The sequence below is a fragment of the Coregonus lavaretus genome, assembly GCF_964263955.1.
Source record: "Coregonus lavaretus genome assembly, chromosome: 26".
Lineage (NCBI taxonomy): Eukaryota > Metazoa > Chordata > Actinopteri > Salmoniformes > Salmonidae > Coregonus > Coregonus lavaretus.
The window spans coordinates 3,805,696-3,877,784 of NC_140013.1; the positions used below are offsets into that span (position 1 = coordinate 3,805,696).

General features: G+C 44.4%; 1 protein-coding gene across 4 annotated transcripts; it reads right to left on the minus strand.

Annotated features, from left to right (window-relative positions):
• Window positions 1-29,208: 29,208 nt before the first annotated feature.
• On the minus strand, window positions 29,209-38,471 carry LOC311101707 (eukaryotic translation initiation factor 4H-like). 4 transcript variants are annotated; one of them, XM_084142860.1, is made up of 8 exons: window positions 38,349-38,471; window positions 35,705-35,886; window positions 35,524-35,588; window positions 34,643-34,739; window positions 33,657-33,716; window positions 32,926-33,081; window positions 32,331-32,446; window positions 29,209-31,259 (listed from the first exon to the last, which is right to left on the minus strand). In XM_084142860.1, exons 1-8 carry the CDS (start codon window positions 38,411-38,413, stop codon window positions 31,233-31,235), a joined length of 768 nt encoding a protein of 255 aa, XP_083998986.1. In that variant the 5' UTR covers window positions 38,414-38,471; the 3' UTR covers window positions 29,209-31,232. The 4 variants fall into 4 exon arrangements, with proteins under 4 accessions (XP_083998986.1, XP_083998985.1, XP_083998988.1 ...); XM_084142859.1 differs by having other exon boundaries at window positions 35,705-35,892; window positions 38,349-38,432; XM_084142862.1 differs by lacking the exon at window positions 33,657-33,716 and having other exon boundaries at window positions 38,349-38,432.
• Between the last annotated feature and the right edge of the window lie 33,618 nt (window positions 38,472-72,089).

The following is a 72,089-nucleotide window of genomic DNA, read 5'->3' on the forward strand; positions in this document are numbered from 1 at the left end:
CTGTGTGTTTTGGGTCATTGTCATGCTGGAATACCCATCCACGACCCATTTTCAATGCCCTGGCTGAGGGAAGGAAGTTCTCACCCAAGATTTGACGGTACATGGCCCCGTCCATCGTCCCTTTGATGCAGTGAAGTTGTCCTGTCCCCTTAGCAGAAAAACACCCCCAAAGCATAATGTTTCCACCTCCATGTTTGACGGTGGGGATGGTGTTCTTGGGGTCATAGGCAGCATTCCTCCTCCTCCAAACACGGCGAGTTGAGTTGATGCCAAAGTGCTCGATTTTGGTCTCATCTGACCACAACACTTTCACCCAGTTCTCCTCTGACTCATTCAGATGTTCATTGGCAAACTTCAGACGGGCCTGTATATGTGCTTTCTTGAGCAGGGGGACCTTGCGGGTGCTGCAGGATTTCAGTCCTTCACGGCGTAGTCTGTTACCAATTGTTTTCTTGGTGACTATGGTCCCAGCTGCCTTGAGATCATTGACAAGATCCTCCTGTGTAGTTCTGGGCTGATTCCTCACCGTTCTCATGATCATTGCAACTCCACAAGGTGAGATCTTGCATGGAGCCCCAGGCCGAGGGAGATTGACAGTTATTTTGTGTTTCTTCCATTTGCGAATAATCGCACCAACTGTTGTCACCTTCTCACCAAGCTGCTTGGCGATGGTCTTGTAGCCCATTCCAGCCTTGTGTAGGTCTACAATCTTGTCTCTGACATCCTTGGAGAGCTCTTTGGTCTTGGCCATGGTGGAGAGTTTGGAATCTGATTGATTGATTGCTTCTGTGGACAGGTGCCTTTTATACAGGTAACAAACTGAGATTAGGAGCACTCCCTTTAAGAGTGTGCTCCTAATCTCAGCTCGTTACCTGTATAAAAGACACCTGGGAGCCAGAAATCTTTCTGATTGAGAGGGGGTCAAATACTTATTTCCCTCATTAAAATGGAAATCAATTTATAACATTTTTGACATGCGTTTTTCTGGATTATTTTGTTGTTATTCTGTCTCTCACTGTTCAAATAAACCTACCATTAAAATTATAGACTGATCATGTCTTTGTCAGTGGGCAAACGTACAAAATCAGCAGGGGATCAAATACTTTTTTCCCTCACTGTACATGTGGGTAGAGTTAAAGTGACTCTGCATAGATAATAAACAGAGAGTAGCAGCAGCGTAAAAGAGGGGGTGGGGTGGGGTAGGGGGACAATGCAAAGAGTCCAGGTAGCCATGATTAGCTGTTCATGAGTCTTATGGCTTTGGGGTAGAAGCTGTTAAGAAGCCTTTTGGACCTAGACTTGGCACTCCGGTACCGCTTGCCATGCGGTAGCAAAGAGAACAGTCTATGACTAGGGTGGCTGGAGTATTTGACAATGTTTAGGGCCTTCCTCTGACACCGCCTGGTATAGAGGTCCTGGATGGCAGGAAGCTTGGCCCCAGTGATGTACTGGCCCGTACGCATTATCCTCTGTAGTGCCTTGTGGTTGGAGGCCGAGCAGTTGCCATACCAGGCAGTGATGCAACCAGTCAGGATGCTCTCGAGGGTACAGCCATATGCGTTTTTGAGGATCTGAGGACCCATGCCAAATCTTTTCAGTCTCCTGAGGGGGAATAGGCTTTGTCGTGCCCTCTTCACGACTCTTGGTGTGTTTGGACCATGATAGTTTGTTGGTGATGTGGACACCAAGGAACTTGAAGCTCTCAACCTGTTCCACTACAGCCCCGTCGATGAGAATGGGGGCGTGCTCAGTCCTCTTTTTTCCCCTGTAGTCCACAATCATCTCCTTTGTCTTGATCACGTTGAGGGAGAGGTTGTTGTCCTGGCACCACATGGCCAGGTCTCTGACCTCCTTCCTATAAGCTGTCTCATCGTTGTCGGTGATCAGGCCTACCACTGTTGTGTCGTTGGCAAACGTAATGATGGTGTTAGAGTCGTGCCTGGCCATGCGGTCATGGGTGAACAGGGAGTACAGTAGGGGACTGAGCACGCACCCCAGGAAGTCTAGGATCCAGTTGCAGAGGGAGGTGTTTAGTCCCAGGGTCCTTAGCTTAGTGATGAGCTTTGAGGGCACTATGGTGTTGAACGCAGCGCTGTAGTCAATGAATAGCATTCTCACGTAGGTGTTCCTCTTGTCCAGGTGGGAAAGGGCAGTGTGGAGTGCAATAGAGATTGCATCATCTGTGGATCTGTTTGGGTGGTATGCAAATTGGAGTGGGTCTAGGGTTTCTGGGATAATGGTGTTGATGGGAGCCATGACCAGCCTACGGGTCGGTAGTCATTTAGGCAGGTTATCTTAGTGTTCTTGGGCACAGGGACTATGGTGGTCTGCTTGAAACATGTTGGTATTACAGACTCAGTCAGGGACATGTTGAAAATGTCAGTGAAGACACTTGCCAGTTGGTCAGCGCATGCTCGGAGTACGCGTCCTGGTAATTCGTCTGGCCCTGCGGCCTTGTGAATGTTGACCTGCTTAAAAGTCTTACACACATCGGCAATGGAGAGCGTGATCACATAGTCATCCGGAACTGCTGATGCTCTCATGCATGATTCAGTGTTGCTTTCCTCGAAGCGAGCGTAGAAGTGATTTAGCTCGTCTGGTAGGCTCCTGTCACTGGGCAGCTCACGGTTGTGCTTCCCTTTGTAGTCTGTAATAGTTTGCAAGCCCTGCCACATCCTACGAGTGTCGGAGCCGGTGTTCAACGATTAAATCTTGGTCCTGTATTGACTCTTTGCCTGTTTGATGGTTCGTCGGCGGGCATAGCGGGATTTCTTATAAGCGTCCGGGTTAGAGTCCCGTTCCTTGAAAGCGGCAGCTCTACCCTTTAGCTCAGTGCGGATGTTGCCTGTAATCCATGGCTTCTGGTTGGGGTATGTACGTACGGTCACTGTGGGGACGACATCATCGATGCACTTATTGATGAAGCCAGTGACTTATGTGGTGTACTCCTCAATGCCATCGGAAGAATCCCGGAACATATTCCAGTCTGTGCTAGCAAAACAGTCCTGTAGCTTAGCATCTGCATCATCTGACCACTTCTTTATGAACTGAGTCACTGGTGCTTCCTGATTTAGTTTTTGCAGGAATCAGGAGGATAGAATTGTGGTCAGATTTGCCAAATGGAGGCGAGGTTTGTACTCTGTGTGTGGAGTAAAGGTGGTCTGGAGTTTTTTTCTTCTTCTGGTTGCACATTTAACATGCTGGTAGAACAGATTAAAGTTTCCCTGCATTAAAGTCCCCGGCCACTAGGAGTGCTGCCTCTGGATGAGCGTTTTCCTGTTTAGTCTTATACAGCTCATTGAGTGCAGTGTTTGTGCCAGCATCGGTTTGTGGTGGTAAATAGACAGCTATGATGATAAATAGTGTGGTCTACAGCTTATCATGAGATCAAATCAAATCAAATCAAATTTTATTGGTCACATGCGCCGAATACAACAGGTGCAGACATTACAGTGAAATGCTTACTTACAGCCCTTAACCAACAGTGCATTTATTTTAAACAAAAAGTAAGAATAAAACAACAACAACAAAAAGTGTTGAGAAAAAAAAGAGCAGAAGTAAAATAAAGTGACAGTAGGGAGGCTATATATACAGGGGGGTACCGTTGCAGAGTCAATGTGCGGGGGCACCGCACAGTTGAGGTAGTTGAGGTAATATGTACATGTGGGTAGAGTTAAAGTGACTATGCATAAATACTTAACAGAGTAGCAGCAGCGTAAAAAGGATGGGGTGGGGGGGCAGTGCAAATAGTCCGGGTAGCCATGATTAGCTGTTCAGGAGTCTTATGGCTTGGGGGTAGAAGCTGTTGAGAAGTCTTTTGGACCTAGACTTGGCACTCCGGTACCGCTTGCCGTGCGGTAGCAGAGAGAACAGTCTATGACTAGGGTGGCTGGAGTCTTTGACAATTTTGAGGGCCTTCCTCTGACACCGCCTGGTATAGAGGTCCTGGATGGCAGGAAGCTTTGCCCCAGTGATGTACTGGGCCGTACGCACTACCCTCTGTAGTGCCTTGCGGTCAGAGGCCAAGCAGTTGCCATACCAGGCGGTGATGCAACCAGTCAGGATGCTCTCGATGGTGCAGCTGTAGAATTTTTTGAGGATCTGAGGACCCATGCCAAATCTTTTTAGTCTCCTGAGGGGGAATAGGCTTTGTCGAGATACTCTACCTCAGGCGAGAAAAACCTTGAGACTTCCTTAATATTAGATTTCGTGCACCAGCTGTTGTTTACAAATATACAGATATATATATAGACCACCACCCCTTGTCTTACCGGAGTCAGCCGTATATCCCACCAGCTGGATGTTTCCATGTCGTGGTTCAGCCACGACTCTGTGAAACATAAGATATTACAGTTTTTAATGTCCCGTTGGTAGGATATCCGTGATCGTAGGTCATCTATTTTGTTTTCCAATGATTGTACGTTGGCTAATAGGACTGTTGGTAGAGGCAGATTACTCACTCGGCGTCGGATCCTTACAAGGCACCCCAACCTACATCCACGATATCTCTGTCTCTTTCTCATGCAAATGACGGGGATTTGGGCCTTGTCGGGTGTCTGTAGAATATCCTTCGTGTCCGACTCGTTGAAGAAAAAATCTTCGTCCAATACGAGGTGAGTATTCGCTATCCTGATATCCAGAAGCTCTTTTTGGTCATAAGAGACGGTGGCAGAAACATTATGTACAGAATAAATTACAAATAACGCGAAAAAATACACATAATAGCACAATTGGTTAGGGGGCCGTAAAACGGCAGCCATCTCATCCGGCGCCATTCTTGAAGAGTCAATGGTGGTGGATAGACCTTCACTGCAGGCTGCAGGGGTTGCCTTTCACCAGCAGGATCCTTACATTTGGGGGCTCCTGAGTGGCGCAGTGGTCTAAGGCACTGCATCGCAGTGCTAACTGTGCCACTAGAGATCCTGGTTCGAATCCAGGCTCTGTCGCAGCCGGCCGCGACCGGGAGACTCATGGGTGACGCACAATTGGCCCAGCGTTGTCCAGGGTAGGGGAGGGAATGGCCGGCAGGGATGTAGCTCAGTTGATAGAGCATGGCGTTTGCAACGCCAGGGTTGTGGGTTCGATTCCCACGGGGGGCCAGTATAAAAAAAAATATATATGTATTCACTAACTGTAAGTCGCTCTGGATAAGAGCGTCTGCTAAATGACTAAAATGTAAATGTAAATGTAATTTGAAAGGTTAAGAAGGTGGACTTTCTGGCCTTTATAGCTATGGTGATAAATGGCACTGCCAAGGTGGAGAGAAGGTCCAGGAAGATAGAAATTATTGTGGAAGTGGCGGAGCGGTTCCTGGGGCTGAAAGATTTCTCGGCGAAGGAGTTACATGGAATATTGTCACAAGCTGTACCACCCTCTCAGGCCCTAGAGCTTTATTTGGGTGGATTAAGTGAGTTTCCCTATCACGTATGGATTTATTTTTTACCTTGTTTTGGTGTCAACCTATCCAGTTGGTGGCGGCAATACACCTTTTTGGGTTGTAGTCCACCATAAAACCCACAGAAGAAAAAGAAGCAGCGATTACAACTTTGAGCAATGTTCCCTCTAAAGTTTGCGCATGCGCCCATGCGCAGTAGCCCCGAGACTGCCGCGCAGAAATATCAGCCCACAGAGAGAAGCAAGAGATGAAACTTCACTCAACTTTCCTAGTCGATCGCCAAATAGTTCTGTAAAAAAAACAACGACAAAGCCTTGTGTTCCTATATTTTTTTTTGTTCTTCTCGAGCTGTTGGTGGTAGGTGCGCAGGGTAGACCGTGTGGGGTCCTGTTCCAATGCTTGCTTCAGCTCCTCCAGTGAGACAGCTGGTTGAAGGGGAGCGTAGAGCATTTGTACAAGCTCTGTTTCATTGTCGTCTGGCAAGACGGTCAGAGTAGGAGCATCGATGGAGCGTGAGAGGAGGTCTGCAAACACGCTATCCCTCCCCGGAGTGAACTTCAGCTGATAGTCATACTGTATGAGGCGGTCGTCCCATCTGTGCAGCCGATGTGGCTTGTGGCCAGTTCCTGAGGCTGACAGTAGCGTCGTGAGGGACTGGTGGTCGGTTCGGAGCGTGAACAGCCGGCTATAGAGGTAGAGGTGCCACCATTCGCATGCCTAGACACAGGCCAGCGCTTCTCGTTCGCCAACAGAGTACTGTTGCTCAGTGGGGCTCAGGGCCCTCGAGGCGAAGGCAACGGACCTCTCAATGCCATTCTGTGGCTGTGAGAGGACAGCTCCTAGTGCTCCAGCTGAGGCATCACAGGTGACAATGGTGGGGCAGACGGGTCAAAGTGAGCCAAGACTGGAGCTGTGAGCTGTCTCCTCAGTGAGCAGACCGTGTCTGAGCAGGCCGCAGTCCAGGCCCATGGCTCATCCTTCTTGAAGAGCTGGCGAAGGGACGCTGTGGTCTGAGAGTAGTGGGACAGAAACCGTAGTAGGCTGTCATGCCCAAGAATGAGGCCACCTGAGAGGCTGAGGTAGGTTCCGGGATGCGGTGGACGGTTTCAATGTTCGACATAAGTGGGGCAATGCCTTTGGCTGACAGGCGGAATCCCACAAACTCGACGGCTGGAGCTGCAAGGGTGCGATTTTCGCCGTTCAGGGTCAGGTTGTTCTGCAGTAGAGCATTGAATACTCTGTGGAGTCGATGGTCATGTGGAGGTCAGGGCCGTGGAACACGATGTCGTCCAGATAGACTGCCACCCCGGGTATTCCAGCGAGGATGATGCTCATCACCTTCTGGAAGCAGCTGGGGGCGGCGCTAAGTCCAAAACGCATGTGTGTATCTGAACACACCAGTGTGTGTGACGAAGGCCGCGAGGTCTCTGCTGGCTTGGTGGAGGGGCACCTGAAGATAACCCTGACGCAGGTCGAGCTTCGTGAAGACCCTGAAGCCGTGAAATTGTGCGGTCAGCTCCTCAGCTGTAGGCAAGGGGTACTTATCCGGGACAACGGCCTTGTTCACAGCACGGAGATCCACACAATGACCAAGTTTGAAATTCAGGGGGCAGCGTTGACTGGCTCAATGATGTCTGCCTCCAACTGTGACTGGAGATCTTTTGTGACATCATCACACAGTGCAAAGGGGATGTGCCGCAGGGGCTCCATGACTGGGGTAATGTCCAGATTCACTAGGGGCATGTGAATAAAGGGTGTGAGGCAGCCCAGTCCATCAAACAGAGCTGGCCAGTTCTGTTGCCATGTGCAGGTAACCTGGTGGATAGCTGACCCTCTGTCATCTCTCAGTGTGAACCCCAAGCCTGTGAAGAGGTCGAGGCCCAGGAGGTTTGCACCGCGCTTTGCAACGTGAAATGTGAATGATGGTAGATGCTTGGCGCCGTAGTGCACTGGGACCTGGAGGGTGCCTGCAATGTCTATCGTGGAGCTACAGTACCCACGCAGGGCAGTGGAGGGCTGTTGGAGTGGTAGGTGACTGAAAAACTTGTAGTAAGTGTCAAGGTTGAGCAACGACACCACAGCGCCAGTATCCAGTAGCAAAGGCAAACCCACCTCGCCCAGCTGCACAGTGCATGTCTTGAATGACACATGGTTGGTGGAGACAGTTCGGATTTCAGTGTGTTCATGCTGAGAGCAAGAGAAGAATAATGGCCAGTTCTGAGTGGAGCTAGTAGCTGGGGCAGAACGACACACTTTTGCAAAGTGATTGTATTTTAAACAGTTCTTGCATATTTTCCCACAGGCTGGGCAGTTTGAAGCCCTTGAATCATGAGAGCTAGCCACACAGTTGCCACAGCTACTTCTGTTTGTTTGTCTGTGTGCATGCTGCATGGGCATGCCTGTGTCCATGCAGCTATTGACGTGGGATGGCGTGCACAGCGCGTGATCGCTGTAGTGCGCCTGCGCGGGCTGAAGCTGCTGTGTGAGAAAGGCTGGGGGCCGAGTGTATGCTGCAGAGCTGTCTGTTAGCATAGTAGAGCATTGCAAAGCCTCTTTAACCTGGTGCTATTTTGAATACAGTTGGAGTCTGAAGTTTACATACACCTTAGCCTGACATTTAATCCTGACATTTAATCCTAGTAAAAATTCCCTGTTTTAGGTCAGTTAGGATCACCAATTTATTTTAAGAATGCGAAATGTCAGAATAATATCAGAGAGAATGATTTATTTCAGCTTTTATTTCTTTCATCACATTCCCAGTGGGTCAGAAGTTTACATACACTCAATTAGTATTTGGTAGCATTGCCTTTAAATTGTTTAACTTGGGTCAAATGTTTCGGGTAGCCTTCCACAAGCTTCCCACAATAAGTTGGGTGAATGTTGGCCCATTCCTGCTGACAGAGCTGGTGTAACTGAGTCAGGTTTGTAGGCCTCCTTGCTCACACATACTTTTTCAGTTCTGCCCACAGATGTTCTATAGGATTGAGATCAGGGCTTTGTGATGGCCACTCCAATACCTTGACTTTGTTGTCCTTAAGCCATTTTGCCACAACTTTGGAAGTATGCTTGGGGTCATTGTCCATTTGGAAGACCCATTTGCGACCAAGCTTTAATTTCCTGACTGATGTCTTGAGATGTTGCTTCAATATATCCACATAATGTTCCTTCCTCATGATGCCATCTATTTTGTGAAGTGCACCAGTCCCTCCTGCAGCAAAGCACCCCCACAGCATGATGCTGCCACCCCTGTGCTTCATGGTTGGGATGGTGTTCTTTGGCTTGCAAGCTCCCCCTTTTTCTTTCAAACTTAACGATGGTCATAGTTCTATTTTTGTTTCATCAGACCAGAGGACATTTCTCCAAAAAGTACGAGCTTTGTCCCCATGTGCAGTTGCAAACCGTAGTCTGTCTTTTTTATGGCAGTTTTGGAGCAGTGGCTTCTTCCTTGCTGAGCGGCCTTTCAGGTTATGTCGATATAGGACTCGTTTTCCTGTGGATATAGATACTTTTGTACCTGTTTCCTCCAACATCTTCACGAGGTCCTTTGCTGTTGTTCTGGGATTGATTTGCACTTTTTGCACCAAAGTACGTTAATCTCTATGAGATAGAACGCGTCTCCTTCCTAAGCGGTATGACGGCTGCGTGGTCCCATGGTGTTTATACTTGCGTACTATTGTTTGTACAGATGAACGTGGTACTTTCAGGCGTTTGGAAATTGCTCCCAAGGATGAACCAGACTTGTGGAGGTCTACAAATTTGAAGGTAGGCCTTGAAATACATCCATAGGTACACCTCAAATTGACTCAAATGATTCCAATTAGCCTATCAGAAGCTTCTAAAGCCATGACATTTTCTGGAATTTTCCAAGCTGTTTAAAGGCACAGTCAATTTAGTGTATGTAAACTTCTGACCCACTGGAATTGTGATACAGTGAATTATAAGTGAAATAATCTGTCTGTAAACAATTGTTGGAAAAATTACTTGTCATGCACAAAGTAGATGTCCTAACCGACTTGCCAAAACGATAGTTTGTTAACAAGAAATGTGTGGAGTGGTTGAAAAATGAGTTTTAATGACTCCAACCTAAGTGTATGGAAACTTCCGACTTCAACTGTAGCTCCATCAAGTTGTAAATGATCCGATTCCAAAAGCAACTTCTCCCTTGTCTTTTCACATAACTTCCCCTCTATCAGCTGATCCCTGATTATCTCGTCCTGAAGTGTCCCGTAGTTAAAAAGACAAGAGCTAGCCAAATTCCTCAGATTAGCCACATAGCTTTGAATGGACTCACTCGGCCGTTGGTGTCTTTTCCGTGGCCGGTAGCATCGTAAGAGCACACATCCGTAGGAGGATGACTGTCGATCCAAGCGCTCTGAAAATCCTCTGTCCCTCTGTACCGAGGTAGTGATGAAGTTGTGCTGTCCTCCACTTGTCGGAGGTTGTAGAAAAGTCCATAGCTTCGAGATAAGTGTTAACTTTCAAACCAGTTATTCCACGTGACTGGAGGTTCACCAGGCATGGCGAGGAATGGTGCTGGCGGTGGTAAGCTGAATTCAGCCATCTTCGTCGCCAATGTTATATCTAGCTTAGCTGTAGAAGAAGGCACATCTACATTGGTTCACATTGTACATCACTCTGATGTTTAATAACGTGCCACTCATTCATACGTAAAGCAGCACACTGTCGTAAACCATAACGTACAGCACGTCGTACCATACATAACAAGTAACCTACATGGCCACTGTTAAAACTGTAACTTAAAGCTGGTACAGCCTCAGTGTTCACAGTAAACATGCGCTGGAAGTTCCACATAATTTTCACAACGTTCAAGTTTGCGACTTGAAATTAGCTCAGTGCCTAAAGTTTTTTGAGGGAACATTGGCTGTGAGTCTTTCTGAGTATGTCTCTAAGAGCTTTCCACACCTGGATTGTGCAACATTTGCCAATTTATTATTTTCAAAATCCTTAAAGCTCTGCCAAATTGCTTGTTGATCATTGCTAGACAACCATTTTGAGGTCTTGCCATAGATTTTCAAGTAGATTTAAGTCAAAACTGTAACTCGGACACTGTCTACTTGGTAAGCAACTCCAGTGTAGATTTGGCCTTGTGTTTTAGGTTATTGTCCTGCTGAAAGCTGAATTCATCTCCCAGTGTCTGGTGGAAAGCTGACTAAACCAGGATTTCCTCTAGGATTTTGCCTGTGCTTAGCTCCATTCCGTTTATTTTTTATCTGGAAAAACTTCCCAGTCCTTAACAATTACAAGCATACCCATAACACGATGCAACCACCACTATGCTTGAAAATATGGAGAGTGGTACTCAGTAATGTGTTGTATTGGATTTGCCCCAAAAATATACTTGTATTCAGGACAAAAAGTTAATTGCTTTGCCAAATTTGTTGCTGTATTACTTTAGTGCCTTGTTGCAAACAGGATGTATGTTTTGGAATGTTTTTATATTCTGTACAGGCTTCCTTTTCACTGTCAATTAGGTTCGTATTGTGGAGTAACCACAATGTTGTTGATCCATCCTCAGTTTTCTCCTATCACAGCCATTAAACTCTGTAACTGTTTGAAAGTCACCATTGGCCTCATGGTGAAATCACTGAGTGGTTTCCTTCCTCTCTGGCAACTGAGTTAGGAAGGACACCTGTATCTTTGTAGTGACTGGATGTATTGATACACCATCCAAAGTGTAATTAATAACTTAAAGCTCAAAGGGATATTCAATGTCTACTTTTGTAAATTTTTATCCATCTACCAATAGGTTCCCTTCTTTGCGAGGCATTGTGAAAACCTCCCTGGTCCTTGTGGTTGAATCTGTGTTTGAAATTCACTGCGCGACTGAGGGACCTTACAGATAATTGTAAGTTGTGGGGTACAGATATGAGGTAGTCATTCAAAGGTCATGTTAAATACTATTATTGCACAGAGTGAGTCCATGCAACTTATTGTGACTTGTTAAGCACATTTTTATTCCAGAACCTTTTTAGGCTTGCCATAACAAAGGGGTTGAATACTTATTGACTCAAGACATTTCAGCTTTTCATTTTTTATTAATTTGTAAAAAATTAGAAAAACATAATTCCACTTTGACATTATGGGTTATTGTGTGTAGCCAGTGACAAAACATCTCAATTTAAATTCAGGCTGTAAACACAACAAAATGTGGAAAAAGTAAAGGGGTGTGAATACATTCTGAAGGCTCTGTATGCATTGTCTCTAAATGAGCCTGAAAGTATATGTGTGCGGACAGGACACTTTTCCCCTTGACCTACTTTGTCATACAGTTGGAGAGTTGGTGGTGACTTTTCTTCATCTGCAAAGAGGCATAAACCGATTTGGGTGCAAGTCATCATAGCCAACTATAACAGAGGATGTCAATGTACTGAACATTATTTGGCTGCAAGCACTCACCCTCTTTCACATCCTCTATTTGGCTCACTTTTGTGTCAGGAATTCTGAGTTGGTGTAAACTATGATGTAAAAGAAAAAAATGGTTACTAAGATGTTTGTTGTCTATCTATTGTTTAGATAACCCTTGTTTCCAATATTTCTTAAGGTTGTCACTGTTATAAATAGCTTCATTATTGAATATGGCGGAAACACTGTAAAAAAAGATTCTGATCTGTGGTCTAGTATTCTCAGTAGATCAGGTGATGCAACCGTGAGTAAAGCTGTGTATGCAGCCCTATGCAAGGAGGATTACTAGTTACCCCAGCCTTCACTACCCTCAGCTATTTGAGATAATTAAAAAGCAAACCTTTTGACGCAATAAAGTAAAATGGGCAGAGCATAAAGAAGAACAATGGCACAGTATACCATGAATACAAAATGTATTTTGTGCCAAGTTTGAGTACACCGAATTTAAAGTAATACAAACTCAATTTCTATATTGGTTAAGTGTTCATTTAATACATCTCATTCATTGAATACATCCTGAACCAACTGGTCAAACCCTCCACTGACAGTCAGTAACCACAGTCAAAGTGAAAAAGCTGATCAGTGCTGACATTTCCATGACTTACCTGGATCCTGACAGATTGGGGTTGGGTGAACATGGGGTAAATTCACAATCATGTCTGTCGATAAGAAATATGAAAACATTCCAGGCATTATGTTAATGAATAAAAACGATCCATGCAACAGCCCTGAATAAAGGCACGGCATTTTCAATAGTAAATTAAAACCTTTGAAGGGAGGTCAAGCTTACCTTCATCATCCGTCGTTGACGGAAACCCTCTGGAATAGACAAACACATGCATTTTATAGGCCTATGAAAGCCACTGCTATTTAACAGAGAACAGATCAGTAACAAAAATATTTGACATATCGGTGTGTAAAAGAACTGGGGACAGAATGAATTAAGTGAGAAAAGTAGATTATTCTTCAGTCAGATAAAGTGAATATTAGTTTGGGTGAGCTGATGCCTATAGAATATTCACCCTATAGTTGAGGGCAGTGCACCGGCGATTCCACGAAGTCGACACTGAGAAGAAGAGTGTTGGTTAGAACCCTAGCTCACCAGTTACGGAGATTAGTATCTAACAGTATTAGCAGTCTACTGGTACCTGTATTATGACACCATCAGAAATAGTAGAAAAACATTTAAACATTTAACTTACCCACACACGATGGCACTACAGAACCTATTCTTTCATTTTTGCTGAAAAAGCAAAAGCAAATCTGGTTTTGTTTGTAATTAGAGTGATGCCATTCATCTAATCCCAACACTGATAAGAGCACAACATCAAATCCATTAGGATGAGTATTCAAGGAAACTGACTCGACTGCCAGTGGCACCTCTCAATGACAATAATACATATTTAGGGATATATATTTTAAACATATTCATCAGGCTCTCCTTTTAGTTTTAGAGCAGAATAGAATACCTAGCCTGGTCCATAGTGCATTTGCTCTGTAGCCAACTTTTCTATTGTATCTACAGTATGTTTGTCATGCCATATATTTGGCATGCGAACACAGAGGAGTTGGCTAAATCACAAACATACTGGACCACAAGGCTACAGAATACCTGCTACCACTAATAGACTTACCACATTTGTGGATGAAAGATTTTATTCTCTTCATGTATTCAGTGGCGATTTTAACATGTAAATCTTGGTGGGGCAACCCCTCCCCCCCCCCTCCCATTTTTTAAAATGCATGCCAGCAAAGCCACGACACAACACAACACTAAACAGTACATTCATTGCACTATAACGGTGACAAACGTTGCCCACAAACTGTTAGGGCCTAAATAAAGCTGTCCCAACAGCAGAGCTTTCTTTTCAGCACCATGGAGTGAATCCTTACCACTGCTACACCTGGCTATCAGCGGAGCCTTGTCTGGCAGCCTCATTTACTGCCTTTTAAAAAAACATGGCTGACTTGCTTAAACAAATGTGGTTTCTACTGACAATTGAGATGTACAAACTATGGCATAAAGGAATGACGAGCAGATAAGAGGCAATCCGTAATTTCGATTAAGATATTAATGAGTGAGCTAGGACTGACTTAGTGCATTCAGAAAGTATTCAGACCCCTTTACGTCCACATTTTGTTACGTTACAGCCTTATTCTAAAATTGATTGAATTGTTTTTTCCCTCATCAATCTACACACAATACCCCATAATGACAAAGCAAAAACAGATTTTTAGAATTGTTTTACAAATGTATTAAAAATAAAAAACGTATATCACATTTCCATAAGTATTGAGACCCTTTACTCAGTACTTTGTTGAAGCACCTTTGGCAGCGGTTACAGCCTGGAGTCTTCTTGGGTATGACGCTACAAGCTTGGCACACCTGTATTTGGGGAGTTTCTCCCATTCTTCTCTGCAGATCCTCTCAAGCTCTGTCAGGTTGGGTGGGGTCTTGTCCTGTTGGAAGGTGAACCTTTGCCACAGTCTGAGGTCCTGAGCGCTCTGGAGCAGGTTTTCATCAAGGATCTTTCTGTACTTTGCTCCGTTCACCTTTGCCTCAATCCTGACTAGTCTCCCAGTCCCTGCCGCTGAAAAACATCCCCACAGCATGATGCTGCCACCACCATGCTTTACCATAGGGATGGTGCCAGGATTCCTCCAGACGTGACGCTTGACATTCAGGCCAAAGGGTTCAATCTTGGTTTCATCAGACCAGAGAATCTTGTTTCTCATGGTCTGAGAGTCTTTAGGTGCCTTTTGGCAAACTCCAAGCGGGCTGTCATGTGCCTTTTACTGAAGAGTGGCTTCAGTCTGGACACTCTGCCATAAAGGCCTAATTGGTGGAGTGCTGCAGAGATGGTTGTCCTTCTGAAGGTTATCCCATCTCCACAGAGGAACTCTAGAGCTCTGTCAGAGTTACCATCGGGTTCTTGGTCAGCTCCCTGACCAAGGCCCTTCTCCCTCGATTGCTCAGTTTGGCCGGGCGGCCAGCTCTAGAAAGAGTCTTGGTGGAAACAGGATGCACCCGAGTTCAATTTCGAGTCTAATAGCAAAGGGTCTGAATAATTATGGAAATAAGGTATCTGTTTTGGACTTGGTCTTTTACCAAATAGGGCTATCTTCTGTATACCCCCCTACCTTGTCACAACACAACTGAAGGGCTCAAACGCATTAAGAATGAAAGAAATTCCACAAATTAACTTTTAAGAAGGCACACCTGTTAATTGAAATGCATTCCAGGTGACTACCTCATGAAGCTGGTTGAGAGAATGACAAGAATGTGCAAAGCTGTCATCAAGGCAAAGGGTGGCTACTTTGAAGAATCTCAAATATAAAATATATTTAGATTTGTTTATCACTTATTTGGTTACTAGATGATTCCATATGTGTTATTTCATAGTGTTGATGTCTTCACTATTATTCTACAATGTAGAAAATAGTACAAATAAAGAAAAACCCTTGAATGAGTAGGTGTTCTAAAACTTTTGACCGGTAGTGTATATATACATACATACATATCTTTTAAAAATATATTTTCCTTTATTATTTTCCACTAACCCTACCACCCCTCCCGTAATTGGAGTAAACTAATGAACAACAACACTTAGTCTTCTACTTCCAGCTTATACATACTATATACATTTTACGGACACAATCTATTTTACAATAGTTATATTTTGTTTGTTTTTAGTCCTGTCCTTCCTCTACCCTCAACCTCTCCCATCTATTTCTTATGTCCATCCAGTTTGATTTCTATTTGCCATATATTTTAAACTGTGCTTTTCACAAAAGTTCTGAACCTATATACACTTTACGGACACAGTATATTTTACATGAGTTATCTTGTTGTTATTAGTCCCACCCTTCAGCTCCATTCAACCCCTCACATCTATCTCTTAATACCATCCATATTGGATTTCTATTTTCCATATATTTTTCAACTGTGCTGTGATGTTTCACAAAAGTTCTGAACCTTTCTATTCTCATAGTTTCTACAGATTGTAAATTCAAGATTTTTTTGTTGTTGCTAAAAGTGACAAATCACCCAGTAGTGCTATCTGCAGACTTAGCTCCAGGTAGATATTGCAATTCTTCAGCCATTCCTGTACCTGATTCTGTCTCTTCGCAGCAAAATCTGCATAGCTGGGAAGGTTGTATCCCCCATATATATATATATATATATATATATATATATATATATATATATACCATTCTATTAGTTACAATAATTTTGTATAATAATTTAAATAGAACATTTATACGTTTTGAATCCGCCGTCATTTTGCGTATCAGTTCATAAACCATGTGCCATGGAATCGGTACATCGAAAATCTCTTCCCAACTATTTTGCAATCTATATGGCACAGCTGTCAATTTTTGGGTCCTTAAATGAAACTGGTATACTTTTTTATTTATGACAATTTTCTTTAACCTCTTAAGGATCTGACCCTTTTTTTTTAATTTCGCCTAAAATGACATACCCAAATCTAACTGCCTGTAGCTCAGGACCTGAAGCAAGGATACAGTGGGGAGAACAAGTATTTGATACACTGCTGATTTTGCAGGTTTTCCTACTTACAAAGCATGTAGAGGTCTGTAATTTTTTATCATAGATACAATTCAACTGTGAGAGACGGAATCTAAAACAAAAATGCAGAAAATCACATTGTATGATTTTTAAGTAATTAATTTGCATTTTATTGCATGACATAAGTATTTGATCACCTACCAACCAGTAAGAATTCCGGCTCTCACAGACCTGTTAGTTTTTCTTTAAGAAGCCCTCCTGTTCTCCACTCATTACCTGTATTAACTGCACCTGTTTGAACTCGTTACCTGTATAAAAGACACCTGTTCTTACTAATTTTCTAGAGAACCAGTTCGGATTTAAGTATAACTTTTGTAGGACTGACGCCTTTAGTGAGTGGTCTAATGCTTTAATATGTAATAATTTCTGCCCTCCAAATTCATATTCATTATATAAATAGGCCCTTTTAATTTTGTCTGGCTTGCCCTTCCAAATAAAGTGGAATATTTTTTGCTCATATAATTAAAAGAAAAACAGGCCGCAAGGCATAGGCAAGACCATAAGCAAATAGGTAAACTGGGATATGATTAAAGAGTTAATCAGGGGGGTTTTTCCACAAATAGACAGGTATTTTCCTTTTCATGGTAGCAAGATCTTATCTATTTTTGCTGACTTTCTATTAAAATTGATTGGAGTGAGATCATTTCTTTCTTTCTGGATATGTATACTGAGTATGTCCACATCACCGTCAGACCAATTTATTGGTAAACTACACAGTAAAATAAAAGTTGTATTTTTTTGTGATCCAATATGTAATATAGTACACGTATCCAGAGAGGTTAGAAAAAGTATCTAGATCCTCTATGAGGCTGTGGAGCGATCCAAATTGTGGATTTAAAAGAAAACATGAATCATCAGCGTACAATGACATCTTGGCCAACAACCTCCTTCCCTCAGTAAGAGCATTGAAGATGGGTCGTGGCTGGGTCTTCCAGCATGACAACGACCCGAAACACACAGCCAGGGCAACTAAGGAGTGGCTCCGTAAGAAGAATCTCAAGGTCCTGGAGTGGCCTAGCCAGTCTCCAGACCTAAACCCAATAGAAAATCTTTGGAGGGAGCTGAAAGTCCGTATTGCCCAGCGACAGCCCCGAAACCTGAAGGATCTGGAGAAGGTCTGTATGGAGGAGTAGGCCAAAATCCCTGCTGCAGTGTGTGCAAACCTGGTCAAGACCTACAGGAAACGTATGATCTCTGTAATTGCAAACAAAGGTTTCTGTACCAAATATTAAGTTCTGCTTTTCTGATGTATCAAATACTTATGTCATGCAATAAAATGCAAATGAATTACTTAAAAAGCATACAATGTGATTTTCTGGATTTTTGTTTTAGATTCCGTCTCTCACAGTTGAAGTGTACCTATGATAAAAATTACAGACCTCTACATGCTTTGTAAGTAGGAAAACCTGCAAAATCGGCAGTGTATCAAATACTTGTTCTCCCCACTGTACATGGCGGAGGCTCAATCAAGCTAGTCGTCTTGACTACTTTCTTATGTCATTCTCTCTGGCACCAAAAGTTTTTAAAGTGTTGATAGGGGACAGAATGCGGTCGGACCATCAAATAATTAGGTCAGGATATTTTAGCCTCCATATATCCACTAGTTCCAATATATCCATGACATTCGTGATTTCCTTAAGTGCATGAGGGTGATAGTTTGTAGTGTGATTTCCTTTACGGTCCATAGAGGTATTTAAAACCGTATTATAATATCCCACCATAATAATAGAGTCTTGTATTGCTTGTAGGGTTGCTAAATTATATATTTTCAAAGAAGCGTGGATCATCATTATTTGGACCATATAGGTTAATTAGCCATATCTGTTTATGGTCCAATAACATATTTAAAATCATCCATCTACCTTGAGGATCTGTTTGGACAATTTGCACATTCGGATCAAAATTAATGTTAATTCATATCATCACCCCTTTTGAGTTTCTTTGTCCATGGGAGAAATATATTTCGCCCCTCCAGTCCTTTTTCCAACACAACTTCATTTAAAATTGTTGAATGAGTTTCCTGTAAACAATAGATATTATATTCCTTCTCTTTTAGCCAGGTAAATACCGATCTTCTTTTCTTATTATCTGCTAAGCCATTACAATAATAACTGGCTATACTTATTTCATAATTTACCATAATGAGATACAAGTTTTAAATCTATTTATCATAATATATGTTTGTAAACTCACCATTAAAAAGTACCATAGTGATTGAGTGTCCATATAGCTGTACCATGATATTTGCATTGCTACTAAGTAATCCTCCAATTGTTCTCCACTATTCCACCCGCTAAAACCCCTCCCCATCCCAAGATAGGTTGTCATCCCAGTGACCGGCAGACCACCCCCGCCCCCCGGATCCCAGGGCCTCTGAGAGACCAGGACCCATCCTTTAAAAAGAGCACACAGTGCCACCCACAGAACAGAAGCAGATCAACCGCCAAAAGCATCTCCAACGCCCTCACCTGTATGTATATATTTGTTTTAATAGCTATAATGCAAATGCATTATAGCTATTAAAACAAATATATACATACAAAAATATTGCATATCTTAATTTCCATAATTAACTAATAATATGCATAATAATGTAGGCAGTTCATGCAAAGGATTGTTACCTATAACCAGGATTGCCATTACAAAAATAATTTTTTTATTACAATCCCTACAATGGCTAGTATTGGGTGTTCCATTGTTCGACTCCTCTATTGGAACATAGAATAGCCATGGAGTAGTCCTTGTGTCTCAGAACATTTGGTTCTAAATATACAGTTTATCGACTACGAGAGCTACACGTTTCCCTTTTAATCTATTCTCCTTGATGATTGGATACAGAATTTTGCACCGTTCTGCAATTACCTTCGGGAACAGATCATTTATGCCTATTTTCGTGCCAGCGAGTCTTTCACCCAGGCTTTTAACCATTATTATATCTTTAACGAAAGCACATTTGGCAATGATTGGGCCCTCATATCTCTGTCCTCTATGTCCGAAACGGTGTACACATTTCAGTTGGATTTTGTTGACAGCATCGCATGGGATTTGAAGCGCTGTAAGAAGAATTCCTTCACTACACTTTCAGGAACATCGCCTTCTTTTTCTTGGATACCAGTAGGTACCAGATTTTCTCTCATAGATCTATTTTGTATGTCAAGTAAGTCTTCTCTCAGAAAGATGTTCTCCTTTTTCAGTTCATTAACAACCGTTTCAATCTTATTGACTGTCCCCTTTAGCTTGTTTGTTTCCTTCTCCATTGTCGCAGCTTTTTCGTCACTCATCTCGATGTTCTCCTTCAAATCCTTTATATCTTTACTGACTAATTCATTTATCGATTTTAACATATCGGTTTCCACCCTTACCATTCCCGGTGGTGAAAAGCATAAATCATCTGTGTCCGTCGAGGTGTCGCGTTTTCTTTTGGAGATTGGTTCTCCTTGTTTACTCTCCGTCATGTTGGGTGTTGCTTGTTTTCGTAATATTTGTCAATACATTTCTCTAGCCTTTGATTTGTTTTGTGTTGTTATCCAGATTGAAGGTTATTACCCACGAGTATGTGAAGTATTAATATTTAGTCTAACTTACTGATATTGAATATTACGTTTTTATCTTGAGGCGATCTGCACCGCTGTGTTCAGTCCGCCATCTTCCTGAGGAAACAGAGATACTTTTTGTGATTGCAAAGACTTGGCGCTACGTTTACGATTGACAGTGCATATATTTGTTAGTTAGTTAGCTATACAAACAAGTTAAACCTGCACACCTCTGAGAACAAACTATCTCGACCAGTTAACATCTAATTATGCTAGTTAACTAGCTAAATCAAGTGCGAGTGGGTGTGAGAGAAACATCTGCATGAGACGCGCGTGGAATTATTGACTGGGAACATTTTCACTCAGACATTTGTTACAACATGACATCACAATCACAACACAATCAGCACGATTGGGAACTATTTTACGCTGGGAAGATTTTTACATGACACCCTGAATGACGGGTCGCCACTGCATGTATTGTGTCCAGTGGCAACCCGTCATTCAGGGCAGGTGAGAGCCCCACCTGTTTTGAGCCCCACCTGTTTAGCTTAAAAAAAACATTATTGTTTTGCATGTTATTTTGGCATTACTATGTGTCACATATCAGTTTGCAAACAATGTTAAAAAAAAAATATATATATATATATATATATATATTGAGTTATTAAAGCCGCATACAAACATGGTCTATTTTGCTTTCTTGAGTAAGGCAGCTCCAAAATACAAGTGTTTCAGCCTAGCTCAGTGCTTTCTGTTGTGGTGGGGCAGCCAGCGGAAAATACGGAGCGTATGGGTTGGTAATGTTCTCTAGTTGCGCCGTGATTGTGTAATGTTCTCTAGTTGCGCCGTGATTGGCTCAGTGTTCTGTCACTCATAGGGACACTACGTCACTGCAAAATCGAAAATTCAAGCCCCTTGGCTGCTGCCATAGAGTTACATTAGAAGTGCCCATCCAAGAAGGCTCAAGGTCATTGGCCCCAGATAAAATGACGTCAAATCACGTTACATCTACCATATCTTTGATTGGACTGATCATGTCAACATCATACTTTCATAATCTTAGCTAGCAAGCTAGCAGTAATCATCATGAATCAAGTCGACAATCTACTGGCAAATCCTTTTCAATCCTTGTCATATGAAGAGAAATTATGAAGAGAAATTATAGATAAAACGTATCGGTGCTCATCCGCCATTGGACATAAACATTACACAACAAGTTGGAAATCGCAAATTCAACAATGAGTGGTTTGGAAGGAATCAGTGGCTAACTGCAAGCATTGCAAAGCAATCACTAGCCTGCTATTCAGTGGAGTGGATGGGTGGTCGAAGTCGTCTGAGTTTAAGGTGTAGTGTCTGAAGGTCTATGATTTTGCTGACATTTGCAAATGTTGTAATAGATGAACTCTACTCTGCTTTGCTGAAACATCTGGAAAGCATTACTACATAGGCTTCTTGGAATAGAGGACATTTGGAGATATGTGGAAGCCGGGGATTGGTCTGTCAAAAACCACCCATCTTATGTTACATAGGATAAATACCATGTTTTGAACAAAGGACGGGGAGAAATAACATATCAGAGATTTGGGTCCGGTTATTCTCCAGATATCTGTAGATGTCTGTAAATTGAGGCTGAACTTCTTTGATACAATAAACCTTTATAATCAAAGTACAGCGTCAGCGGACTTCTTATCATCACAGCATAATCGGCATCGTTGTCTCGGACACCACAGAATGGCGACGAGGAACCTTTGGGACGTATTACGTCTTTTCTCAGCATTCCATTCATGGGCTGCGAAGTGACTCCCGCTCAAGACGCCGGCAGATAAGGTGAGATTTCTCACAGCTTTGGGCGCTGGTCGGTTCGTGAGCTTGTGTATGTGTGTGCGTTCAGATGTACCGTCAAAGGACTTGTGTGTGCGCTTTGCTGTTATTTGCTGTGTGATGAGAATCCGTTCTAAATTTCTAAATTTGTTTGCATTGGGAACAACGCAAACAGGGGGGAGTGTCTATAGGAATTATTAACACTGGACACACCGATATTTGGCTTGAATAAAATTAAAAGGAGTGTCCAGGAAAAGCATGAAGGAATAAGGCCAGGAAATAAGGAAAAAGTATACTTTTAGGACGTCGCTGATTTTAAGGAAGCCCTCAAACGAGGCGATCATTAAGATGGGCCATAAATCCTAGGAGAGTCATTAGATTGACCTTCGGGTCAGTTCTGGGAACTGTGAGTTTGTGGAAGATACATTCAATTGCACGTTACCTCTCGGAATATAGTTGACGAAGTATATGTCCGAAGTAACCTCTCATTGAATAATCTGCAACTCGAGGTAGCACAAATTTAGGAAGGAACAATGAGAAATAAGGAGCGACGGTAGCATGCTTAGTGTATTGTATGAACGGATGCATTCTTGTTTAAACTGTGTATGTGTGTGTGGGGGGGGGAGAAAAAAATAATAAAATAAAGACGGCTCTGTTGTGTCGACTCATGTTAGGATAAGATTTATGTTAGAGATATATACATATATATGTTTTGGTTGAGAACAGTTTTTTTTTTTGTTTTCATAAGGAAATATGTAAGTTAAGGTTAAAAAATCTTATGAGTCTCCGTTGGTGAGAACGTTAATAATTGTTAACTATATATGAGCCCCCTGGAAGGACGTTAAGGTTAAAAATCTTATGAGTCTCTATAAACAGAGAACGTTTACTAACTATTAGAATATCATGAGCCTACAGGGCGGACTTTTTAAGAGTGTATAGAGATGTTTTGTAATGGATAAGAAAATAACTATAAATCTGCAGATTACAAGTAAGTAAGTAACTATTTACAAATAGTAAACTATTTGATTGAATTGATAAATGACAGATATGTTGACGGATTAAAAAATAATTAAATAAATAAATTAAATTAAATGTTATTGCGCTATTTATAATATTCCTGAGTTAAGCTGTTTGCTTATTTCTTAGTGCCAATGTGAACATAGGTATGCATAAAATACTAAATTGTTGTCTGTTAACTTTTTTTTTCTGTCATGTGAGAGACGAGAAGGAGGAGACAGAGAGAGAGAGAGAGGAGGTGCTGACGAGTACATCAAGCGACAGGGTGTGCTGCAACGGATCAAGTCCAATTAAGGCCAGTACTGTTCTATCCACAAAACCTACTTTCCCTTTCAGGATATAATAGAACATTGTGTATGCATAGAATATTTCATGTTGTGACCATTTCACAGGAACTTGGCAACAGACTGATGAATTGATGTAATTGATAATTCCACATTAGGGTTTTTGTGAATGAGTTGTTTTGATTAGAGTTGTGTTGGAAATCCAGCACTGACATTATTCCGTAAAATTAAGGTAATTGGGTGATTATTAAGCAATTAGTTTGTGAGTGCTGTAGTGTTGCTGGATTACAGGTCTTTCTTTTTTGGATTGCTCTGAAGTTGACTACTTTCCTTTACTTTTCCTGATCGGATGTGGTAAGATTGCCACTAATCAATAATTTGGTAAAATAAAATAAATAAAATAAATGGATATATTGATTAATTAATTGATTGATTGATTGATTGATTGATTGATTGATTGGTTGATTGATTAATTATTATTATTATTTAATTTTTTTAACAAATAAGAAAAAAAGTAAAAAAAATAAAATACAAAAACAATAAAAATATATAAATAAATAACATAAAAAATTGAAAATTTTCAAAATAAAACAAAATAATACTAAAATATAAAAAATAAAAAAAAAGGAGGGAAACATATAAAAGAGTCGTTACAATGGGGGAAAAGGACATCAAAACTACAAAAGTAATTACTCCTGTTGATGTAGTACAAAATAGTAATCCTCTAGTTAATGGTATTGCAAGGTTATCTGGAAAATGGAATAAACGTTGGCCTGACATTGAACAACCATGGCCAGTGGAAGGGACTCTTAACCCAGACGTCATCAAGATAATGCAAGTGCTTGTATCCACGTATAAGGCAGATCAAAAGAAGGGGAAAAAAGGGGAACAACGTAAAGAAAATCCTTGGATTTCAAAGTTGGAAGAAATTACGGTGGGAACACAGTCTGCCATTGGAGACATTAAAAGACTTTTGGCTAATCTCCTTGGGATTCCAGGTATGGAAGACATTTTTCAGAGAGCTGGACTTCATCGATATGTGGGGACTGCGGTGAATGACCCTGAATTGTTAGCTGCAAGTAGAAATCGTCTGTGGAGAGCACTGAAAGATACGTTTCCAACAAATGTGCATCCTGACAACATTCTGATTGACCCACTAGGACAACAAGAAAATCCGAGAGCCTATGTGTCAAGAGTTCATCAAGTGTGGAGAAATATTACCGGAAATGATCCAGATGTGAGTCAAATTGAGCAGTCAATTTTGAGAGCTAAACTACAGATGGGTCTGCCCTCACCAGTAAGGAGCAAACTGGCAGAGGTGGTTGGACTTGGAAGCATGACAAAAGGTGTCTATACAGATCATATAGCCCATCAAGTGGATCTGTACAGGAAAAAGGAACACAACCTGAAAGAACAGGACCAAGAAACTCTCAGAAAACTCAATCAAATACAACTGGTGGAGAATAAGAAGGAGAAGAAACAAGCTTTGGTTATGCAGAATCAGTGTCAACAATCACTGCCACAGCAATCACTGCCACAGCTTCAACCGAACCAGTTCCAACCGCAATTGTACCAGCCACCAATAGCGGTACCAGTTGTTTCATATCCACAGCCAGTTTCTGGACAGAGACATAATTGGAGAGGAAGAGGACGAGAAGGCTTAGGAAGAGGAAGAGGAGGAAGATTTAAGCCATACTTCCAGCAATCTTTAGAAGTGTGTTATAATTGTGGACAGGTTGGTGAATTTGCCTGTGAGTGTAATGGTCCAGGAGGAAACACCAGAGGGAATTTCAGAGGAAGATACAGGGGCAAGTGAAGATCATCTGGAGGATAGGTGAACCCCTATAGGGGCCCGGAGCAAGGATTCTAGGGGTGCCCAGAAGATCCGAAAGGGGGGTGTCAGCTGGTAGCATCAGGACCGGAAAAAGATCCAACAATTGGGGTGAAAGTTGAACTTCGACCAGGAGCCAGACCTCCTTGGAAGAATCAGTATCGATTGAAAGATGAAGCAATCCAAGGGATTGAACCATAAATTGAAGGACTTTCAAAAGCAGGTGTTTTGAAGACAATAGAAAAAATCCTCAGAGTAAGAATGTTTATTGTCTTGGGAGAAACTATGAGGGGTTGATAGTAGCGCCTCTAGACCTAATAGGTCTGATGATTTAGGAAGCTATGGGTTAGCTAATGTTGCAAGGGGGGAGGTTAGGCGAAAGATCAAAAAGGAGTAGGGTTTTTGGGAACCATATTTGCTTGAACAGGTTGACTATGTCATAGGCAGGTGCACAATCTGTCTGAAAAAATAATGTTTGAAGGGGTGTGACTGTTATTCTTGGTTACATTCCTACACCAAGAAGTGCATAAGATGTCCAACTAAGCTAAAAGATGCTCAGTCGGTTGCTAAGTTCTTGTGTAAAGAAGTCATAAGCAGGTGGGGACTTCCCGATCACATATCCTCAAATTAGTGGGAAGGCGTTTTGTGGATAAATCAGTTAAATGGTTTTTGAAAAAAATGGAAATAAAAAAAAAAAAAGTCAGACTAAAATGTTATGAAAACTAGGGTTGAAATAACTCTAGGAAATTTTGAATATCTGATTGTGGGATAATTCTATTATTGTGATATTTAGTATTTTCTTATGAATCAAAGGGGGGAAATGGGATGTGATTCATTTTATATATCATTTTTAGTTGATATTGATGTTTTAATTTACATGTGTTGTTTTGCAAAAGATACTGGTTGGTGTTTTCTTTTCTTCCAGAAGTATATGGGGATGTGTAGAGTGGGATTCAAATACTCAAACATGGACAATATGAATGGACTGGAGGAAGTGGAACAAGGAAGGTGTGGAAATGTTCAGATTCCATCATCAACGTTTCATTGGAAGTCGACACTGCTGAGGAGATGAAGTGTAGTGGACTACATTCCAGTGTCTGCAATGATATATAGACATATTTGCATGTGTAATACATAATTTGTGTCATATTCTTTCTGTATTAATTTTTGAAGAATGATATTTGCTGTTATTGGGTACATGTGGGGATCTCAGATGTTTTTGTTTATTTCGTTGAAGCTTAGGGATATTGGGTCTAGGCAGGGACAGAGAGAATCCACAGGAGGGTCCGATGGGTCGACCAGCCTGAATGTGGACATTTTTGATTGTATTTTGTTTTCTGAGGTTTTCATCTGTATTCAATTGCATCATAGTTTAAAATGCATTGATAAAGATGTATAAATTGATCTGGAGTACTTAGGTGGTCGCCTGGGGCAGAGGGGCCGTGAGAGAATTTTCCTGTCTTGATTGATCGATGGATATTTGGAATGAAAGCTGCCAGACAGGTTTTTTGCTCTTACACTCCATAACAATTTATTTACACTCCATACAAAAATGTGTCTATATTAACATGTTTACTCTCCATAAATTTTGGTTTATTGCTGAAGTTACTCAAGAACAAAAATGGTTATTTGTCATAATCCTATTCTTTTTGTTTTCGAGACTTAATTAGTCTCGAAGGGGGGAAATATGTAGTGTCTGAAGGTCTATGATTTTGCTGACATTTGCAAATGTTGTAATAGATGAACTCTACTCTGCTTTGCTGAAACATCTGGAAAGCATTACTACATAGGCTTCTTGGAATAGAGGACATTTGGAGATATGTGGAAGCCGGGGATTGGTCTGTCAAAAACCACCCATCTTATGTTACATAGGATAAATACCATGTTTTGAACAAAGGACGGGGAGAAATAACATAACAGAGATTTGGGTCCGGTTATTCTCCAGATATCTGCAGATGTCTGTAAATTGACGCTGAACTTCTTTGATACAATAAACCTTTATAATCAAAGTACAGCGTCAGCGGAATTCTTATCATCACAGCATAATCGGCATCGTTGTCTCGGACACCACAAAGGGTCTCTTTTTTTTTTCAAGCTTAAAAGGATAAACATTCAACATTGGCCATGCTGTCAATCTCAGACTTCAGTGAGTTCAAGACAACTGGGAACTCTGAAAAAAACGAGCTTCAACTGGGAAAATACCTTTTGAATGGTCATCCAACTCGGAATTTCAAGTCGGGAACTTGGGCCTCTTTCTAGAGCCCCGACCTGAAGATCACTAACATCATGATTCCACATTGTTTTTTCAGAGTTCCCAGTTGTCTTGAAAGCACCATAAATCCAGAGAATGCCAGACTTTGATGACAACATTTTCCCACGAAGGACCGCTGCGCCACCTTCCTGTTCAAGTGAGCACAGCACAACAAGGTGAGTCCGAAAATGTATTGTATGCTGCTGCATAAATGATGTAATATGCCAGGGAGATATGTATACTGTAGCTAAGAAAGTAATACTAAGTGTATGTTGTGTAGTAAACTGTTAGTAGCCCATGTGCCTCACCCTAATAATTAGGTCCCTTTTCCCCTCATAATTTAGCCTACTGTTCTGACTTGGTGGTGCACATGTAGCCTATAGCCTGTTTTAGAGAAATGTCATTGAATATTGTAAGAGCTTTCATTGTCTGCTTATATGCCCCCTTTATTTATCCTACGGTTCTGACTTGGTGTACAAGGAGAATACTGTAAGAACGGCCCACGTTCTGAATTCTGTCGCTGTACATTTTCATAAGTGCTGAACAAATAGGTATCTTGACTACGTCCGTCCTAGCTCGCTCATTACTGTCTTAATCGATATTACGGATTGCCTCTTATCCGCTCGTCGTCCCCTTATGCCATAGTTTGTACATCTCAATTGTCAGTAGAAACCACATTTGTTTAAGCAAGTCAGCCATTTCAGCTATGTTTTTTTTAAAGGCAGTAAATGAGGCTGGATGAACTGTTTTGCTGCCAGACAAGGCTCTGCTGATAGCCAGGTGTAACAGTGTTAAGGTGTTGGGACAGCTTTATGTAGGCCCTAACAGTTTGTGGGCACTGTTTGTCACTGTTATAGTCCAATTAATGTATTGTTTAGTGTTGTGTTGTGGCTTTGCTGGCATGCATTTAAAAAAAAAAAGACTGCTTAATAGAGAATTTCTATTGAAAGTGCTATATCCAGGAGTATTTACTCTAGGTACGGGAAACCGTGCACCAAAACCTTTGGGTTAAAATAAGTGTTATGGGGTCAGATGGTCTTGCTTACCTCTGTTTCAACTGGCTGGGTCTGGGTCCACCTCTGTAACCATGCCTGCCTGATCAAAGTGACTGAGCCAAAGAAGCAGAACACACTTCCTCTTTCACACTACATCCTCGTTCCACTACACAGCGGTCTCTCTCAGGTACTTCATCAACTGTATGTGTACCTGCCTACTTTGACTACCGAAGGACCTGCAAGTTGATCACTGCACCAGTAGGCTATATAACTCTCCCTGCACTTTTATTCAAACACAATGTTGTGGGGTATACCTAGAGGTTGCGGTGCATCTCATTGGAAGTGTGGGATCTGCCCTTTATGACATTTTCAATTCCAATCTGCCCACCATAGCCGATGACTACCGGGTTGCATTCAGCAGGGCACAACATTGTGCGACGTTCAGATGGAAATACAGCATGTAGACCAAACATCCCTCTCGGATATGTAAAATAAGGAATTGTGTCAGATCTATTCATGACATTTGTATCTGCAACTTTCCACAACATTTGCCTATTTGTGGCCCTAGTATTGCGCATACAAATGTGTACTCTGAGCGCTTCACATGGGGTAGGCCTATATTCACCATAGGCTTATTCAAAGGGTTGAAACTAGCAGAACACGATGAATGACTTCATACGGAATATAAATCTGTCAAACATTTCCATCTAGCCTGGTTCCTGATTTGTTTGTGCTCTTGCCAATGCCAACTCCATTGCTGTGTCATTGGCATGACTATGAGTTAACATGACAGCACATACTGGCACTCAGGCTAATTTCCATCTGCAAAACTGAAATATTTGAAGCAATATTAAGCATGAGGGATGCATCTTTCAGAATATTGTACACAGGAATATATATATATCTTTCAGCCAGCCATTCAGTCACAGAGGTTTGACAGAATATAGAAATTCTTAACATTACAATCTCAGGATGATCCTCACTCAGACATTACCAAGAAAACAATGACATTATGCATGACAAGCCATGTGGGTTATTGGACAAAGAGTCAGCAGGCGATTAAATATGTTGTACTTGACACACCAAAACGTGTTTAGAGTGAAGATTTATTGACAAAATAAGGTCAACACAGTGGCCTAATACTTTCAACTTTCTCAAGATTGTTCCCCGAAGGACTAAATGCGAAATGAATGTTCTTCATACTAGAATGTTTGATACTGGTACTTCCTTCAGATAAAAAAAATACCAAACCTTTTCATGTAAGCAGTGACAGAAAATTCAATTGTTTTATTTAAAAGATTGTTCAAAATACCAAAACCTGTTATATTTTCAGCTGTATCTACCCTCTGCAAAACAAAGCCAATTTAAAATGAATATTGGGTGCTTCAATCAAAACAAAACAAAGCAACAAAAAAAAGTATTGCTCAGGGGCGTATTCATTACACTGATTCTGTTGCAAAACGTTTCTTAAACCGAAGCAAACGAAACAAGGCGGGACCTACCTGAAATTTCTCCAATAGAAACAACTTTTTAAACAGTTTTCATAATGAATACACCCCTGTTCTCAAAGTTCAACTAACCATAAATTCAGAACAAGGATTCTGTCTGGCATTCACACAAACACTGAAAAGGATCCGGTCCCTGCACCTCAAGCTACTGTACGGTGCATAACAGGCCTCAAAATGGTATTCCACATACCCTCTGCATTATGTTGTAATCCTGTGGGGAAAGCATTGAGGATGAGGAACTAGGTTCTCTGCATGCGATACATTAGTTGTTTCTAATGTGTGCAGAAAGACACTTGCGAACATAGAAAGAAAATGTGTAGGGAATAATCAACAATAACTTAAATGGACTGAAACTGGATATGTATGCATGTTCCTTACAGAGTTAACTTTTTCAAAACAATGCCTGCCCTGTTCCATTAAATTAAAATGTTTTTCTTCTATGTTCACATTGCTTTGTGTTCTCAGAGAACTACTTCATTGCCTTGACTTATTCACCCATCCCATTTAAACACATTCTTGATAAGAATTAATGTAAGATGATACATTTTATTGCCATAAACAGTGTAGGAAAAATGAAATAAAATAAAAAAAACAGATCTTTCTATAGTACAGTAGGAACAAGGTATCACTTACTAAATTTCATAACCAGTCAAATGTAAATAAAAATGGTCGCAACACACAAATTCTCAAAAGCATCCTCCTACACGATCTACTGGTAGGCAGACTAGATTTAGCCAGTCTCCATGGGACAAATGAGAGCAGTTGATTTTTGTTCAGTTAAGTTTCCTATGTTAAAGTTGTACATTTTGCAGTGTTTAAGTGATCCATTTTTTTGTTGATAAAATGCATACAACTATCAAGCTGTGGAAGTAAAAAGTTGCCAGACATCAAGACCGTTGCAATAACCCATGTTTTTGATTTAATCTAGTGCGCACTTCAGCCGCTCCTCTAAAACACTTTCGCTCCATTATGCAGGAAGCCATTTTGCCTGGATTTAACAGACTAAGATCAAAAATCTTTCAATCGGGTTCCAGAATTACACATTGAGAGACAACAATAAGGATTCAGTTCTCTTGGCAATGTTATCATTTAATATTTAAGACAGTGGAAATTTGAAGCTGAAATGATAATCATTTCACAAATTGAGCAGAAATTTCGGACAAAAATATATAAAAGACACCAAAGGAACAGCCTTTTGACTGCTGTATGTCTAAAACTGCAAATCATTTGGTGAACACAAAGGATGCTTTGGGAAAGATAAGAGAAAGTGACACATCAAAGTCCTTACCCAAAAGGCAACAGAACCAAACTGAAGCCACTGTCCCGAGTTCCTTTTGATGTGTGTGGGATACGGGTCAGGTTGACATAGGCCTGGCCCCTGCCCCTCACAGCAGCCTTGGGTCCAACTGCTCTTTTACCAATTAGATGAAGGCCTGCTTTGTGTTAGCGAGCAGAAAGAGGAACCCAGCGCCTGACTCCCCAGCGAGCTTTCTTTGGGAGAAGTCTTTGAAAGATTTTTGGTAAACAAAGCCAGTAGATCCAAAGTAGACTTCCAGAATAATGCAGCCATGTGGATATATCTATTCCTTTTCTGCCTCTTTTTCAAGCTTTGAGAATGGGAAACAAACAGAAAAACATTATGGTTAGACAGGTTCAATTCTGGGGGAAATGTTAAATGATTTAATAATAAGAGAAATTATAAAATAGTTTAACAACTACACTACAATTGGATAGTTAAGCAGATACAATGACCTTAACAGCTCCACTAATGAAAATTGTTCGTTATTTTTTGCACTGTTCCCAAACTGAACACTGACCATATGGCTGAACAATGCATTTTAACGTAACGCCAATTTACATTTGGAAGTCATAGGGGCTAAACAGAAACAACAGCAGCACATTTCTGACCAGGCTTTCTTGTTGGTGAGTGTGTAGGAGGGGTGCAGAATCTCTTAAGACAATGAAGGTGTCGTGTCGACCAACTGTGATAACAAAACCTTCGACTCCCTACAGAAGCTCAGCCACAACAGCCATGAACCAAACCATCAGCGCAAACCATTCTATTCTAACAATTCATGTTATATTACATTTTGTAAAGGGGTCAGAATTCTTGTGGGGATCAATGCCTACCCACATGCAAGCATAGCGACTACTTCAGAGTTGGGGTCCAGAGATACTTCAATTCCAACACACATCAGAGGGTCGAATATCGTAGTGAATTATACTACTAAATAAACTGAAAAGGTTACTTTTCATCTCAATTGTATTCATCCTTTACTGCAATCAACATGTGACTGGACCTTCCCCCAATAAAACTACAGACAAAGCAGGCACTAATCACAGGGAAGCAGAGGTGTACGTAAAAACCATGTTAACAGTTTAACATGCATTCACAAGCTGCTCTTTGGGTGTTTGTGTGTTGTATTATTTTTCCAAGAGTATGTGTATTCTCCTCTTGTTTTTAATTCAGTCTCAAATAAATATTTCACTCAAACTTAACTCAGAAAGAGGGTTTTGTTCAGTTCGTCATCTCCGATAGAGGAACGCTAACAGAAGCCGTTAACGTATCCCATTAACGTATCCCATTGGCATCGTTTCGTTTTTCTACACCGTCCCTGCCCTCCCCTCCCGGGCTTTGAGGCCTGGTCAATCTCTTAAGGTTTGTCTTTGGGAATTACCTCCTCCCTCGGCTTGGCTCCACCAAATATGGCAGAGTTGGGGTTGGCAACTTGGTTTAGTGGGGCAGCCACCGTGCGTGGCTTCAGCTGAAGCCGTGGTCTCTGCGCCCTCTCCTCTGTGGAAAGCAACAACAAAAAAATAGAATAACATGATTAACTGGCCAAGTCTAATGTTATCACATCAAATAGGTGGCCACTGGGTTCAGGGTTTTTCAGTAGATTAAATGAGGGGTCAATATTGACACCTTCACATCATCTTCACAAAAGCTGTACTGTAACAATGCACAAACCAATCAAAAATCCATCTAAACTGATCCGTTCTTCCATGACTAAACATTGCCTAGGGTTCTTTTTCCTCAAACCTTGATGCCAAAAGTACTGCTTATTTTCATTATTCTCCTCTAATCAGGGACTAATTCAGGCGTGGGACACCAGTTGAGTGGAGTCTCTGACCAATCAGCGACATCTATCAATCAATTAACTAACTACAGCGGAGAAAAATAAAAAAATTACTGTATTCCTTCAGACCTCCACACTGTAATGGGAGTACCTCTGGTCTAGAGTGTTTTATATGAGATAAGAGAGATTGTGACACCGTCAGAGGGTTCTCTGAAGTCTTCCGCTCCAGCGCGCGGTGGTGGTCCGCCATCCCTGTAGCGTCCCCCCATGCCTACTCCTCCACCGCCTCCCCTTCGGTCACCACCGCGGCCGCCTCCTCGGCCTCGTCCGAAGTCGTCGTCTCCTCTGTAGCCTACGCGAGGAGATGCAGCGGGAAGAGACAGGTTAGACAGTCTTGGGCTCATTCAGGAGTACAATGTCACAGAACGTTCAGATAAAGTATAGTGTAGTACAAACACGATTCTCTCGTGGAATAAAGATAATGAATCTTGTGAGCTCTAAAACACCACATTCCTTTCAGTAACATTCTAAACATTGCAGATCTGACTAAATTAAATCTCTGTCCTTGCCCAGCACCTGGAGCAGCCCTGTAAGGTGACACATGAGAATGAGGTGAACCTCCTGTATGAGTGATGACAGAGGGATAACAAACAAAATGCACCATGGGACAAAAAAACTGTGTAAATCACAAAAGAAAAACCTATGTGAATTCCTATGGGGGGAGGAAATCACATACTGCTTATATCAAACTATTCTGCAGATTCACAAATCAAAAAATGGGAGCAATTGGTTTGCTTCCTTAGCTTGGTGCTCGCTCTACCCGCTGTACTGTACTGCACTGCTTGGATCTTAAACTGCAGCAGTCAAACTTGGTCTGCTCTAATGACCGGTTGGGGACCAGCTAAACCAGCGGAACGCTCATCCCACCTCCTTCGTAGTCATCTCTGGAACCTCCTCTGGGACCACCTCCACGAGAGCCCCCTCGGCCTGCAGGGGACAGGGCTCAGTTTTAACAACAGGGGTGAGTGGTGCTTAGGGCTGAGGCAGGGGTGAGGAACCCACCTGCTGGTTAGCCAAGGGCCTAGTGCTGGTTAGCCAAGGACCTAGGTTAGTAGTACTACTTCTAGAGACAGCTAGTTGAAGTCTTTGGTTAGGAAAGTAGAGAAGGTAGAAAATATTTAGTTTAGCTGCTCAAATTTGTAGGGTTGTAGAGCTAAACTGGTCAAGCACGATTTACCTCGGAAAAGGAAGCAGGAGAGAAAGGCGTAAGATCGATGTGTGAGTGAGTAAGTGTGAATGGATACATTATGAAGTGCCAGGTATTCTCATATCCCAGCATGTAGTGAAATACAACAAGAATAAGGCCAAAGAGGCAACAGTGGTAGTAGTCATTCAGCAATGCACTCCTCTTATAAGGACTGATGATTTGATTATAGCGGATTACATAATCCATTTATCTATAAAAGTGATGTACAAGCATCTTGTCACGTTTTGTATGACCACAATAAATGATTGATTCTTCCGTTATTGTTATAAGTGGAATACACTGTATGCTTAGATGGCAGCAAACTCAAACAGAACATCAAAGCTTCTGATAATTGACAGATTTTAAGACAGCCTTGGATTTGAGTATGATGGTGAAAGATGATAGTCTTAGGTCAATGTTAAAGATGCATAATTATTCAAATCTAGGCCATGAGGTATTGTTACTTCATATTAATATTTACAGTTAAGACAATCCACAAATCAATTTATCTTGACTCATTAGAGAATGTAAAAGATCAACACTGAATCAGCTGACGTAAGTCATTGATATTTCTTTGTAGTTGTAATAATATACTACATATTAATAATCAAGAAATATACTAAGCAGTAGTCATAAGAGGAACAAACAAGTTAGCACAAGAAGGTACCTCCTCTGTCGTTCCCCCGGTACCCGAATCCTCCGGCGCCTCTCTCTTGCTTTCGGCCCTCTGCTATGTCAACCCTGAGTGACCGGTCTCCAAGGAGCTGGGGAGCGGGAAGGTACAAGTCAGCACTAGGAGGAAATGAAACAATGTGGTACGCTTCTCTGATAAGGCTTCCGACAGTGTTTATGTCCTACAAATATATCACTGTTGGACGTGTCGCTCCATTTAATTGTCCCTTTTATAAAATGATATTCGGTTGTCACTGTACTAACTTTTAAAGCACTATGGACTGCAATCTATTTTATGAAAGGTGCAAAACAAACTAAGTTTATCAGTGTTGGGGACAGTTTTATGCAAAAACAGCATAGATGTATTCCATTGTCACGATACCCATATCACAATACTCTGATTTTCCATACGAAGCAGACAACTGTATGGTCCTTTTAAGGTATACTCAGCGACGCATGAATAAACAGAAGAATCGGGATGATTTCCAAAACAACAAAGAGGGCAATAGCAGAGGCTAATCTCCTCCGCAGTTGTCACGTTGTATGAGTGAAGTGAACTCCTATGCAGATGCTCTGTGTGAATGCTCAGCAGCCTCTTGCATCAGTGCCACTCTGCAATATCTTTGGTTCACATTGCTGCTCATGGCCACATCATAACGCTGAGGTCTCAGTTTAAGAACCTGTTTTATGTTAAATAGTGTGTGCTATAGCTATAAAAAAAATTAAAAAACATACAGCTGTTTGTTTCCATAATTTTGACTGGAAATTCATTCCTGTGATCCTGAGTATTGTGACAACACTAAACCACAGTTTCCCTTTTACATTTATGAACCAGATACAAATGAGGACCTGAGAAAACTAATTGCAGGTACTCACTGCACCATCATACGTCAAAGCTTCTTTAAGGGATTCCAAGTCATCAAACTCTACATAACAAAAACCTGAAAGGAGAAAATTAATTTGGTTAAGAAAAATAACAAACAAAACTGTGTTGCCGTGGCTTGTGATGTTTGAGGTTATGCTTTACTAAGACGACGACAAACGGGTGCTTGCTCACCTTTAAACTTGTCTGTTTCTTTGTCTCTGACTAGTCGAACACTCCTGACACTGAGGTCTTTGAAAATGGTGTCTATGTCTCCTTGTACTGTGTTGAAGGGCAGGTTGCCCACGTAGGCTGTGTATGGGGGCTCTGTGGGTAGATCCTTCTGCTTGCGGGGTCCACCAGGTCCACTGCCACCTCTGGGTCTACCAGAAACGAACACCTCCGTGAGAGAACAGACTACAACAGATAGCCACTCCCCACGTACAGGACCCTGTGTTTTTCCTGGTCAAGAATGACTAAGGACTAATAGTATCAATGGCTGAGAGTCTGAGCAGGAGATGATGGTTGATAATTGGGACATTAACTGAGTCACAGGCAAAACCGTGGCACAGAGGTAGTGCAGTCATACTTTTCATCTGATTTTCTCTGAGCCTTCGATAAATGATGTACACTTGGACAGATCCATTACCAATCATAATACCAATGATCAACAGCTCAGATCCCATAGGAAAATACATAACGTTGCACATACAATACAGGAAATAGGACTAGGCTGTCTGGAAACTGGATAAAGAATTGACACAGAAACATAATAATCTGTTCCATTTCAATGCCAACAGTGTGAGCAGCACACAGAAAAAGACAGCAGCCCTGTTGGGCTAAATACTGGTAAAAAATAATACAGAGCTGCCATGTGTTTAATTTTTTTTTACCCTGAAGAAGGCACAGTGATGCCGAAACATTGCTGTTTTACCTAATAAATTACTGGGAGTTTGTTTGAGATATATATATACACACACAACTATTTTTATAGTTTACAGTTTGTTCTCCATTTGTCAGCACCTCTACACAAAATAATTAACTTTTCTCAATGAACAGCAGAAGTTCCTGTGCACATATAACAGCCATTTCGAAGAAGGGTCTACTTGCAATGACTGTGGTATGTAATTGTTTTCCCCTCCTGAACTTAGATGAGTGCACTGGATTTAAGAGAGTCTGCTATAATTATTTAAATGTTAAAAATGTATGCTCCTCATGAGGAGTGGTGGGGCTTTGCCAAAACTTCAAGGAACCTGTTCCCTTGCTGGCAATAGCACTCCAATCTGACGGGGCTGAGAAATGCAGATGGGGTACTGCATGCCTGCTGCATTCCTCGGGTGTCAAAGCAAACTAGGCGACCAGGCAGAACCAAGAGGTTCAGCCACCTAGCTATAGGCCCCAACAAGGGAAAGGGGATATCTAGTCAGTTGCACAATTGAATGCATTCAACTGAAAAGGGTCTTCCAAGGGAGGTTGGGCATTTGGATCTATCCCACAATTAGCAAGGAGAGCAAGCGATATTTTGTAAAATAACCATGTTGGCTGTTGTGATCTTACATAGCATTTGATAAGAGGTATGGTGATAATCTGTAGTTATTTGGCCATGGTGTGAAATTAATTTATGCCAGGTAGCCCAATAGATACAGCACTAGTTTAGGTATTTCAGGATCAGGGGCTCCAACTCCTTTCCTGTGTGAATCAAGCAAAGCAGAATATGATTACAACAACTAACGTTAATGTTATGACAGTCACTGACAAGGGGTGGCATACAGAAAAAGCCCAGATCTTCGATATTATCAGTTACGTTTATCCTATCCAATGGATCACATTTTAACTGGATATAGTTTATGCCGGTAGCTACCTAGTCTAATTTCTAGTGTTTTCGTTGATGAGGTTATTTTGAAGTTCTGGCTAGCTAGCTACCTAGCTATGACTGAGTTTCAGAATACATTTCAGTATCGCCGCAACATCGTTAGCACGTAACGTTTACAATTTGTTCCTGGTATTGAATGACTGGCGTCAATGCACGAGTTAGCCCACGTTATGTTAGTTAAATGCATTGCAAATCATTAAAACCTAGCTAACTAGCTGACGAGTGCGCGCATCAAACTAGATAGGAATGGATGCATGGTGCACTGGGCCCAAACTAGACTAACTAGCAGAGTTAGCATACTAGCTAGTTCTCCGCATAAATCTTCATGCAATTAGCACAAATTAGTCTAGCTAGCAGTCTAGCTAGCTAACTAGCTAGCTAACGTTACCACTAACAAGGCATCAAAAGGCTTGTGCATTGAATAATGATTAATAGCTAACTAGCTAACTAAACATGCTATGTATTGACAATGATTTCGGAGAATGGTGCATGTTGACATCTCGAGCTGTTATCACCCGATTTGGCCATTCGACGCAGTCCCTGACTTGCTAGCACAACATGCAGCCCATGTGGGCTGTTTAACGAGTTGCTGGCGCCAAGTGCCATGCTGGCAGTCTGTAAGAATTATAAAATGTCTTGCAATCATAACCATGTCATAATATGTATTGTCAAACCGACATTAATATGTCGCTAACAACCTGTAATGGAAAATATCACACGCACATCTGTAAGTAGCTAGCTATGGTCAATCCACGAGTTTTCCCCGCCCTCAATACCGGTTTCTCATTCATCAAAGCGGCCGTGAGAGGCTAGCCACTGGCACTGTCTGGCCCGTGTCCTGAACCCAGGCCTATCTTTCAGAAGAATTTCAAACAAGCCCCTGCATAAACCTGAGGCATCAGTGCGTTTTCTCACATTACCATACAGTAATACTGACACATTCTATTCGTCCAGGTATTTTCTTACCCTCTGCCTCCACCAAAACTACCGTAAGCCCGATCCCGGTCATCGTAGTTATCGTAATCCGCCATTGCCGAGATTGCTGTTGGAGAAAGCAGTTGGGTGTCGAAGGACCTTCAATATAGGGGTAGCTCAATTTTAGTTGTCCTTTCAGTGCCTGAACCATAACAAACACTTTCTGCACAGTCAGATAGATACTACAGGTTAGCTAATCCCCTAACTAAATTAAATATCAGTAAAATAACAACATCCAACCCCAGTATCATTAGTGTTTTGTTTTGCATCTGGATATTGGTATTTATCCTGGCTGGGCATACTACTACTGTAAGAAAAAGGTGCATATGATGTTAGGCAATTCATACAGAAGTATAGTCCTTTAGCCAACACTATCTCCATGCTATTATCTACAGGAATTTCAATGTGGCCTACCCCCAACCCAGCTGGAGTTACACCATGCCAACCTGGTCTCCGAGCATTTCGTAATATTCTTTACATAAATCCGAGAAATTCCATTTAGTATGATTACTTACGTTTCATATGGTATGTATTCATTTGTGGATGTTCATGGCCCATTTCGTATGATATGTTAATTTTACAATTCGTATTATGTGTTACGAATTTGCGAAATGTAGAATATGTTACGAATTTGCCAAACGTATGATACTGTAAGTATCAAAAGTAAAAGTATACCCCGAGAGCATCTGGTCAGAGGGGTGGTGGTACAGGAATCCTCATCTCTCCCAAGTGGACATTCTCAATTTTTCCCCTAACCCATCTGTCTATCTCCTCATTTGAATTCCATGCTGTCACAGTCACTAACCCATTTAAGCTTAATATCCTTGTCATCTATCGCCCTCCAGGTTCCCTTGGAGAGTTCATCAACGAGCTTGACGCCTTGATAAGTTCCTTTCCTGAGGATGGCTCACCCCTCACAGTTTTGGGGGATTTCAACCTCCCTATGTCCACGTTTGACTCATTTCTCTCTGCCTCCTTCTTTCCACTCCTCTCCTCTTTTGACCTCACCCTCTCACCGTCCCCCCCTACTCACAAGGCAGGCAATACGCTTGACCTCATCTTCACTAGATGCTGCTCCTCTACTAATCTCACTGCAACTCCCCTCCAAGTCTCCGACCACTACTTTGTTTCCTTTTCTCTCTCGCTCTCCTCCCACACTACTCACTCTGCCCCTACACAGATGGTAATGCGCCGCCGCAACCTTCGCTCTCTCTCTCCCACTACTCTCTCCTCTTCCATCCTATCATCTCTTCCCTCTGCTCAATCCTTCTCCCTCCAATCTCCTGATTCTGCCTCCTCAACCCTCCTCTCCTCCCTTTCTGCATCCTTTGACTCTCTGTGTCCCCTATCCTCCCGGCCGGCTCGGTCCTCCCCCCCAGCTCCGTGGCTTGATGACTCACTGCGAGCTCACAGAACAGAGCTCCGGGCAGCGGAGCGGAAATGGAAGAAAACTAAACTCCCTACCGACCTGGCATCTTTTCACTCCCTCCTCTCTACATTTTCTTCATCTGTTTCTGCTGCTAAGGCCACCTTCTACCACTCTAAATTCCAAGCATCTGCCTCTAACCCTAGGAAGCTCTTTGCCACATTTTCCTCCCTCCTGAATCCTCCTCCCCCCCCCCCCACCTCCTCTCTCTCTGTGGATGACTTCGTCAACCACTTTGAAAAGAAGGTTGACGACATCCGATCCTCGTTTGTTAAGTCTAATAACACTGCTGGTCCTGCTCACACTGCCCTACCCTATGCTTTGACTTCTTTCTCCCCTCTCTCTCCAGATAAAATCCTGCGACTTGTGACTGCAGGCCGCCCAACAACCTGCCCGCTTGACCCCATCCCCTCCTCCCTTCTCCAGACCATCTCCGGTGACCTTCTCCCCTACCTCACCTCGCTGATCAACTCATCCTTGACCGCTGGCCATGTCCCATCCGTCTTCAAGAGAGCGAGAGTTGCTCCCCTCCTCAAAAAACCAACACTCGACCCCACTGATGTCAACAACTACAGACCAGTATCCCTTCTTTCTTTTCTTTCCAAAACTATTGAGCGTGCCGTCTTTAGCCAACTCTCTTGCTATCTCTCTCAGAATGACCTTCTTGATCCAAACCAATCAGGTTTCAGGACTGGTCATTCAACTGAGACTGCTCTTCTCTGTGTCACGGAGACTCTCCGCACTGCTAAAGCTAACTCTCTCTCCTCTGCTCTTGTCCTTCTAGACCTGTCTGCTGCCTTTGATACTGTGAACCATCAGATCCTCCTCTCCACCCTCTCCGAGATGGGCATCTCCGGCGCGGCTCACTCCTGGATTGCGTCCTACCTGACCGGTCGCTCCTACCAAGTGGCGTGGCGGGAAGCTGTCTCCGCACCACGTGCTCTCACCACTGGTGTCCCCCAGGGATCGGTTCTGGGCCCTCTCCTTTTCTCCCTATACACCAAGTCACTTGGCTCTGTCATATCCTCACATGGTCTCTCCTATCATTGCTACGCTGACGATACACAACTAATCTTCTCCTTTCCCCCTTCTGATAACCAGGTGGCGAATCGCATCTCTGCATGTCTGGCAGACATATCAGTATGGATGACGGATCACCACCTCAAGCTGAACCCTGGCAAGACGGAGCTGCTCTTCCTCCCGGGGAAGGACTGCCCGTTCCATGATCTCGCCATCACGGTTGACAACTCCGCTGTGTCCTCCTCCCAGAGTGCGAAGAGCCTAGGCGTGACCCTGGACAACACCCTGTCGTTCTCCGCCAACATCAAGGCGGTGACCCGCTCCTGCAGGTTCATGCTCTACAACATTCGGAGAGTGCGACCCTGCCTTACACAGGAAGCGGCGCAGGTCCTGGTCCAGGCACTTGTCATCTCCCGTCTGGACTACTGCAACTCGCTGTTGGCTGGGCTCCCTGCCTGTGCCATTAAACCCCTACAACTCATCCAGAATGCCGCAGCCCGTCTGGTGTTCAACCTTCCCAAGTTCTCTCACGTCACCCCCCTCCTCCGCACACTCCACTGGCTTCCAGTTGAAGCTCGCATCCGCTACAAGACCATGGTGCTTGCCTATGGAGCAGTGAGGGGAACGGCACCTCTGTACCTTCAGGCTCTGATCAGTCCCTACACCCAAACGAGGACATTGCGTTCATCCACCTCTGGCCTGCTGGCTCCCCTTCCTCTGCGGAAGCACAGCTCCCGCTCAGCCCAGTCAAAACTGTTCGCTGCTCTGGCACCCCAATGGTGGAACAAGCTCCCTCACGACGCCAGGACAGCGGAGTCACTCACCACCTTCCGGAGACATTTGAAACCCCACCTCTTTAAGGAATACCTGGGATAGGATAAAGTATTCCTTCTAACCCCCCCCCCCCCCCCCCCCCCCCCCCAAATTGTAAAGTGGTTATCCCACTGGCTATAGGGTGAACGCACCAATTTGTGAGTCGCTCTGGCTAAGAGCGTCTGCTAAATGACGTTAATGTGCCCTTGAGCAAGGCACTTAACCCTAATTGCTCCTGTAAGTCGCTCTGGTTAAGAGCGTCTGCTAAATGACTAAAATGTAAATGTAAAAATGTAAATGTAAAAGTATAAATAATTTCAAATTGCTTATATTAAGCAAACCAGAAGGCACAATATACACTACCGTTCAAAAGTTTGGGGTCACTTACAAACGTCCTTGTTTTCCAAAAGAAAAGCAATTTTTTTGTTCATTAAAATAACATCAAATTGATTAGAAATACAGTGTAGACATTGCTAATGTTGTAAATGGCTATTGTAGCTGGAATTGCTAATTTTTTTATGGAATATCTACATAGGTGTACAGAGGCCCATTATCAGCAACCATCAGTCCTGTGTTCAAATGGCACGTCAGTCTATTCTTGTTCTGAGAAATGAAGGCTATTCCATGCGAGAAATTGCCAAGACACTGAAGATCTCGTACAACACTGTGTACTACTCCCTTCACAGAACAGCGCAAACTGGCTCTAACCATAATAGAAAGAGGAGTGGGAGGCCCCGTTGCACAACTGAGCAAGAGGACAAATACAAGTTTGAGAAGAAAGTTCTTTGTTTCTGGTCATTTTGAGCCTGTAATCGAACCCACAATTTCTGATGCTCCAGATACTCAACTAGTCTCAAGAAGGCCAGTTTTATTGCTTCTTTAATCAGCACAACAGTTTTCAGCTGTGCTAACATAATTGCAAAAGGGTTTTCTAATGATCAATTAGCCTTTTAAAATGATAAACTTGGCCATTGGAACATAGGACTGATGGTTGCTGATAATGGGCCTCTGTACGCCTATGTAGATATTCCATTAAAAATCAGCCATTTCCAACTACAATAGCCATTTACAACATGAACACTGTATTTCTGATCAATTTGATGTTATTTTAATGGACAAAAAAATTGCTTTTCTTTCGAAAACAAGGAAATGTATAAGTGACCCCAAACTTTTGAACGGTAGTGTACATACAGTGGGGAGAACAAGTATTTGATACACTGCCGATTTTGCAGGTTTTCCTACTTACAAAGCATGTAGAGGTCTGTAATTTTTATCATAGGTACACTTCAACTGTGAGAGACGGAATCAAAAAATCCAGAAAATCACATTGTATGATTTTTAAGTCATTAATTTGTATTTAATTGCATGACACAAGTATTTGATCACCTACCAACCAGTAAGAATTCCGGCTCTCACAGACCTGTTAGTTTTTCTTTAAGAAGCCCTTCTGTTCTCCACACATTACCTGTATTAACTGCACCTGTTTGAACTCGTTACCTGTATAAAAGACACCTGTCCACACACTCAATCAAACAGACTCCAACCTCTCCACAATGGCCAAGACCAGAGAGCTGTGTAAGGACATCAGGGATAAAATTGTAGACCTGCACAAGGCTGGGATGGGCTACAGGACAATAGGCAAGCAGCTTGGTGAGAAGGCAACAACTGTTGGCACAATTATTAGAAAATGGAAGAAGTTCAAGATGACGGTCAATCACCCTCGGTCTGGGGCTCCATGCAAGATCTCACCTTGTGGGGCATCAATGATCATGAGGAAGGTGAGGGATCAGCCCAGAAATGTATGGAGTAAAAAGTACATTATTTTCTTTAGGAATGTAGTGAAGTAAAAGTAAAAGTTGTGAAGAATATAAATAGTAAAGTACAGATACCCTCCAAAAACGACTTAAGTAGTACTTTAACGTTTTTTGTGACAAAACAATAAGTAGAGTTGAAAATGCGATGGAAACCCTTTTTCAATTGTATTTTTTATTCGGTACAATGGAATTTAACCACAAAAGTTATTTTTATGTGCACTACGTCATCACACACAGCCTTTTATCCGCAAAAAAAGTCATTTTGATGGAAACATGTCTGGTGGGAAAATGTGCATATTGTTTTTATGTGGATTTTAGAATATTTACGTGAACATCTAGCTCCTGACTATGGATTTAGGAGGGGTGGTTCTGCTCTTTCCTTTCCCTGGGATGTGGCAGAATAGGTAACTGGGTGTGGCCAAGCACTACTGTAGAGGCCATGCATCAGGTCATTGACATGTTTCAGGAACTGTAAAGACAGAGACGAATCATGATTAACCATTACCTAAGGTCTTCACTAAGTTAGATTTATCCTAGCAAGTACATTGACTATGTTGTCCCTCAGCAATCTTGCAGGCAGACAGACAGAAAGAGATAGACAGCAAAACATAGGCTATTTACATTTCTTACTCAGCAGACTGGATTACTTCTATACTCATTCCCTTTGTTCCTTCCTCCATTCTTCCATCCAAGCTAGACGATTCCTACAAAAAATGAGAATCAAGGATTGAAAAGGGCAGTTGAGAGGTGTAACGTTAGAATGAGTGTTGAAGGGGAGCAGGGATAGGCAAAATGTATCATACTGTCAAATACAAACAGTAGTGACGGGTCATTCAGGGCTGTTTAGCTATGTAATTTTGGCATTAATACATGTCACATATCAGTTTGCAAACAATAAAAAACTAAAAATAAAGCCGCATACAAACATGGTCTCTTTTGCTTTTTTGAGTAAGGCAGCTCCAAAATGCAGGTGTTTCAGCCTAGCTCAGTGCTTTCTGTGGTGGTGGGGCAGCCAGCAGAAATACAGAGCGTAGGGGTTGGTAATGTTCTCTAGTTGCGCCGTGATTGGCTCAGTGTTCTGTCACTCATAGGGACACTACCTCACTGCAAAATCTACGGGGAGAGCTCGAAAATTCAAGCCCCTTGTGTGCTGCCATAGAGTTACATTTAGAAGTGCCCATCCAAGAAGGCTCAAGGTCATTGGCCACTGATGAAATGACGTCAAATCACATTATATCTACAGTGCATTCGGAAAGTATTCAGAACACTTCCCTTTCTCCACATTTTGTTACGTTACAGCCTGTCACGGTCATTGAGAGACGGGTCAGACCAAGGTGCAGCGTGATGTGTACATATTTATTAAGACGAATAAACACAACAAAATAACAAATCAACGAAAACGTGAAGTCCTATGGGCTATCCATCATTCTTAACTGGAAGAAGTTTGGAACCACCAAACTAAAGCTGGCCGCCCGGCCAAACTGAGCAATTGGGGGAGAAGGGCCTTGGTCAGGGAGGTGACCAAGAACCCGATGGTCATTCTGACAGAGCTCCAGAGTTCTTCTGTGGAGATGGGAGAACCTTCCAGAAGGACAACCATCTCTGCAGCACTCCACCAATCAGGCCTTTGTGGTAGAGTGGCCAGATGGGAGCAACTCCTCAGTAAAAGGCACATGACAGCCCGCTTGGAGTTTGCCAAAAGGCACCTAAAGAACTCTCAGACCATGAGAAACATGGTGCTCTGGTCTGATGAAACCAAGATTGACTCTTTGGCCTGAATGCCAAGCGTCACGTCTGGAGGTAACCTGGCACCATCCCTACGGTGAAGCATGGTGGTGGCAGCATCATGCTGTGGGGATGTTTATCAGCGGCAGGGACTGGGAGACTAGTCAGGAATAAGGGAAAGATGAATGGAGCAAAGGTGCTTCAACAAAGTACTGAGTAAAGGGTCTGAATACTTATGTAAATGTCATATTTCAGTATTTTCTAATTTTATATATTTGCAAAAATGTCTAAAAACCTGTTTTTGCTTTGTCCTTATGGTGTATTGTGGGTAGATTGATGAGGTAAAAAAAACAATTGAATCTATTTTAGAATTAGGCTGTAACATAACAAAATTTGGAAGAAGTCAATGGGTCTGACTCTGAATACTTTCTGAATGCACTATACAGTAGCTTTGATTGGACTGATCATGTCAACATCATACTTTCAAAATCTTAGCTAGCAAGCTAGCAGTCATCATCATGAATCAAGTCGACAATCTACTGGCAAATCCTTTTCAAACCTTGTCATATGAAGAGAAATTATTGATAAAACGTCTCGGTGCTCATCGGCCATTGGACATAAACATTACACAACAAGTCGGAAATTGCAAATTCAACAATGAGTGGTTTGGAAGTGGCTAACTGCAAACATCTCAAAGCAATCACTATTTTGCTTCCCCTGCCTGCTATTCAGTGGAGACGGTGTGTGGTCCAAGTCTGGGTTTAAGGATTTAAAACATCTGTCTGAAAGGGTCTCAAAACATGAGAGACAACGCTGTTAAACTCGGATTGCTTGGGAAATCAAATGTTGTGGCTCAGCTAGACACCGCATATAGACGAGCCATCGACCTTCACAACCAACAAACGGAGGAGAATAGGTATGTGCTTGCCAGAATTATAGCATGCATTAAAATGTGTGGCAATTGTAATACAGCACAATTTCTTGAACCCAGGCTATTCAGGTGGATTTTTGAGACCATGCGTGAAGGAGATTACAGGCTACAAAGGTATTATGACGACCAAAACATTTTTAAGGGTACATCAAGCACGATCCAAAACCAACTTTTGGATTGTATGTATGAAGTGTACAGAGAAGCTATAGCTAAGGAGGTGTCTGAGACTCCTTTTGCGTCTGTACAGGCAGACGAGACCACTGACGTCTCCTGTAAATCACAGATGGTAATAGTGCTGCACTACATGTTACCAGACAACCGTGTGTTTGAGAGGTTTTTGGAGTTTGTAGAGGTGAAGGACAAAACTGGTGTTGGCCTCTCCAACACTATCAAACAAGTCCTAGCGCCACTGAATGTCAAGGAGAAGCTGGTTGCACAAACCTACGACGGGGCAGCGGTGATGAGTGGTAATGTATGTGGTGTCCAAACGCTACTGAAGGAGACTTACCCAAACGTGCAATTTGTGCACTGTTACGCACACCAACTGAATCTAACACTTCAGCAACTTTGTGCAGGAGGAAAGTGTTTGAAAGATTAAAGTGTTTTTTGCAGACCTATCCTCCCTTTCCACGTCAGAATAATAGAATGATTTATTTCAGCTTTTATTTCTTTCATCACATTCCCAGTGGGTCAGAAGTTGACATACACTCAAACGTTTTGGGTAGCCTTCCACAAACTTCCCACAATAAATTGGGTGAATTTTGGCCCATTCCTCCTGACAGAGCTGGTGTAACTGAGTCAGGTTTGTAGGCCTCCTTGATCGCACATGCTTTTTCAGTTCTGCCCACAAATGTTCTATAGGATTGAGGTCAGGGGTTTGTGATGGCCACTCCAATACCTTGACTTTGTTGTCCTTAAGCCATTTTGCCACAACTTTGGAAGTATGATTGTTGTCATTGTCCATTTGGAATACCCATTTGCGACCAAGCTTTAACTTCTTGATTGATGTCTTGAGATGTTGCTTTAATATATCCACATCATTTTCCTTCCTCATGATGCCATCTATTTTGTGAAGTGCACCATTCCCTCCTGCAGCAAAGCACTCCCACAGCATGATGCTGCCACCCCCGTGCTCCACAGTTGGGATGGTGTTCTTCGGCTTGCAAGCTATCCCCTTTTCCCTCCAAACTATTAGGCTATTTCTTCACATTATAAGCGCAGCAATGCGCACATGACAGTAGGCTATAAGCACGAATGTTCCTTTAGCGGGAAGACACCATTATCAAAAGTGACCGCAAATGTGATTATATAAATGTAATGCTTTTTTTATAAAGGTGCATTTTTATGGTGAAAATTATCTTCCCCAAACTTGAAACTCATGCGCTGCTTATGTATGCCAGTTAGGCTCTACACCTGTCACGTCTCCTCCCGTTGCTCCCCTCTGGCGCTCTGATTCGCCGGTCTACTGAGCCACCGGTCTGAGCGCACCACATCGGCAACACCTGAATGGAAACCCAACGCACCCTAATCACCTCCAGCGCACCTGCACCTCATCATCTCATCACCACCCCTATATAGCCCTGGACTGTTCAGTGTTGTGTTGTGTGTGATTATTAGTGTCATGTTGTGTACTCGCTCTTTGTTGTTCTCTTGCTCATTGTTAAGTAAACCTTTACATTGTTGATTCCTGCGTCTGCGTCCTGCCTCTTTGTATCCTCAGTACTCGTCACAGAATCACACATCTATCACGAAGATGGATGCAGCAGGTAATCCTCCTGGAGTTTCCCAGGTCCTCGACCAGCACCAGCAGCAGATTGCTCAGCTGAACGCCGCCATGCAGGAAGTGCTCCAAACGCTGCATAAACTGACCATCGCACCAGTTCCACCTCAGGGAGCGGCATTTGCAACCAGTCAACCTCCTCCCGTGTTATCACCAATGTCTGAGGGACCCCTCGCCCTGCCGGAGCACTATGACAGGAAAACAACTAAATGTAGAGGCTTCCTGCTACAGGTTTCACTGTATCTGTCGTGTCAGCGTGGGGCATTTCCATCGGACCAAGCCAGGATAGCGCTGGTGATTTCACTACTGAAGGGAAAGGCGCTGGATTGGGCCACGGCAGTCTGGGAAGGAGGTGAGGCCGCGGTACTTCCCTACTCCACCTTCCTCGCTCGGATCAGAACGGTGTTCGATCATCCCACGGAGGGAAAGGACGGGGGTGAGCGTCTCCTCCGGCTACAACAGGGAGAGGAGGCCGTGTTCGAGTACGCCCTGAGCTTTTGCATGGTGGAGGCGTCTTCCGGATGGAATGAGCGTGCTCTGCGCACGGCCTTAAGGAGAGGCTTACGGGAGGACATCACCACGGAACTCGCATGTCGTGACGACAAGATGGACCTTGATACCCTTATCGCCATGTCCATTCATCTTGACGACATGTTGAGAGACCGACAGCGTTCTTAACACCACCCGGATCCTCGACGCTCACCCCAACTGAGCTATGGAAGCCACCCTGCCTCCGAGTCCTCACCCATGGAGGTGGGCAGCAACCTCTACACCACCAAGGACCACAGATATCCTTGCGGCTCCCTATCTAGGCGGTATGACTCCCGTCGCCACTCCATGAGTGTTCCGTCATCACCTGTCACCAAACCATTGTTTTTTGTTCCCCTAACGGTGAATGGTTCTTCCTTCTTTTCGCTTTCCACAGCAATGATAGATTCCGGATCAGCTGGGAACCTTATCGATAGGGAGCTGGTCTCTGAATGGAGGTTGCCCACCGTGCCACTGCCTTCTCCGCTACACGTCACCTCGCTGGACAATAAACCACTTGGATCAGGCACCATTACACACGTCACTCCTCCCATCACCATCATTATTCCAACACTACCGGAGCACCACGAGGAGCTGTCCTTCCATATCGCCACGTCACCCCTTCACCGGATCGTCTTAGGATTGCCCTGGCTCAAACTACACAACCCCACCATCAATTGGATCACCAAGAGGATCACAGCCTGGTCCCCCTCATGCCGGAGGACCTGCCTGCCGGTGGTTTGTTGTTCCACGTCAGTAGAGAGTCCGGAGTCCGCCCTCCAGCCCAACATTCCACGTGAGTACGCAGATCTCTCCGATGTCTTCTCTGCCTCCAAGGCTAAGTGTCTCCCTCCTGACAGCCCCTGGGACTGCGCCATTGACCTGCTACAGTCGCATTTACTCCCTCTCCATAGCGGAGTCTGAGGCCATGGAGAAGGATGTGGCAGAGACCCTGAAACAGGGGTTCATCAGACGCTCTACCTCTCCTGCCTCTGCCAGCTTCTTCTTCGTGGCCAAAAAAGAAGAGGAGGCTGTGCATTGACTACCGGGGGCTGAACGCAGTCACCACCAAGTACCGATACCCCCTCCCTTTGGTTCCGTCGGCCATCGAGCAGCTGCAAGGGGCCCGGTATTTTACCAAGTTGGACCTGAGGAGTGCCTACAGCCTGATCCGAATCCGGGAAGGAGACGAGTGGAAGACGGCATTCAGCACTACCTCAGGCCACTATGAATACTGTGTCATGCCCTACGGCCTCTCCAACGCACCTTCCGTGTTCCAGTCCTTCGTCAATGACGTGTTCCGAGACATGCTTAGTAGACAGGTGGTGGTGTACATCGACGATATCCTGATCTACTCGGCTACGTCCGAGGAGCACGTCAGGGACATCCGAGCAGTCCTACTTTGCCTCTGGGAACACACCCTGTTGGTGAAGGGGGAGAAATGCGAATTCCACCAACAGGCCATCTCCTTCCTGGGATACAGGATCAGTCCTCAGGGGGTGTTCATGGAAAGAGTGAAGACGGATGCCGTCAGGTCATGGCCAGTCCCCACCACCATCAAGGGCCTACAGAGCTTCCTGGGCTTCGCAAATTTATTCTGGTATTTCATCAGGTCCTTCAGCTCCATAGCCACCCTGTTTACCTCTCTCCTTAAGGGTGGGCCTCAGAAACTGCCATGGAACCCGGAGGCTGACGCTGCCTTCAAGAGGCTGAAGGAGAGGTTCACCCCAGCACCCCTCCTAAAACACCCAGAACCAGCTCGTCCTTTCATCCTGGAGGTGGACGCATCTGAGGAGGGCGTGGTTGAGGTCCTCTCCCAGCGGCAAGGTAAGCCAGAGAAAATGTATCCCTGTGCCTTTTTCTCTAAAAAGCTTACCCCCGCAGAGAGGAACTATGGAGTTGGAGACAGGGAGCTGTTGGCGGTGGTCCTCGCTCTGGAGGAATGGAGACACCGGCTGGAAGGCGCAGTCCATCCATTCTGGATTCTCACTGACCACCAGAATTTGGAGCACATACGGGCAGCGAAACGGATGAACTCTTGTCAAGCCAGGTGGGCCCAATTTCTTACTCGCTTTCAGTTTATTCTGTCCTACCGCCCAGGATCCCAGAATCTGAAAGCCGACGCACTCTCCAGGATGCACCAAACCGGAGAAAGGAAGGATCTGTGAGATCCTGCTTCCGTCTTTCATCGTGGCACCTGTCGTTTGGGATGTGGACAAAGACATCTGCCTGGCGGCTCAGGAGGACCCAGCGCCTGCCAACGCCCCTCCGGGGCACGTGTATGTACCCACCAGGGTCCGTGACCGCCTGCTGATCTGGACGCACACCACCCTTACGGCAGGGCACTCTGGTATTACACGCACCCTCACAAAAATACTGGTGGCCCACCTTGGCTACTGATGTCTCCCGCTATATCAACTCCTGTTCCGTATGTGCCCAAACGAAAACACCTCGGAACGCCCCGGCAGGAAAACTAATTCCTCTCCCAGTGCCTCAGCAACCTTGGTCACACCTGTCCATAGACTTTGTCCCCAACCTCCCACGTTCTGACGGCTTCACCACAGTCTTAGTGGTCGTAGATCGGTTCTCCAAATCATGCCGCTTTTTGCCACTAACTGGTCTTCCTTCTTCTCTCCAGGTCGCTGAGGTCCTGTTCCAACAGGTCTTCCGGCATTATGGACTTCCGGAGGACATCGTCTCGGACCGGGGACCCGAATTCACCTCCTGAGTGTGGAAGGCTTTCCTGGAGAAGATTGGGGCCATGGCCAGCCTCACTTCCAGGTATAGGCCTCAGTCGAATGGGCAGGTGGAGTGCATGAACCAGGAGCTGGTGAGTTTTCTTTGTTGCCACTGTCAGGACCGGCAGGGTGAGTGGGCGAGGTTTCTTCCCTGGGCAGTATATGCCCAGAACTCCCTTGTTCACTCCTCCATGGGGCTCACTCCCTTCCAGTGCATCCTAGGGTACCAGCGGGCCCTGGCCCCTTGGACACCCAGCCAGACCGATGCGCCCACTGTCGATGAGTGGTTCCGCAGGGCCGGACAGGTCTGAGACGCCGCCCATGTCCATCTCCAGAGGGCCATTCGTCGGCAGAAGGACCAAGCCGACCGCCACCGCAGTGAGGCCCCCGTATTCCAGCCTGGTGATTGTGTCTGGCTGTCCACTAAAAACCTCCCTCTCTGCCTGCCCAGCAAGAAACTGAGCCCCCGGTTTGTGGGGCCGTCTAAGGTCCTCCTGCGGATAAATGAGGTATCATACCAGCTGCTCTTTCCCCCTCAATACCGTGTCTCACCCACTTTTCATGTGTCTCTCCTCAGGCTGGTGGTTCCTGGTCCTCTGGCGAATGCCGTCCTCCTGCCCCTGGACATTGACGGGAGTCCGGCGTATGCCGTGAGGGACCTGCTGGACTCCAGGTTCCGTGGGGTATAGCTCCGTTACCTGGTGGACTGGGAGGGGTATGGTCCTGAGGAGAGGAGCTGGGTTACGGCTGGGGACGTTCTGGACCCCAACCTAATTCAGGACTTCCACCGTCGCCAAACTGACCGGCACGCTCCTTGTCCTTGGGGTCGTTCTCCTGGCCGGCGACATTCTGCGGCGGGAGCCGCGCGTCCGGGGTGGGTACTGTCACGTCTCCTCCCGTTGCTCCCCTCCGGCGCTCTGATTCGCCGGTCTACTGAGCCACCGGTCTGAGCGCACCACATCGGCAACACCAGAATGGAAACCCAATGCACCCTAATCACCTCCAGCGCACCTGCACCTCATCATCTCATCACCACCCCAATATATCCCTGGACTGTTCAGTGTTGTGTTGTGTGTGTGATTGTTAGTGTCATGTCGTGTACTCGCTCTTTGTTGTTCTCTTGCTCAGTGTTAAGTAAACCTTTACATTGTTGATTCCTGCGTCTGCGTCCTGCCTCTTCGTATCCTCAGTACTCATCACAACACCATAGGCTAAATGAGGTGTGCGACTATGATTTGAAAACGTTGCAAAAAAAAGGCTTTGTTTTTTGCATTATGCTGTGCATCATTCACAAGTGACAATATATAATTCACAAGTGATAGGCTAATATTGTCACCCATCAGACTATTCTTGATTTAATCTTGTCTTTACATATACTAAATAATATATGTGTGAAATTTGTTTTGATTCATAATGGACCATTATCATGCACCTGTCTCAAAACAGGGGCAGCAGGAAAAAATACACTTAAATAGCGAATGGAGGACGCTTTCCCCGTGGTTCATTTTCATGCCAGCCAGGTAGGCTATACTCCTGTTGTAAAGATAAGCAATGTGCTTAATATTAGGAAAGTTGAGAAATAAATATAGTAGGCCTAGCCTATAGAAAGCTGAAATCCTCCTCTTTTTAATAGAGGCCATCACTCTGTTTTCTCGCGCAATTGCATAGCCTATAGAAATGTTGTACAACATTAGCTCATGGGCTCTCATGAAGTGTTTGATTAGATTTTCCATAACATTTGCATTGATGTCAGAGTGATTAGAGGGACAATAGAGTGCTGAGTACCAGGCAGTTAGCAAGTTTGGTAGGCTACTAATGATCATCAGCAGAATCAGAGCTTGGAAAAGCCTAATTACCATGACAACTTGAAGATGCAAACGAGTGTAATGAACACCTAAAGGATATCCAGGAAAATATAGCTAAATTGCTCTCAATGCACACCAAAACAAACTAACTGCTACCATCTGTTGTTAAAAAGGTAGATTTGTTCGAAAAGAAAGTAGAGTCTGTCATGTCAAACATGCATATACAGTGGGGGAAAAAAGTATTTAGTCAGCCACCAATTGTGCAAGTTCTCCCACTTAAAAAGATGAGAGAGGCCTGTAATTTTCATCATAGGTACACGTCAACTATGACAGACAAATTGAGGAAAAAAAAGCCAGAAAATCACATTGTAGGATTTTTTATGAACTTATTTGCAAATTATGGTAGAAAATAAGTATTTGGTCACCTACAAACAAGCAAGATTTCTGGCTCTCACAGACCTGTAACTTCTTCTTTAAGAGGCTCCTCTGTCCTCCACTCGTTACCTGTATGAATGGCACCTGTTTGAACTTGTTATCAGTATAAAAGACACCTGTCCACAACCTCAAACAGTCACACTCCAAACTCCACTATGGCCAAGACCAAAGAGCTGTCAAAGGACACCAGAAACAAAATTGTAGACCTGCACCAGGCTGGGAAGACTGAATCTGCAATAGGTAAGCAGCTTGGTTTGAAGAAATCAACTGTGGGAGCAATTAATAGGAAATGGAAGACATACAAGACCACTGATAATCTCCCTCGATCTGGGGCTCCACGCAAGATCTCACCCCGTGGGGTCAAAATGATCACAAGAACGGTGAGCAAAAATCCCAGAACCACACGGGGGGACCTAGTGAATGACCTGCAGAGAGCTGGGACCAAAGTAACAAAGCCTACCATCAATAACACACTACTCAAATCCTGCAGTGCCAGACGTGTCCCCCTGCTTAAGCCAGTACATGTCCAGGCCCGTCTGAAGTTTGCTAGAGTGCATTTGGATGAACCAGAAGAGGATTTGGAGAATGTCATATGGTCAGATGAAACTCAACTCGTCGTGTTTGGAGGACAAAGAATGCTGAGTTGCATCCAAAGAACACCATACCTACTGTGAAGCATGGGGGTGGAAACATCATGCTTTGGGGCTGTTTTTCAGCAAAGGGACCAGGACGACTGATCCGTGTAAAGGAAAGAATGAATGGGGCCATGTATCGTGAGATTTTGAGTGAAAACCTCCTACCATCAGCAAGGGCATTGAAGATGAAACGTGGCTGGGACTTTCAGCATGACAATGATCCCAAACACACCGCCCGGGCAACGAAGGAGTGGCTTCGTAAGAAGCATTTCAAGGTCCTGGAGTGGCCTAACCAGTCTCCAGATCTCAACCCCATAGAAAATCTTTGGAGGGAGTTGAAAGTCCGTGTTGCCCAGCGACAGCCCCAAAACATCACTGCTCTAGAGGAGACCTGCATGGAGGAATGGGCCAAAATACCAGCAACAGTGTGTGAAAACCTTGTGAAGACTTACAGAAAACGTTTGACATGTGTCATTGCCAACAAAGGGTATATAACAAAGTATTGAGAAACTTTTGTTATTGACCAAATACTTATTTTCCACCATAATTTGCAAATAAATTCATTAAAAATCCTACAATGTGATTTTCTGGATTTTTTTTCCTCATTTTGTCTGTCATAGTTGACGTGTACCTATGATGAAAATTACAGGCCTCTCTCATCTTTTTAAGTGGGAGAACTTGCACAATTGGTGGCTGACTAAATACTTTTTTCCCCCACTGTACAAGGCGTGTGCATGAACAAACAAGACAAAAAAAATTGCTTTCTGGAAACAAAGTTGCAAACTTTAGAAGATGAATTGGACCAGACAGAAAACAGAATGAGACGAATCGACATAATATTGTCCTTACTGGAAGATGAGGAAAAAGGAGACCTTTCCAGCTATGTGATCAAACTGATATCAGAGGAACTTGACGTGGATATATCACCAAAATATCTTGAACGATGCCATAGGATCGGCGTGAAACAGAAGAATGCTAAATGCCCTTGCATGGTAATCTTCAAGTTGTGGAACTATCAGACCAAGTCAACATTATGAAGGCACAGGGGGGAAAGGAGATCAAAATCCATGGCCAGTCTATTCGATTCATCCATAGACTGAGGAAAAAACGCAAGGAAATAAATTCTGATCAGACAGTCACTGGAGGAAAATTGTATCGAAACTCAACTCTGCTTCCCGGCAGTGCTGTGGGTATGGAAGGGAACGCAAAGGATGGAATTCACAAGCACCGATGAATCCCTAGACAAGCTACAATAAACTTTTCCAGTTGAAGGAGGAGAGCCCCCTGTATGAAGGTACATTTATTTCATAAGTGTACAAGCATGTAAAGTATGATTTGCACATGTAAAATATGAGTTGCGCCTGTATAATCAGTTTTGTAGTTGCAAAAAATATTTGCAAACATGTAACTTCTTTTGAGAATAAATGCAACAACATTATCAAGCAGGTAATGTGGTGTGTGAATAAATTCAACACTTGCCAACATGTAACTTGATATGTGAAGAAATCCAATAAGATTTTGCGACTGGTGAATCTTCTTCTATGAATCAAAACTACATTTGCCTGTGTCGAATCTGTTTTGGCACTAATTTTAGCGACTAACCTGTGCCAAAAGTTTTGTAGTTGTAAAAAACAGAATAATCTGTGTTTGTAAAAGCTGCTCTGCAAGCAACCAGTAGAGAAAAACACGAGAGCTCTGGAATACGGGCTTTTTCTTCCGACCAATCAGGTGAGGTGTTATCATTCTGGAACATACTTTGGTGGAGGTGGAACGCGGGAAAAATGGCGGAAGTGGACGACAAAGTGGATTCTGAATCTAATGGTGGTAGAATCAAGGAGAATTGGAGTGTAGTTCCTGTGACCTGCCCTGTCTGCAACTGCGAGGAGTAACAGCATATCCTACGTTGCTAGCTACCATGACAAAGACCAAAGCCGGCGGGAGTACCATTATCGAGGACAGTGGTGTCTCTATCACACGTGAAGGATCTTTTAAACGAACAAAAAGAGTAATACAACCAGTTGTTACAACAACAAGAAAATAGCTTCAAGTGCTTTGTCCAAATACTGGTGGATTCAACTAATAAAAGAATAGACGACCTGACCAGAGAGGTCCAGGACCTGAAGAACAGTTTGCAGTTCTCCCAGGGTCAGCTCGATGAGTTGAAACAGGCGAACGGCAAGATTACAGCAATCTGTAAGTCATTGAGAGAGGACATCAATTCTGTCTGTGAATCCATGATAACAATGACGGATAAATCAGACTATCTCGAGGGACAATCAAGGCGTAACAACATGGTCGTGGACGGAATTGCAGAATCTCCACATGAGACTGAGGACAAAGTGAGGGAAAGATTGAGGTGGAGCGCGCCCACAGGACTGGAAAACCCACCACTGGCCCAGGTGACAGGCCCAGGCCGATAATGGTCAAGTTCCTGAGGTTCAAGGACAAGGTAGCTGTTCTGGAAAGAGCCAAGACCTTGAGAGGAACGTATATCTTTCTCAACGAGGACTATCCTGAAGCTGTGCGCCAGAAGAGGAAATAATTTATCCCAGCCATGAAAGCTGCCAGAGCGCGTGGGGACATTGCTTACATCTGCTATGACAGGCTCATTGTCCACCCTCCCTCCCAGAAAGCCAAGCCTATGGGTTCGCAGCTTCAACCCTGCAGCACACACACACACCAATTGATTAATGGACTGCTGAATGTATATTTTTTTCTCTTGCTTTGTTTGCTCTTTCCAGTATTATGTCTATCTCTGAAAAGCTACCCAGGAAAGGGCTGAAAATAGCCCATATTAATATATGTAGCCTTAGAAATAAGGTTCATGAAATCAATAACTTGCTCACATCAGATAACATTCATATATTAGCAATTTCTGAGACTCACTTAGATAATTCATTTGATGATACAGCAGTAGCAATACAAGAATATAACATCTATAGAAGAGACAGAAATGCTGAGGGGGAGGTGTTGCTGTATATATTCAGAGCCATATCCCTGTAATGCTTAGAGAATATCTTATGTCAAGTGTTATTGAAGTGTTGTGGTTGCAGGTTCACTTGCCTTTTCTTTTGGGGTGTTGCTATAGGCCACCAAGTGTGAACAGTCAGTATTTAAATAATATGTGTGAAATGCTTGATTGTGTATGTGATGTAAACAGAGAGGTCTACTTTCTTGGGGACCTGAATATTGACTGGTTTTCATCAAGCTGTGTAAGGAGGTGATGTTGAAGGAGTCAGGCGCAGGAGGGTAAATCACAGAATAACAGGCTAAATTCTGCAAATACAGAGTTACACAGAAATGCGTCAAACACTCTAGTGCGCAAAACAGGCAAATACAAGGCACACGGGGAAATATCCCGGCGATACAAAATACACGGAGCTCCACCGAGCTTAGCTATTCTCCACAATAAACAATCACACACAAAGACAAGGGGGCAGAGGGAACACTTACACAGGTACTGATGAGGGGAATGAACAAGGTGTGTGTAATAAACAAGACAAAACAAATGGAATGATAAGATGAGGAGCAGCAGTGGCTAGAAGGCCGGTGACAGTGAACGACGAAGCCTGCCCGAACAAGGAGAGGAAGTCATGACAAGCTGTCCGCTCAAGAGGAAGCTTCTTACTGTAACCAGTGCCTGTAATCTGGTTCAGGGTATTACTCAACCTACCAGGGTGTTTACAAACACTACAGGAACAAGATCATCCACATGTATCGATCACATTGTTCTAAAGCTGTATCCGTACCCATTGGATGCAGTGATCACAATATAGTGGCTATATCCAGGAAAGCCAAAGTTCCAACAGCTGGGCCTACAATAGTGTAAAGAGATCATACAAAATATTTTGCTGTGACTCATATGTGGATGATGTAAAAAATATTTGTTGGTCTGATGTGATTAATAAGGAGCATCCAGATACTGCACTTGATGAATTTATGAAATTGCTTCTTCCAATTATTGATAAACATGCACCTGTTAGGAAACTGACTGTTAGAACTGTTAAGGCTCCAGGGATTGATGAGGAATTGAAAAACGGTATGGTTGAAAGAGATGGGGCATATGGAGTGGCTAATAAGTCTGGCTGCACATCTGACTGGTTGACTTTCTGCAAATTGAGAAATTATGTGACTAAACTCAACAAAAAGAAGAACAAACTGTATTATGAAGCCAAGATCAATGATATAAAGAATGACGGAAAACACTTTGGAGTACTTTAAATGAAATGATGGCTAGAAAGACAAATTCAACTCCATCTTTCATCGAATCAGATGGCTTATTCATCAGTAATTATTTGAATGATTACTTCATTGGCAAAGTGGGCAAACTTAGGCAGGAAATGCCAACAATCAACAGTGAGCCATCGTATTCATGCATAAAAAACAAATAATGAAACAAAAGCTTCATAGGATTTTGTAAAGTTGAGAGGTGGAAGAATTATTGTTATCGATCAATTATGACAAACCTCCTGGCATTGACAACTTAGATGGAAAGCTACTGAGGATGGTAGCTGACTCTATAGCCACTCCTATCTGTCATATCTTTAATCTGAGCCTAGAGGAACGCCGACTGCGAGCCAGGCCTAATCGCCCAACAAGTCCCCACAGCAATGTTCCAACATCTAGTGGAACGCCTTCTCAGAAGAGTTGGAGGCTATTATAGCAGCAAAGGGGGGACCAACTCCATATTAATGCCCATGATTTTGCAATGAGATGTTCGACGAGCAGGTGTCCACATACTTTTGGTAAAGTTAGAAGGCTGAATGTCAATCAGTCTGTTTTACAGTCCATTTACAGATCTTTTATTGAGCCTGTCTTAACATTTAGTGTAGTTGCGTGGTTTGGCGCCCTCACATGGGCAAGTCAGAATACCCAGCCTAGAGAGAGTTGTGCAGGTAAGTGGTAAGATTTTAAGGAGAAAGCAAAAAGCTCTCCGAGACATTTACAAAGACCGCACACGTAAGAGGGGTAAAGAAATCATTTTGGATCTTACACATTCACTAAACAGCCAATATGCAGTACTGCCATCAGGGCTCAGACTCAGGTCTTTACCTCTTAAAACCAAGAGAGCTACTAACAGTTTTGTACCAGCATCATACAGATTTGAAATGAAAATGGATTGGTGCGACTTACATTTATCTTGTATATACTGTACCTTGTAAATATTTGTATCTGTCATGTGTTTATATGTTTTCTTTATATCTTTATCTGTATCTTATCCAGCTTGCCACAACTGTTTCTGTTTAGCCTCAGCCCAAACTTTGTCGCCATTACCAGCTGTTGTCTTAGCTCTCTTGAATAATACCTGTGATTGCTTTATGCCTCTCTCCCATGTCAATATGCCTTGCTTATTGCTGTTTCGGTTATTTCTTATTGTACTATTTCACTGTAGATCCCCTAGCCCAGATCAACCTGCCTTAGATAGCTCCTTTGTCCCACCCCCCATACACGCGTAGACCGACTCAATCGGTGCCTCCTGTGATGCTAACTCTTTCATCGTTACCCAACGCTTAGGTTTACCATCCTTCCATATCCTTGTCTGTACATAATGCCCTGAATCTATTCTACAACGCCCGGAAATCTGCCCCTTTTTTTCTCTGTACCCAACGCACTAGAAGACCAGTTCTTAAAGCCTTTAGCCGTATCCTTATTCTACTCCTCATCTGTTCCTCTGGTGATGTAGAGGTTAACCCAGGCCCTGTAGCCCCCAGTATCACTCCTACTCCCCAGGCGTCATCATTTGTTGACTTCTGTAACCGTAAAAGCCTTGGTTTCTTGCACGTTAACATCCGAAGCCTCCTCCTTAAGCTTGAGTTATTCACTGCGTTACCACACTCTGCCAACCCTGATGTTCTAGCAGTGTCTGAATCCTGGCTTAGGAAGGCCACCAACAATTCAGACATTTCCATCCCCAACTACAAAATGTTCCGTCTTGATAGAACTACCAAAGGGGGTGGGGTTGCAATATACTGTAGAGATAGCCTGCAGAGCTCTATCATACTATCCAGGTCTGTGCCCAAACAGTTTGGGCTTCCACTTCTAAAAATCCACCTTTCCAGAAATAAGTCTCTCACTGTTGCCGCTTGCTACATAACCCCCCTCAGCCCCGAGCTGTGCCCTGGACACCATGTGTGAACTGATTGCCCCCCATCTATCCTCAGAGTTCGTACTGCTTGGTGACCTAAACTGGGATATGTTTAACACCCCGGCCAACCTACAATCTAAACTAGATGCCCTCAATCTCACACAAATTATCAACGAACCTATCAGGTACAACCCTAAATCTGTAAACATGGGCACCCTCATAGATATCATCCTGACAAATGTACCCTCTAAATACACCTCCGCTGTCTTCAACCAGGATCTCAGCGATCACTGCCTTATTGCCTGCATCCGTAATGGGTCCGCGGTCAAACTGTCAAACGCTCCCTAAAAATCTTTAGCGAGCAGGCCTTTCTAATTGACCTGGCCCGGGTATCCTGGATGGATATTGACCTCATTCCGTCAGTAGAGGATGCCTGGTTATTCTTTAAAAGTGCTTTCCTCTCAATCTTAAATAAGCATGCCCCATTCAAAAAATTCAGAACTAAGAACAGATATAGCCCCTGGTTCTCCTCAGACTTGACTGCCCTTGACCAGCACAAAAACATCCTGTGGCGTACTGCATTAGCATCGAACAGCCCCCGCGATATGCAACTTTTCAGGGAAGTCAGGAACCAATATACACAATCAGTTAGGAAAGCAAAGGCTAGCTTTTTCAAACAGAAATTTGCAAATTTGTTTTGGGACACTGTAAAGTCCATGGAGAATAAGAGCACCTTCTCCCAACTGCCCACTGCACTGAGGCTAGGAAACACTGTCACCACCGATAAATCTACAATAATCGAGAATATCAACAAGCATTTTGATACGGCTGGCCATGCTTTCCACCTGGCTACCACTACCCCGGCCACCAGCTCTAAACCCTCCGCTGCAACTTCCCCATGCCCCCCCCCCGCTTCTCCTTCACACAAATTCAGACAGCTGATGTTCTGAAAGAGCTGAAAAATATGGACCCCTAAAAATCAGCTGGGCTAGACAATCTGGACCCTTTCTTTCTAAAATTAGCCGCCGAAATTGTCGCAACCCCTATTACTAGCCTGTTCAACCTCTCTTTCGTAACGTCTGAGATCCCCAGAGATTGGAAAGCTGCCGCGGTCATCCCCCTCTTCAAAGGGGGTGACACTCTAGATCCAAACTGTTACAGACCTATATCCATCCTGCCCTGCCTTTGGAAAGTATTTAAAAGCCAAGTTAACAAACAGATCACCGACCATGTCGAATCCCACCGAACCTTCTCCGCGATGCAATCCGGTTTCTGAGCTGGTCATGGGTGCACCTCAGCCACGCTCAAGGTCCTAAACGATATTATAACCGCGATCGATAAAAGACAGTACTGCGTAGCCGTCTTCATCGACCTGGCCAAGGCTTTCGACTCTGTCAGCCACCGCATTCTTATTGGCAGACTAAATAGCCTTGGTTTCTCAAATGACTGCCTCGCCTGGTTAACTAACTACTTCTCAGATAGAGTTCAATGTGTCAAATCGGAGGGCCTGTTGTCTGGACCTCTGGCAGTCTCTATGGGGGTGCCACAGGGTTCAATTCTCGGGCCGACTCTATTCTCTGTGTATATCAATGATGTCACTCTTGCTGCTGGTGACGCTCGGATCCACCTCTATGAGGACGACACCATTTTGTATACATCTGGCCCTTTATTGGACACTGTGTTAACAAACCTCCAAACAAGCTTCAACGCCATACAACACTCCTTCCGTAGCCTCCAACTGCTCTTAAACACTAGTAAAACTAAATGCATGCTCTTCAACCGAACGCTGCTTGCACCCGCCCACCCGGCTAGAATCACTACTCTCGGCGGGTCTGACCTAGAGTATGTGGACAACTACAAAAACCTAGGTGTCTGGTTAGACTGTAAACTCTCCTTCCAGACACACATTAAGCATCTCCAATCAAAAGTTAGATCTAGAATCGCCGGCCTATTTCGCAACAAAGCCTCCTTCACTCATGCTGCCAAACATGCCCTGGTAAAACTGACTATCCTACCGATCCTTGACTTTGGCAATGTCATTTACCAAAATAGCCTCCAACACTCTACTCAACAAATTGGATGTAGTCTATCACAGCGCCATCCGTTTTGTCACCAAAGCCCCATATACTACCCACCATTGTGACCTGTACGCTCTTGTTGGCTGGACCTCACTACATATTCGTCGCCAAACCCACTGGCTCCAGGTCATCTATAAATCACTGATAGGAAAATCCCTGTCTTATCTTAGCTCACTGGTCACCATAGCAACACCCACCCGTAGTCTGCGCTCCAGCAGGTATATCTCACTGGTCATCCCCAAAGCCAACACCTCCTTTGGCCGCCATTCCTTCCAGTTCTCTGCTGCCAATGACTGGAACGAACTGCAAAAATCTCTGAAGCTGGAGACTCTTACCTCCCTCACTAACTTTAAGCGTCAGTTGTCAGAGAAGCTTACCGATAACTGCACCTGTACACAGCCATTCTGAAATTAGCCCACCCAACTACCTCATCCCCATATTTTGCTAATTTGCACCCCAGTATCTCTATTTGCACATCATCTTTTGCACATCTATCATTCCAGTGTTAATACGAAATTGTATCTATTTTGCACTATGGCCTATTTATTGCCTTACCTCCATCATTTACTACATTCGCACACACTGTATATATATTTTCTGTTGTATTTTTGACTTTATGTTTTGTTTACCCGATATGTAACTCTGTGTTGTTGTTTTTATCGCACTGCTTTGCTTTATCTTGGCCAGGTCGCAGTCATAAATGAGAACTTGTTCTCAACTGGCTTACCTGGTTAAATAAAGGTGAAATATATTTTTTTATAAAAAACTGAAATTCCTTCCGGAAAAATTACATCTTGGTGTTGGTTCATGATCAAAACCTTAGGCTTTGGTTGGTCTAAGACTAGGTCTGGATCAGAGGATGTGAGCAGAGTGGAGCTGGAGTGGAGCAAGGTGCGAAGTGTGCATAATTTGGCTGGAGTGTGGAGAGGATTTACATTTTTGGGGATCATCGGCCTTCTCTCCAGCTCCAATTTCGCTCCGGTACCGCTCAGCCACAGCTCTGGGCATCACTGTTCTTTTAATTACGCCTATTACAGTGGGGAAAAAAAGTATTTAGTCAGCCACCAATTGTGCAAGTTCTCCCACTTAAAAAGATGAGAGAGGCCTGTAATTTTCATCATAGGTACACATCAACTATGACAGACAAAATGAGATTTTTTTTCTCCAGAAAATCACATTGTAGGATTTTTAATGAATTTATTTGCAAATTATGGTGGAAAATAAGTATTTGGTCAATAACAAAAGTTTTTCAATACTTTGTTATATACCCTTTGTTGGCAATGACACAGGTCAAACGTTTTCTGTAAGTCTTCACAAGGTTTTCACACACTGTTGCTGGTATTTTGGCCCATTCCTCCATGCAGATCTCCTCTAGAGCAGTGATGTTTTGGGGCTGTCACTGGGCAACACAGACTTTCAACTCCCTCCAAAGATTTTCTATGGGGTTGAGATCTGGAGACTGGCTAGGCCACTCCAGGACCTTGAAATGCTTATTATGAAGCCACTTAGTTGCCCAGGCGGTGTGTTTGGGATCATTGTCATGCTGAAAGACCCAGCCACGTTTCATCATCAATGCCCTTGCTGATGGAAGGAGGTTTTCACTCAAAATCTCACGATACATGGCCCCATTCATTCTTTCCTTTACACGGATCAGTCGTCCTGGTCCCTTTGCAGAAAAACAGCCCCAAAGCATGATGTTTCCACCCCCATGCTTCACAGTAGGTATGGTGTTCTTTGGATGCAACTCAGCATTCTTTGTCCTCCAAACACGACGAGTTGAGTTTTTACCAAAAAGTTCTATTTTGGTTTCATCTGACCATATGACATTCTCCCAATCCTCTTCTGGATCATCCAAATGCACTCTAGCAAACTTCAGACGGGCCTGGACATGTACTGGCTTAAGCAGGGGGACACGTCTTGCACTGCAGGATTTGAGTCCCTGGCGGCGTAGTGTGTTACTGATGGTAGGCTTTGTTACTTTGGTCCCAGCTCTCTGCAGGTCATTCACTAGGTCCCCCCGTGTGGTTCTGGGATCTTTGCTCATCGTTCTTGTGATCATTTTGACCCCACGGGGTGAGATCTTGTGTGAAGCCCCAGATCGAGGGAGATTATCAGTGGTCTTGTATGTCTTCCATTTCCTAATAATTGCTCCCACAGTAGATTTCTTCAAACCAAGCTGCTTACCTATTGCAGATTCAGCCTTCCCAGCCTGGTGCAGGTCTACAATTTAGTTTCTGGTGTCCTTTGACAGCTCTTTGGTCTTGGCCAAAGTGGAGTTTGAAGTGTGACTGTTTGAGGTTGTGGACAGGTGTCTTTTATACTGATAACAAGTTCAAACAGGTGCCATTAATACAGGTAACGAGTGGAGGACAGAGGAGCCTCTTAAATAATAAGTTACAGGTCTGTGAGAGCCAGAAATCTTGCTTGTTTGTAGGTGACCAAATACTTATTTTCCACCATAATTTGCAAATAAATTCATTAAAAATCCTACAATGTGATTTTCTGGGAAAAAAATTCTCAATTTGTCTGTCATAGTTGACGTGTACCTATGATGAAAATTACTGGCCTCTCTCATCTTTTTAAGTGGGAGAACTTGCACAATTGGTGGCTGACTAAATACTTTTTTCCCCCACTGTATGTTGTATTTCTTTAGCATCACTAATGCGTTGAGATGATGATATGAGTTGACCAAGAAATAAGTCACACAGCCTTCAACACCATAGTACCCTCCAAGCTCATCATTAAAATCAGGGCCCTGGGTCTGAACCCCGCCCTGTGCAACTGGGACCTGGACTTCCTGACGGGCCCCACAAAGGTGGTGAAGGTAGGCAACAAGAACTCCACTACGCTGATCCTCAACACAGGGGCCCCACAAGGGTGCATGCTCAGCCCCCTCCTATAATCCCTGTTCACCCATGACTGCGTGGCCACGCACGTCAATCATCAACTTTGCAGACGACACAACAGTGGTAGGCCTGATTACCAACAATGACGAAAGCCTAGAGGGAGGAGGTGAGGGCCCTGGCGGAGGTGTGCCAAGAAAATAACCTCTCCCTCAACATCAACAAAACGAAAGAGCTCATCGTGAACTACAGGAGACAGAAGAGGGAGCATGCCCCCATCCACATCGACGGGGCCGCAGTGGAGGTGAAACGCTTCAAGTTCATTGGTGTACACATCACCGACAATCTGAAATGGTCCACCCACACATACAGTGTGGTGAAGAAGGCGCAACAGCGCCTCTTCAACTTCAGGAGGCTGAAGAAATTTGTCTCGGCCCCTAAGACCTTCACAGATGCACGACGGAGAGCATCCTGTCGGACTGTATCACCGCCTGGTACGGCAACGCATCCCTGGAGGAACACTGCCTGCCCTCCAGGACATCTACAGCACCTGGTGTCACAGGAAGGCCAAGAAGATCATCAAGGACCTCAGCCACCCGAGCCACGGCATGTTCACCCCGCTACCATCCAGAAGGCGAGGTCAGTACAGGTGCATGAGATACTGAAAACAGCCTCTATCTCAAGGCCATCAGACTGTTAAATAGTCACCACTAGCCGGCGCCTGCCCAGTACCCTGTCCTGAACTTTAGTCACTAGCCGGCTACCACCCGGTTATTCTACCATGCACGTTAGAGGCTGCTGCCCTATGTACATAGTCATGGAACACTGGTCACTTTAATAATGTTTACATACTGTTTTACCCACTTCATTTGTATATACTGTATTCTAATCAAGGCCTATCCTATTTAACTATTGCTGTACATATACTATTCTTCAGATATACTACAAATTCTATCCATATACTGTCCATATTGTCTATACATCCCATCACAAATACACTACATGACCAAAAGTATGTGGACACCTTCTCGTCAAACCTCTCATTCCAATATCATGGGCATTAATATGGAGTTGGTCGCCGCTTTGCTGCTAGCCTCCACTCTTCTGGGAAGGCTTTCCACTAGATGTTGGAACATTGCTGTGGGGACTTGCTTCCATTCAGCCAGAAGAGCATTAGTGAGGTCGGGCACTGATGTTGGGCGATTAGGCCTGGCTCGCAGTCGGTGTTCTAATTCATCCCAAAGGTGTTTGATGGGGTTGAGGTCAGGGCTCTGTGCAGGCCAGTCAAGTTCTTCCACACTGATCTCATCAAACCCTTTCTGTATGGACCTTGCTTTGTGCACAGGGGCATTGCCATGTTGAAACAGAAAAGGGCCTTCCCCAAACTGTTGCCACAAAGTTGGAAGCACAGAATCATCTAGAATGTCATTGTATGCTGTAGCGTTAAGATTTCCTACTTTTGCACGCAGCAGGTCAGGTAGGCCTACTTCTGTGTGTGCTCAGGTGCGCACTTTCCCTCAATGTTAGAGAAAAACCAGACACATACTCATTGCTCACGTGGGCATGTTTTCAATACAGACTCCCTTTGTTGTACAGTATTCCATATAAGGAATCCAGACCTTATAAAAGTTGCACAGTATTCCTTTAATTTTGTAATAAATAAAATCTAGTGATACATAACTTGACATTTCTGACATCCATTGTGGGAGGATAACCAGCCTTCCAATTAATGGCAATGCATTTCTTAGCCGCTATAAATGCTAGGTTACACAGTTTCTTCTGATAAGTATCAACATTTCCAAGCGAACAAAAACAGGGAGAAGAGAGAATCTCTAGACATGCTGAGATAAAAGAACATACTCTTTGACAGTATTCAGCCAGCCTTCACAAGAGCATAATATATGCAAATATGTCCCATTTTGTGTTTTACACCTCCAGCAGAGGAATTAAATTTCAGAGTTCATGATGTGTTTCACTGGCATAGAGTATGTTCTATGGATGGTTTTAAACTGCAGTAATTTACAGTGCCTTGGAAAAGTATTCATCCTCCTTGGCGTTTTTCCTATTTTGTTGCATTACAACCTGTAATTGAAATGGATTTTTATTTGGATTTCATGTAATGGACATACAGAAAATAGTCCAAATTGGTGAAGTGAAATGAAAAAAAGAATTTGTTTAAAAAACTCTTACAAATAAATGAAAAGGAAAAGTGGTGCGTGCATATTGTCACGGTTTCGGCCGAGGCTGCTCCTCCTCCTGGTTCGGGCAGGCTTCGGCGGTCGTCGTCCCCGGAGTACTAGCTGCCACCGATCTATGTTTCATGTTCGTTTGGTTTGGTCTTGATGTTGTACACCTGTGTCTAGTTAGTCCTCGTTAGTGTTCTATTTAGTTCTCGTTGTGTGTGTCTGTGTTTGTGTGTGATTGCTATTCTGTTTCGTGTTGGAGCTACTATTTTCCCTCCAGTGTTTTGGAGAGGTTCTTTTGCACATGTTAGTGCGACGTTTGTTTTGTCGCCTGTGTGCGCCGTGTATTCGCCTTCGGGCTTATTGTACTTATGTCTTTTGTGAATATTGCACTAAAGCCTTTGGACTGAGCCTCTGCGTCCTGCGCCTGATTCATACACCACATCCACCTTCAGCACCCGTTGACAGAATCACACACCACCATGGAATCAGCAGGATCGGCAGTGACGCCTGTGTCGCTCGAGGAGCATATCCGTGGGCAAGATGGCCAGATAAGACAACTGGAGTTCGCTCTACAGGACGTGATCAACACCTTGCACCGATGGGAAGCCAGCAGGGTACCCACACCTCCACCTACCCTACCCACCCCATCGGCCGGTCCACCAGTCCCAGGTCCGGAACCCAGGAGGATTCGGCTCTCGCTCCCGAGGGCGTATGACGGAACAGCTGCCGGGTGTCAGGGGTTCCTCCTGCAGGTGGAGCTCTACCTGACCACTGTACACCCGGTGCCCTCGGGACACGAGAGCGTTTCCGCCCTCATCTCCTGTCTCTCGGGAAAGGCGTTGGAGTGGGCTAACGCTGAGTGGAGGAAGATGGACGCCAACACCATCTCCTACGCCGAGTTCTCCCGCCGCTTCAAGGCCGTGTTTGACCATCCACCTGAGGGCAAAGCGGCGGGGGAGCGGCTAGTCCACTTGAGACAGGGGAGGAGGAGCGCACAGGCGTTTGCTTTAGAGTACCGGACTCTAGCGGCGGATGCAGGGTGGAATGAACGGGCTCTCATCGACCATTTTCGGTGTAGCCTCCGGGAGGACGTTCAACGGGAGTTGGCCTGCAGGGAAACCCATCTGACTTTCGACCAGTTGGTCGATATGTCCATCCGTTTAGACACCCTGCTGGCCACCCGTGGACGTCCCGAGGGGGGTCCGTCCATTCCGCCCTCCGGCACCTCCGAGCCGAGCCCTATGGAGCTCGGGGGTGCCGGCGCTAGAGAACGGAGGAGGAAGAGCCCGAGGGGGCCTGTCTCCTGCACCAAGTGCGGTCGTGGAGGGCACACTGCGGCCAGGTGCTGGGGAGGGTTCTCCGGGGGAGAAGACAACAGGCCACGCACTGGGGGGGCCTCCCAGGTGAGTAGACGCCCCACTTACCCAGAGCTTTCTGTTGCGCACTTTTGTATACCTGTTGGTTTTCCACAGGTTGCACCTCATTCCCAGCATAAGGCGCTAGTAGATTCAGGCGCAGCTGGGAATTTTGTTGATCGAAAGTTTTGTTTAGAGTTAGGGATCCCTCTCCTACCTGTTGACAAACCTTTTCCCGTTCATGCCTTAGATAGCCGCCCGTTGGGATCGGGGTTGATCAGGGAAGTCACAGCGCCACTTAGGATGTGTGCGCAGGGGGGTCATGAAGAGACTATACAGCTGTATCTGATCGACTCTCCTGCGTACCCAGTGGTGCTGGGAATTCCCTGGTTAAGCACCCATAACCCTGCTATTTCGTGGCAACAGAGGGCTCTCGATGGGTGGTCTGCTCAGTGTGAGGGGCGATGTCTGGGTGTTTCCGTGGGGGCGACTTCGGTGGAAAGTCCAAACCAAGTGCCCGCACTGCACATTCCGCCTGAATATGGGGATTTAGCTCTTGTGTTTAGCAAAACTAGGGCGACGCAGTTGCCTCCCCATAGACGGGGGATTGTGCGATTGATCTCCAGGCAGGAGCAGCGCTCCCACGGAGCCATGTGTATCCTTTGTCTCAAGAGGAGAGAAAAGCTATGGAGACTTACATAGCCGAATCTTTGAGACAGGGATACATTCGGCCTCCACTTCCCCCGCCTCTTCGAGTTTCTTTTTTGTGAAAAAGAAAGATGGAGGGTTGCGCCCGTGCATTGATTACCGTGGTCTCAATCAGATTACTGTGAAATACAGTTATCCACTCCCTCTGATTGCGACCATGACGGAGTCATTGCATGGGGCGCGGTTTTTCACAAAATTGGATCTCAGGAGCGCGTATAACTTGGTGCGCATTAGGGAGGGCGATGAATGGAAAACAGCGTTTAGTACCACGTCAGGTCATTTCGAGTATCTTGTCATGCCATATGGGTTGATGAATGCTCCATCAGTCTTCCAATCCTTCGTAGATTACATTTTCCGGGATATGCAGGGACAAGGGGTGGTCGTGTACATTGATGATATTCTGGTGTACTCGTCTACCCTAGCCGAGCATGTAACCCTGGTGCGACGTGTATTGAGGAGGCTGTTGGAGCACGACCTATATGTCAAGGCAGAGAAATGTCTGTTTTTCCAGGAGTCGGTCTCCTTTTTGGGTTATCGGTTGTCCGCGTCCGTGGTGAGAATGGAGGTGGATCGTGTGTCCGCTGTGCGTATTTGGCAAACTCCAACCACTGTAAAAGAGGTGCAGCAGTTCTTGGGCTTTGCAAATTACTACCGGAGGTTTATCCGGGGTTTTGGACAGGTGGCAGCTCCCATCACGTCCCTTCTGAAAGGGGGTCAGGTGCGCCTGCAGTGGTCAGCTGATGCGGACAGGGCCGTTGGGAGACTGAAGGACCTGTTTACGTCGGCTCCGGTGCTGGCGCATCCGGATCCCAAAATTCCCTTTCAGGTTGAGGTGGACGCGTCTGAGGCTGGTATAGGGGCCGTTCTCTCTCAACGATCCGGCTCGCCACCTAAACTCCGCCCCTGTGCTTTTTACTCCAAAAAGCTCAGCCCGGCGGAGCGTAACTATGACGTTGGGGACAGGGAGCTGTTAGCTGTAGTTCAAGCCCTTAAGGTGTGGAGGCATTGGCTTGAGGGGGCTCAACACCCTTTCCTCATTTTGACTGACCATCGGAACCTGGAGTACATCCGGGCAGCGAGGAGACTGAACCCTCGCCAGGCTCGATGGAGTATGTTTCTCACCAGGTTCGTATTTAAAATCACGTACATCCCTGGGTCCCAGAATGGTAAGGCAGATGCACTGTCCCGGCGGTACGACACGGAGGAGAGGTCCGTTGAGCCTACTCCCATACTACCGGAGTCTTGCCTTGTGGCACCGGTGGTGTGGGAGGTCGATGCCGAGATCGAGCGAGCGTTGCGTACCGACCCCAGCCCTCCACAATGTCCTGAGGGTCGGAGGTACGTTCCGCTCGAGATTCGGGATCGACTAATCTACTGGGCTCACACGTCACCCTCCTCTGGACATCCGGGTATTGGCCGGACAGTGCATTGCCTTAGCACTAAATACTGGTGGCCTACTTTGGCTAGGGATGTGAGGGTTTACGTCTCCTCCTGCTCGGTGTGCGCCCAGTGTAAGGCGCCCCGACATCTGCCCAGGGGTAAGTTACAGCCCCTACCCGTTCCACAACGACCATGGTCCCACCTCTCGGTGGATTTTGTAACAGACCTTCCCCTCTCTCAGGGGAATACCACCATCCTGGTCGTTGTGGACCGGTTCTCTAAGGCCTGTCGTCTTCTCCCTATGTCGGGTCTTCCTACTGCCCTACAGACCGCTGAGGCCCTATTTACCCACGTCTTCCGGCATTACGGGGTCCCCGAGGATATAGTGTCTGATCGAGGCCCCCAGTTTACTTCCCGGGTGTGGAGAGCGTTTATGGAGCGTTTGGGGGTCTCGGTTAGCCTTACCTCGGGGTACCACCCGGAGAGTAACGGGCAGGTAGAACGTGTCAACCAGGATGTGGGTAGGTTTCTGAGGTCGTATTGCCAGGACCGGCCTGAGGAGTGGGCGCGTTACATTCCCTGGGCCGAGATGGCCCAGAACTCTCTCCGCCACTCCTCTACCAACCTAACCCCTTTCCAATGTGTATTAGGTTACCAGCCGGTTCTGGCACCGTGGCAGCAGAGCCAGATCGAGGCCCCTGCGGTGGATGATTGGATGAGGCGCTCGGAAGAGACGTGGAACGCTGCCCACGTCCACCTGCAGCGGGCCGTCCGTCGTCACAAGGCGAGCGCCGATCTCCACCGCAGTGAGGGGCCGGTGTACGCACCCGGAGATCGAGTCTGGCTCTCTACCAGAAACCTACCCCTCCGCCTGCCCTGCCGGAAGCTGGGTCGGCGGTTTGTGGGGCCCTTTAAAGTCCTGAGAAGATTGAACGAGGTGTGTTATAGGTTACATCTACCTGTTGAATATAAGAATATTAACCCCTCGTTCCATGTGTCTCTTCTCAGGCCGGTGGTAGCTGGTCCACTCCAGGACAATGAGATAGGAGAGACTCCTCCGCCCCCATTGGACATCGAGGGGGCTCCGGCGTACACCGTTCGGTCCATCTTGGACTCCAGACGCCGGATGGGGGGTCTCCAGTATCTCATGGAGTGGGAGGGGTACGGCCCGGAGGAGCGGTGCTGGGTGCCGCGGAGGGACATCCTAGACCCATCTCTCCTGTCGGAGTTCCACCGGGACCATCCCGCGCGCCCTGCTCCGCGTCCTCCTGGTCGTCCCCGAGGCCGGGGTCGGCGCACGGCTGGAGCCGCGCGTCAGGGGGGGGGGGGGGTACTGTCACGGTTTCGGCCGAGGCTGCTCCTCCTCCTGGTTCGGGCAGGCTTCGGCGGTCGTCGTCCCCGGAGTACTAGCTGCCACCGATCTATGTTTCATGTTCGTTTGGTTTGG

Coding starts and splice junctions, on each gene's coding strand:
- LOC311101707 (XM_084142859.1), bottom strand. CDS start 38,413: ATGGCGGATTACGATAACTACGATGACCGGGATCGGGCTTACGGTAGT. Junction 35,893..38,348: donor AGTTTTGGTGGAGGCAGAGG/GTAAGAAAATAC, acceptor CGTTTCTGGTAG/ACCCAGAGGTGGCAGTGGAC. Junction 33,717..34,642: donor CCGGGGGAACGACAGAGGAG/GTACCTTCTTGT, acceptor TGTCCCCTGCAG/GCCGAGGGGGCTCTCGTGGA.